A 72,089-nucleotide genomic window follows, 5' to 3' on the forward strand; every position below is an offset into this window, starting at 1 on the left:
GGGCAAGAAGATTTGTCACATTCTATCCAGAATTGCATTGCTGGAGGTTCCTCACATCTCATTTATTCCCTAATATTAAGGGAGATACGCCTGAATTCATCTTAATCTTGTGAGTTCTCTACCACCCCCACCCTCTACATGTGTTAACAATATTACACTATATACTTTTTTTAAATTCTTTATTTTTGTCGTGCAAATGAGATAACAACACACATGAGGTACCCCAAAGGCAATCCTCACGCTTTTTTATAAACATTTGAAAACAGAATGGGGTATGGTAATGCATGCATAGATTTTTTTTTTTTTTTTAAATTCAGTGTGTATAATGATGTAGCTTGTTATTGCCAGATGCCTGTCTCCAGTAGTCGTAGTAGTAGGGGTAAATGTCTAAGGCATGTATGGCCGTGTGTTAGCAAAAATAAGAGAGAGAGAGGTAATGTGTCTCTAAAGCGGATTAGACGCTATAAGAGCGCAGCTCCACATAGATAAGTGGGTGTTGGTGGATACTAGCATGGAGCTGGGGGGGTTGGTGTTCTTTGGGGAGCCTGTGTTCCCAGGTTAATTCCGGTCGTGGCACCTATAGGATTGTAAGGTGGGACAGAAGGTTACTGCCCTTCCCTGCTAGCGTTGTGTATAATGTGTGGCCTTTGGGTGTTGTCAGAGGAAAGGGAGAGTCAGTAATAACGTATAACATATAACTTGTTCTGGCCCCGTGAGGCCTTTTGGTCGTAATAGGTGAAAAGGTAGGATTTAAATGAAAATAAATACAGGCGATAGTCTCCAAAGTCAAGTATTTGCCCGGCCGGGTAGACTCCTATTCGCCGGGATGAACGGGACAGCGTAAGCCGGATCCCAGGTTGTCGGTGCAGACGGTGCCGCGTGGTTCATTCCCAGTGTGGCCAGTGTTGCCTCTATCTCCAATGCCTCCATCACCCTGATCTCTGCGTTCTGATGCTGGATGAGTAGTGCTCGTGTTGGGCCCCAGCGGTATTTGATTCCCCTTGACGCTAATATGGATGTGAGGGGACGTAGAGTTTTTCGCCACTGTAGGGTCTGGCGGGAGAGGTCCGAGTAGAAGGTGATGTCCATCTCCTCGAACCGAAATGGGGGTTTGCCTCGCACTGCACCCATAACGGCTGCCTTGTCCTGGCCATTTTGAAATTTGACCAGTACGTCGCTGGTGTTGGAGGCTGTGGCTGAGGGAGGCTTGGGGAGCCGAAACATCCCATCTAATGTAATGCCCCTGGCTTGTTTAGGGGAGAGAATGGCTGTGAAGAGCCTGCGCAGGCAGTGTGGTAGTTCTGCCTGGGTGATGTTGTCCAGGAGACCCCTGATTTTCAGGTGTTTCCACCTTCTTCTATCCTCCATAGTTGCTAGCTGGTGGCTTAGAGTGTTGTGGGCTGTGGTGAGGGTGCTGACCTGGATCTGTAGCTCCAGTATGTGGGCTGCATGTGTTACAGTGGTCTGTTCGACTGCATTTAGGCGCCCATTGAATCCCTTAAGGTCCTCTCTAACCTGTGATATTTCAGACGACAGGCTTTGACTGAGGTCCGCCAGGAGGCCGGTAAGTATTTCTGTAGTGAGTGGTGCTGACCCTTTGGCAGCTGCCTGGGCGGGTTTTGGAGGCTGTATTCCCTGCTCCCCCAGTGTGTGAAGGGAGTATTCGTCCGAGTCATCGGAGAAATCATCTAGGTCCGCCGCCATGTCAGCTCATCCTGCTCCCTGCGGCCCTCTCAGGAGATCGCCGTTTTTTAGTCTTCCTCCCCATCGTGTGTGGTACCGTCTGGTGCTTATTGGGGGGTATGCACCCCGTATTTCAGCCGGTTTCAGTCGCTTTTTGCTCCGTTTAGTCGGAGCTCCGGGAGATTGCGACCGTTGCTGTTAGGCGCTAGCTCCGCCCCCCCTTTTTTTTAATTCTTTATTTTCATTGTGCAAGTAACAATAGGCATGCAGGGCCACAACAGCAGCTGCAGGATTTTTCATAACATTTTAGCATTTTAAAGTGTGGCAGATTAAACAGCACATTTTTTTTTTTAAAGAACACATAAAAATATCTTGCTTTATAACATTGGTAAATTAGTTTAAACATGCTAAGCTTGACAAGCTTATAATTAGTTTGGTCTCGTTTAAGGTTACTTTAAATACATGGCATTGCTTTTCTGTGAAGGTCCAACATTTATGCTTATGCTATATTTAGATCTGCTTAGATTCTCGCTATAATAAAAAATCAAGGTGAGCCTGACAGGTGAGAAGAGTCAGAGGAGAGACACAGAATGAAGGGTATATAATAGCATTAGGTTACCAACTTTGTGGGTCAGACTTAGCTGCAGGCAAAACATTGCAGTGAGTTCATGGGTGAGTTGCTTGAGACATGTAAACTGCTGATTGTGTTTGTTTAGTAAGTGAGTCAGTTTGCAGGTGAAGTATATTCAGCAGGGTTCTCTGTTGCTGCCGTTCCGTAGCCCCCATTTACCCTATGCCTTGCTTCAGCAGAGCATAGTCCCTGTCGCTGCTGGTGTGTGCCAGGTTTTGAGTGACCAGTAAGGGGCCATGCGTTTCAGTGTCCCGAATCAAGGCTCTCTGTGTCTTGTTGGGCTCGATGCAGGGCTGCGGTTTCCTCCTGGTCGGTGCCCACCTCCGTGCTGCTGAAGGTTTCAGAGGCCTTTGCTGTTTGCGTGCCCTCCAAGCCGGGTCCTTCATTGCAGGTTCCTGCTGCTGCTTGTTCCCAAGCTTGGGAGGGGCACTGTGTGTGATCCGCAACCTAGGTAGAGTCTCTTCCCCTGATATCGTTGCTGGCTTACCCTGCATGGGTAAGGTGCCTGCCTGTTTCTCTGCCGCCTTCTCACGGTTTTGGTTCTCTTCGTGTGTGTCGATTTTCGCTGTAGGTCGGGCAGTGAATGGCATGGTGGGGAGCTTAAGTTTGATGTCTGCTGGATTCCCTGTTGCAGTCTGCCTTCTAGCTTCCGCCAGAAATTTATAAATATTTGTTCCAAGCTGGACACAGGGGCTTGTTGTTCCACCTGGCTGCTGACAGGTGCGTGGTCGCCGCCATCTTTGGCAAGTCTCTTGGTCCTCTGATGGGTTTCTTCGTGTCTGCCATGGCTGGGAGGACTCCCAGTAGTGGACCAGGATCACCCCCACCAGTCCATAGGGGGGGGTTGCGGAGTACTCGCGCGTGGCAATCAGCTCTCGGGCCGCTCCAGGCTGGGAACTCGGCCGCCGCTCCCCACCATTGCGCTCCTGGCCGCATGCCTCCGCGGGTAAAGCCTGCTGCCTGTTGTCCGTTCACTGGCCGCATCACCGGTTCACCGTGTGAACTAAGTACCAGGTCATCGCTTGGGATCAGTGTGTGCCGTTTCATGAGGTTTGGAGGTGCCTTTTTAGCTTTTTTACACAGATTAGTCAGGAGCTTCAGTTAGGCACGTCTTCCCTCCATTGCAGTCAGGCCCCGCCCCCACACTATATACTTTTATATTTCTTTCTATAGATATATTTTTAAGACTGAATACATCTACGATATCTAGTTTGTATTATTTTCATTATTATCACTTTGTGGTGAACAACACAGTTTTTTTCCTTTTGTTTTTTTTCTTTTCTTTTCTACTATTGTATTTTGAGTATCTATAAGGGCACACTTTAACCCCTTAAGGACACATGACGTGTGTGACACGTCATGATTCCCTTTTATTCCAGAAGTTTGGTCCTTAAGGGGTTAAAAACCTTAGGTACTCTGTGTAATATAGCACTACAGTTAAATCTCTGTTTTTCGTAACCCCAAGGAGTGACTGGCCCGGTCGCAGCTGCGACCCCTGCTATCGTGGTTGTTATGCCACTGCACATTACAATTTAGATGTACTTTCATGTGCTGCACATTATGTGTGGATTGTATGTACCTTTGCTATGCTATATTTGTTGATTTTACCTCTTAATACTAATTGTAGCTTGTCCTGTGATGCCTTTTCTCATTATGTTTATACACTGCAAATAATTTTTTTTAAATTGACATTATGGATGGGAAATGGAAAGACGGGTTTAAACATAAACGATGAGTTGGAGGCTGTGGTAGATGGGGTTTATTAAAACTATTACAAACTTAAAGGGACACTGTAGGGGCCCAGACTACTTCAGCTTATTGAATTGGTCTGGGTGCAAACTCCCACCACCTTTAACCCTAGAGTGGTAATTATTGCAGTTCTTATAAACTGCAATAATCACCTGCTAGGGTTAACTCCTCCTCTAGTGGCTGTCTAAAGCCACTAGAGGGACATCTGGGCTTGAAGGTGATTTTTGGTTGCCTAAACAATGCTGGATGTCCTCACACTATGCATGATTACTTCCAGCGTCATCGTCAATCTATTCAATGCTTTCCTATGGGGAAAGCCTAATGCAAGCGCAACTATTGCCTCAATGAGGCATTAGGTGGACGTCGGCGGGGAAGGAGTGTGGGCAGAGCTGAGCCAGCACTGAGGGACATTGACACTGGACCCAGATAAGTGAGAAAAGGGGTCATATAACCCTTCTGCACTACAGGGGTGGGCCTTGACAGAGGGGGAAGCTATAGTGCCAGGAAAATGAGTTTGTTTTCCTGGCACTATAGTTTCCTTTTAATATGAAGTTTGCCAAGACCACACCTACCCATGAGAAGAATTGCCTATGGAAAGGTATTCTTGGCTGTGTAAAAATACAGGTGGCATGCAAGAGGACTCACAATGATATTAAAGCCAGGAGAAGGGACTTAGACATATGATTTAGAACCAAGAAAACTGTGAAGAGTACCATGTGAACCAAGTGTGGAATTGTCTGTGGTTCTGGGCCAAAAGGTCTAATCAGCATACTTCACTTGTAGATCTGAGATAGATGTTCAGCTTAACCAGTCTTTAAAAAAAAAAAATTTGTTCCGCTAGTTCGAAATTTATCCATTGAGCAGTTCAGTTCAGCCAACTCCATGGAAATAATTTGGTGAAATGATTTAGGCTAAAATGGCCCAATCAGTGTAATACAAAATATAAATTTGTACATATTTTTCAGCACATTGTTAGGAGCATTTATGCACCATTTGACTCAAATATCAAGTGAGAAAAGTTATATTTGTATCTTTATACATTATATATTACTAAAAAAATATATATTTTAAATGTATAGACATGGTTTCTTTCTCTTTTTTTTTTCTACTGATGTTACTTGATCTGTAAATAAAATTCACATTTAGTGACTGTCCCATAACCATCAAGCAATCTATTTTCCCATCACTCTGAATCACAAAACAAATGAACATGCTTGTCCATCATCCTGGTTATTCGTGATACGTCCATATACTGCTTCAGGGTTATGGAATACCAGCCGATTGCACAAAGTCTGAACTAAACCCAATTTGTTTAAAACAGAATGCACTGAATGCACATGTCTAGCCTGAAGCACGTTTAACTATTAATGATGTAAATAATAATAAATCGGTGCACAAAATATGATGTTGGTGTCTTTCTACACTTGAATTTACCTATAACGAGGATCCTCCTCATGGGAAGTAGTTTAAGTGGAGCTGTGCCACTCTATATTTGTGAGTTTGTTATCCTAGTGATATTACCAGTGCTCCATTGAAAGGTTTCCATACTGAAACTGAGGCTTGTGGAGAAGGGAAGAGAGGTCAGAAGGACAGGTGCTGTTGGGAGCACTTTGGGGTTTAACGGTACATAAACAGTTTAATCCCTTAACATAAGATATTAACCAGTACCTCCAGATACCACAACAATGTCATTGAGATTAAGTTATTATGGTGTCTAGAGTAATCCTTTAAATAATTTATGCTGTTGTGGTGGACATATCTAAAAATCAATAGTATCTTGACCTTTATATGTAGTCATCTGTAGTCATTTTAGGCAATTGTTATAGTCTTACAATTTGTCAATCTCATGCAATCTCAATTTGTCAATCTCATTGATTTCCAGTTTTATTATTTAGTTTTTATTATGAATCATACAATAATCATGATTTATAGACTGTATATGATATATATATATATACCTGAAAGATACTCTTTGAGGTCTTCCGTGCTTAAATGGGAATCCAATGTACAGTCTTTGGAAAAGTTACATTCACTCATTGTTTACATTTTTGCAAGTACTCAAATGTGTTATTTGCAATAAGAAAGAAAATCAAGTTATGACATAGAATTCGGTCTGATTATGCAAAATCTTCCTGTGTCATTGTGTGGTTGTGATAAATAGTGTAACAAATTTACATTAAAACCTGTTGGCATTAATGCCAGAAATTTTAAGCATGGGAAATATTGTATTCCTATTTTGGGCTTTAGCCAATGGCTTGCTGTTACCTCAACCAAGACAGAATTGCTTTACTAAAGATTCCACAGTGGCCAGTAAAAGATGAATGGAATTTAGTTCTCCTTTGTGAGCAATGTGAAGAGAGAGAAAGGACACAGTAAAGCTTTCATTGACCCAAATCTAAATCCAGTGTGTCTAACTAGGAAATTGCTCATTCAGATGAAAGCCAAAAAAATCTAGGCCTCAATGAGGCTGACACAGCAAATTCAATTCAGAAAACAACAGCTCAGTTTTCGGAAGTATTTTTGAGAAAGACAGGATGAGTGCATCACTAAAATAATAGAGCAATTTGGTGAAGTTCATGTTCTGCTAACTTACTCTAACTTTCTAATATGACATATGATAAAAAGTGCAGATTAAATAGTCAGACAAACTCTGTCAACTGTTTGTTTCTGTGGTCCTATGGTGCCTCATGTATGTAAATGTGTTGAGGCTCTATATACAAATAATAATAATAATAATAATAATAATAAATCATCCTCCTCTTTCTAGTACCTTTCAATTTTAAAGCAAATACAATAACAACTGCCCACTATTTTAGGCAACTTCTGAAATGTGCTGTTATGTATCACCAACATATACAATTAATAACTCTAACCCTAACCACTCCTATCCTAACCCTAAGGACTAAATTAAAAGGAAACATTATCACATCCTAACTCCTAACATTAGACATGACCCTAGACAATATCTAAACACCTCCTAACACTAAATACAATCTAAAACTCCTTAACTTTAAAACAATTAACAATAATTATCCCTAACCTATACAATCTGAAACATTAGGATGTGTCAGTATGTCCTAACTCTAGTGGACTTTAATGACATTATGGCATACTGACATACCCTGCAGTTTTGATGCGAGCAGGGTTAAATCTTTGCTCACACCAAGGAGGAGTACCAGGTATCAATCAATACCTGGGGCTCTCCTCTGTCTGAATATAGCACTGAAAGTCAGCACTGCAAGCAGCTATTTAAATAGGCATTTAAATGCCTAGAGCATTAAATGCGGAAGGCCACTGACATGGAGCTGCACTGTAAATAATGATGGTGCTAGTAATTTGGCCTGCACTATGACCATTAAAATAAAAACATGTTTGAAAATGAGTTGTTGCTTTATGTTGTATTACTGGCTTGACCTTATTCAACTGGGAGACACAAGATGCTCTGGGTGACACTCGATCATGTTATTTAGACTTTATGAAAGTGGTTTTTATGCGTTTGTAATTATATGATTGCATGAAAGATACAGTGATTTGAGAATATTGAGTATTGTATTGATGCCAGGAAATGTATGCAAGGATTACTTTTCAGGGAGAGATGTGTAACCTGAAATAGATTGAGTTAAAGTAACACAGCAGGATGGATTTTTATTATTATTATTTTATTTTTATATAAAAAGAATAAGAAAAATACAATAAATAACACAGCAGGGTGGATTTTTATTATTTTATTTTTATATAAAAATAACAATAAGAAAAAGAATAAATAACGTTAGATATGTAACTATGTAACTAGCGTTGCACTTTTGCCCCCTCCCTTCCAACATGCAGTATATCTGGGGAACAAATGTTCTCATTGAGCATTTCAGAGGTTTTGCTAGGATGTATTTAAACTAGGAGGGGCTGGGGGGGGGGGGGGGGGGGGAGGAGGCAAAAGGGTGATAAAAAAAATCAATCCAATTGTCCCCCAAAACAAGGACAGAAGGTGCCTGTAGCAAGTGTGTTAAAAAATTACAAGCTTAGAGTCATGTCTACAAATGCTCGCAGTTTACGGAATAAGATCCATGAACTTGTGGCAATAATGGCAACTGATAGTGTAGATTTAGTCACTGTTACTGAGACATGGTATAATTAGAAAAATGACTGGGACACAGCAATACTGTGTATATGTTTACATTTATGAATTTCCCGCCTGGTTCCGCCCCCTGCATCGCCTCTGCTCGCAGGGAAGGGAACCCAGAATACGGATGCCGGCATCGGGCGGAGGACACTGCAGGAGGACACAAGGGGCTCGTAGGGAAAAGGTAAGTGATACTACAGTGTAATCCCGAGCATGGCTCAGGGTTACCGCTTTTGGTATTGAAAATTAACACTGAGAAACACTCAGGATTAAAACCAGGGAGGTTAAAAGGGCAGATAAATGTGCCACTAAAGCACATTTATTGCAATATAGTTTGTTTGGCATTAAATCTAGTCAAAGTTTCATAAAAATATCATCTGAAACCAGTTGATAAATTTCAGTTGCATTTTACCAATAGAATGTGGTTCAGGCCAGAGTGCCTGGTGTTTTTTATTCTTGTGATCTCTGTAGATAGGAAGGGTAGATGTCAAAAAACAGATACAACTTTCTTTATCAGAGAGTTAGAGAGTTTTATTGTGAGGGGGGCGTAGTCTGTCTGGCAACAAAGATGGCCACTTTTCATTAATGCTCTGCATGGATCTGTGCAAAAAGCTTTGTATGGAAAATTGCTTAATTCAATGTTAATTTGGCAATTACACACTTGTGAACCATGCTGAAGTAGAAAAAAAAACTGTTAAAATCCAGATCTAATCAAAATTCACAAAGAAAAAGTGATTTGCTGTGGGACTGTGTAACACCTGGGTCTCACTTGGCTTCAGCTTCAGGAGATTTGATGTTGTAAATGGATACTAAATGAAAAATACCTAAAATCCGTTGACTCTCTGATACGGAGTGCACGTGTGAGGAAAGAATTTTATATGGCCCAAAATCGAGGAAGGAAAAACCCTTTATTTATCAAGCGGCTACGTCTTCAGGCGATTCGGAGAGCCGAACGGAGCCAAGACTAACACCTTCTATGATAGAGCAAATGCTGAACTCACTGTTTGAATCTCTCATATAGAGGTTCTTAAAGAAATTGCAACCATTCGCAAAGATTTGACTGATTTGGATGTTCACATCAGTAAGCATTAAATGGCGATGTAATAGAGCTCCAGTATTTATGCTGAGTACCTCCATACAATCATACAATCAGTGTTTGCCTGGCAGTATGTACTGGTAGCTGTGTGTGCATGCCAGGCATTGTGTAGCATTTATGTTCCTGAGATTATGTTTACGCAAAGTAGATGGTGGGAACCGCACTCAATCCCAGCGGCCAAGGGTGCTCCGGATCAGGACCAGCAATCCCAGAATTATACACGAAAGGAGAAAGGACCACAGGCACTCCAAATTGAAACCGTATGCAGATTTATTAGGAAAAAATGCAACGCCAAGCTTGGCGTTGCATTTTTTCCTAATAAATCTGCATACGGTTTCAATTTGGAGTGCCTGTGGTCCTTTCTCCTTTCCTGAGAGTATGTTTCTGACATTTGGTCTGTGAGTGTATGTCTGTGTGTATGTGTATCCATGACTGTGCCACTAGTGCAAATATGTACCTGTGTGTGTCTGTGTCTCGGAGCACATGTATCTCGGTGTCTTGGAGTGTATGTGTGGAGGGATTGCTTGCAGTGTACTGTATGTATGGGGGGGCTGCTTGTGGGTTTGATGATTGTGTTTACAGTGGGGCTGTGTTGTGTGTGTGATGGTTGAATGTGTGAGCATGAGGGTTAAAGTCTGAAGAGCTGCCATCAGAAATCTTGAGCCCCCTTACACAGCTCAGGCCTGGGCCCCCAGGCCCAACCCCAGGTCTGCCTATAGGGCCGATTCAGAGTCTGCCCATAAAACGAAGCAGTGTGTGTGTGTGTGTGTGTGTGTAGAGTAAATGCATTGTGTGTAGAGTGGATGCAGAGTGTGTGCAGTGGATGCAGAGTGTTTGTATGGTGGATTCAGGCAGTGTATTTGTAATGAATGCAGAGGGTGTGTTTCTAGTGGATGCAGATGGTGTGTATAGTTGAAGCAGAGTGTGTATTGTAATGTATGTAAACTGGATGTGGAGGTGACATTATGATTGTGTGGGGAAAGGGAGTAATGTGACAGCATGTATGTGTGAGGGAGAGGGTTAATGTTACAGCATGAGTGTGTGGGTGAAAGGGGTGATGTGACAGCATGAGTGTGTAGAGGAGGGAGGTGATATGACCACATGAGTGTGTTGGGAAAGGTATGTAATGTGACAACATGAGTGTGTAAGGAAAGAGGGGGGATGTGAAAGCATAATTGTGTGGGGGAAGGGATAATGTGACAGCATTAGTGTAGGGGAAGGGGTGATGTGACATCATACGTGTGTGGGCAGGGGGTAATCTGAGCTGACTGAGTGTGTGGAAAGTTGGGTAATGTGACAGCATGAGTGTGTAGGGGAGGGGATTATATGACGGCATGAGTGTGTGGGGTAGGGGGGTGATGTGACAGGGTGAGAATGTGGCGAGGAGCGTGATGTGACCATATGAGTGTTAGGGGAGAGGGGTGATGCTGCTTCTGGCTTGTTTTGTTAGTATGAAATAAGCCCTTCCTGCTTACCTCCCTCAGCTCTCCCGCCTTCAGCCACCCTCCATTTGCTCTGTATTAGGGTGGCTGTCCCTCAGTGTGTGTATGTTGGCTGCTCCCCTGCTGTGTTCATATAGAGTTCGGAGGATGAGAAATCATATTACATCCCTGTCTGTGGTCCGTGTCAAGACAGTTAGCAGGCAGGGGAGATTAAACCTCTGACTTCCCCTGCTTTATCCACCAATTTAGTTTACAGACAGTCAGTCTGTATTCTTCTCTCTGAAGCATTGGGGTTTTAATTATGCAAATCATGTATACCAATTGAGGGGTTAAATTTAGGCAAAACCCTTTCAATATTGGCGTATCAACTGTCGATAATGGTTAAGATACTGAAATATATGTCTATACTAGTGTATACAAATTACTTTTAGATTTCTTTTTTTAGTTTTAAGAAGGAAACTGTTTTCTCTGTGCTCATACTTGTAAAAATATACTGCATGAAATGGATTGTACAATATTTTTACATCCTTTTACAGATGTTCAATAAGCCATTTGAGGTCACAAGTGTTGCCAATAGCTTAGAAACAATTCATAGTTACTTAATGTCTACATATCAAGGGGCTTTTATTCCAGATGGACTTATTATTAGAATTTAGAAAGTGTTGGGAATAAATGCATATTCCAACCATATTCTCATGATGTGTAATGAAAAGGGAAGGACACATGTGCACATTGCATGAGCAAAGTTCAACTAAAACGTTTAAATAAATGTACCGTCTCCAATTAAATTGGAACCATCTGCACATATTACACAAATTCACATTGGATTGCAAGGTAGACATCACATGACACGCTTGCTGTGTGTATTTTTACATGTATCCTTAAATGCTTTGCAACTGGCAAACATTCTGCAAGGACAAAATAATCTGCTAAACATTACAGATTTTGCTTTTATTACAGATGTGTTGAACAACTACAGTAGTGGGGGGGAACCTTCGGCCCTCTGGATATTTTGGACTACATCTCCCTTGCTGCTTATCCAGCATTATGGCTGAAAGAGCATAATGGGAGATGTAGACCAAAACATCTGGAGGGCCAAAGGTTCCCCACGCATGAACTACATTGATCCAAGGATATGAAAATATTTAAGTGCATTATATTAATGTCACCAAACATTAAGCAGTACCATATGACATTATCTTCTATAAATGACAGTAGCTCCACAAATATATATGGTACATACCGTGGTCACAGGGGTTGCAGTTGCGACCAGGCCCGTCACTCCACAGGGCCCGGCCGCCCAGCGGACCCCCGTGACCGGGTACCAGATGCCACGTTTTGCGACCCCGGTCCGCACGACAAACCGCCTGGGGCTGCACGTTAAGTGGTCCATCGGGTGTCCCATGCTGTCAGGGCAACCCGATGGATATGGATTGTAAGGGGTCCCGGTCAGCGCTGGGCGCTTTAACAGCGCAACCAGGCCCCCTGTGATTACATCACATGCTGGGAGGAAGTGACTCCCCGGTCACTCCTCCCAGCATACAGAGACCCGCATGGGATGAGGCAGGAAGGAGGAGGGAGTCAGAGTGGGACATCTGACTCCCATCAGGCTGAGCCACCACTGGACCCCAGGGAAGGTCACAAAAGTTAGGAAACATTTTGTGTATGTGTGTCTTTGTATGTATGCATGTATGTATGTGTGTGTGTCTCTGTATGCGTGTGTGTATCTGTATGTATGTGTGTGCCTGTGTCTCTGTATGTGTGTATGTATGTGTGTGTCTGTGTCTCTGTATGTGTGTATGTATGTGTGTGTGTGTGTATCTGTATGTATGTGTGTGTCTGTATCTCTGTATGTGTGTGTGTGTCTCTGTATGTGTGTGTGTGTGTCTCTGTATGTATGTGTATGTGCCTCTGTATGTATGTGTGTCTCTGTATGTATGTGTGTGTCTGTGTGTGTGTCTGTGTCTCTGTATGTATGTTTCTGTATGTGTGTGTCTCTGTATGTATGTGTCTGCATGTATGTATGTATGTGTCTGTCGGGGTGGGTGTGTGTGTCTGTCTGTGTGTATGTGTCGGGGGGCCCACGGTTAGGGGGAAGAGGGTCAGGGTAGAGAGGGGGGGGGAAGGGGAGCCCACGGATCAGTTTCGCACCGGGGCCCCATGGATTGTGTGTACGCCTCTGTATGGTGGTTATTTTGATTCAAACCAGTATATTAACCCCTTAATGCCATTACGGCCCCTTTCCGCCGTTCTTACCTTCACCGCGATCCTCTTCAGGAGGACTGCCAGGCAGCCCTCCCCCGCCAATCAGGCCCCCGGGGGACATGGGATCTCTGGCTGTGGATCTGCCTGCATGGGGACTGTCAGTGCTGTCAGACAGTCCCCCTGCTGGTGGAAAAGTAAAAAAAAAATATTATTACACATGTTAAAATAAATTAAATGTATTTATATATATATATATAAATACATTATATAATATATATATATATATATATATATACATCTTTTATATATGTAACGTCATATGTAGTGTATTTTAATATTAATGTAAAGTACATATATTAGTATTAAAATACACTTAGAATGAAGTTACATTTATATACGTTTTTTTGGTTTACGTTCATATCAAATTTCAAGGTCTCACTCTGCCTTTTTTATGACTACTGAATAAAATTCTAAACCCGTACATTAAAAAGGGGCTTGTCTCTTCACGCCTGATCCTCCCAAGGTCCTCCATACACATTTGATCATACATTACACGATTCGATATTAAATAGGTTTTACTATGTTTCTTTATGTTTCAAGATATCCAACGGGATATTCACTTTCTGTCATGCTATCTGTTTTTCTGTCTAGAAGTTTTACATCAATAGGTATATTAGGATACAGATACGTTGCGATCCCATGCCTATCAGGTATATGTTAATAATGTATTTATTAAACTTACAAATACCATCAAGTTTAAGCACAATCAGACTCTCCTCTTCATATTCTGCTCATAAAGGGCATATCTTTTTCTTTCTGTTGGTCACTGTATTTCCCTTCTATTTCACGGTTCAAGTCACAATTGGTGGTTTCATCAGGAGCAATTTCCAGTCCTTTTCTCTCTGATTCTATTCAGTCTGTTTATGTCCGTACATTTACGTTCTAGTTTATGAAAGAGACAAGCCCCATCTAGTCAAAGAGAATTGGCTTTTAGGGCTTAGAGCTGGTCCTAGTCTAGAACCGTAACATATCAGTCCTGTGAGGCCAACTCCCCACCTCATGAGTGTCGATTAGAGATAGACGATCACCTGGAACTAATTCTTGCAACATCCTATAAAGAAATTAATAATGCGTTAACCATGCAAAACTTTGATGCAAAATGATAATATCCCTTATATTGAACTGACTTGCTAACTAGTGCCGTTAGGCAAAATAAGTAACTACCCCGTGACAGGTGAGGCCCTGCTAGTTGCCAAGTGGCTGTGAGATGCTCTACCTATGATTTGGGCCATGTGGGCTCATAGCCACAATGTGTTGTAGTGGGATGTTGGCCTCTAGTTGATGGTAAAAGAGTCAAATACGTGTGGCCGTGACATGTGAGACCCAGACTATGACCCTGCAGAAGGGTATGCGAGGCACTAACCATGAGCTGGGCCGTTGGGTGAAACATTCAGGTTCAAGGGTCATTAACCAAACAGCCTTTACCCCAAACAAGCTGGTCATGCCCTAGAGTGGCCTATGCAAGTACTCCTGTTAACTCACTATAGTAATCAACAACCTCCCCCCTCGTACCTCATGGAAGCCAGTTATTTAACTAATGGTTATGCAAAACTGCAAGTTGGTTCATTCAGGGTGAATTTCACTGCCAGTACGAATTCAGCCTATCTCAGTCATACATAGAATCACAGCAATGCCTCTTTACACTTATGGTATTAGGTCCTCTCTAGGCCATATCGAGTTCTATCATACACAATTCAATTTAGTTCCCTACATGGCTAGGTGTCCCAACTGACTGTATAAATTTATGTCAGACTCAAACTTGGGCCTATACATGTGGCTAAGCAACATAAATATTAACTTGTATAAACATTCACTGTACACATTTAAAGGAAGCCCCTCATATGGCTCATCTGCTAAATCAGGTTTTACTTTGGTTTTAGCCATTTTACTTAGGGGTTGTTGGTTTACTTCCAATACACTTTTTAGCATGATTACAATACTGGTGAACTTCTGTCTACATGTTACGTTCCACGTAAATACTTTCATCATATGTTCTTGTTGATCATCTTTTAATTACTTACACAATTTCTGTTTTCTCCAGTATCACTACTCTTCCGGTTCTCAACCTATTCTACTCTCAGTTAATTTTTCCATATACAAGTTGGTTATCAACTTTACCCCCGCCATGTTCATCACTTGCTACGTACATCACCTATCTGTCTCCAGGCTATCCCAAAGTTATTTCAGGCCAGCATGGGCTTACGTGATGGTCAATTGCCTGCCAACAAGTGTGGTCATGTCACTTGTTCACAATTCACATACATTCAAGAGTTTCATCATTATTAGAATTTTTATATATGACATAATGCTGTAATGTTAAACGTCTGCATGATACTTGGTTTAGTTCTAGTCACTTATACTAATCTTCCTTTTTCAACAGTGTTACCCCAGTCGACTACTGTATTAACCCCTACATTGTTTGCAATTTATATTAAGTTCCAACCACAAATAGAAGGCCATAGGCCTGAGTTTGTAGGAGGTGTTCGTCCTTTAAAACGCAATCTCCCCTTCTTACCTGCGCCATTTTCCGTTCATGTGACCCCACCCACCGCTACCTTAAATTAACTTAACTATTACACCCCTTTTTCTTGGTGAGCCCTCTTTATATAGGCCTACCGGTTCGCTGGTATCGGCACAACACTACCAACTTACCACTCCATCTACAGTTACGTTTACCAATAAGTTCCGACCACAAATATATATACAGACGCCGGGCGATCGGTAACACAGGTGGTGAGTGTTTTTCAATGATTTCTATATCAGTTTGTTTAGCTATATAAATGCAAGTGTGCGTTAATGTATTTTTATGCTGAACTGATCCTGATGAAAGCCACGGACGATGGCTGAAACGTTGATGACAAATTACATGTTTTAACTACTTTGGAATAAAGAAGAAACCTTTTATTTTTAAAAGACCGTGAGTGCAAGCCTTATTTCATTATTTTCACAAATATATATATATATATATATATATATATAGCCAAAATACCAGAGTATTGCAGTATGCTATTATTATTTTTCTTATTGGACTAACATAATATTTAAAAGACAAGCTTTCAAGATGTTTCCTCTCTTCCAAATCAGGAAGATGTCATCAACAAATCGTAAATACACTGTGTACCTACAAAGGTCCTCCCATAGAATATCTTATATAATTTGTATCCATTGCTCTGACGTGTACATCACTTAAGTTTGAGGAGAGTTTTTTCTTCCAAGTCGCTGGAACTGCCATGAGGGTGCCCATGGCACTCTTGTATGCGAGCACATTCATGTACTGGTTTGAGCAGGAATATATTCTATCCTAAGAATAGGATCATAGAATATTAGAATATTTACGATTTGTTGATGACATCTTCCTTATCTGGGAGGGCACATCAGAGAAATTATGCAAGATGATGGAAAAAGTTAATTCTTCACCTATACCGATAATATTGACCCCAACATGGGGTGATTCATGCATCCAATTTTTTAATGTCGGAGTGTACAAAAATAACAACATTATAACAAAAATACACGTTACACAGGAAGCACATAGATCCCAATACTTTTATTAGCAACCAGTTTTTCTCCCCAACATCTCAAGGATGCCCTTCCGATTTCCCAATTCATGCGGTACTGAGGTACAACAGTGAGTCAAAATCCAGAAACGAACAAAGACAACAAATGTGGAACAGATTTCTCTCACATGGGTATAACCCACGAGTGCTAGAAAGGGCCAAAAATAGAGCCTTTGAACGATTAACTAAGAAGTCTAATCATACACCTGTGGCAAAGGTACCTCAAAAGAGGAAGTTTCTACCATTAACATTTCACACTGGCACTTTAAAAATCAGAGTCCATACAGAAACATTGGGACATTCTCCAGTCATATACCAACCTTCCACCTATATTCCATGAGCCACAAATTGTGAGTTACAAAAGAAACAAGAATCTACAAGACTTATTGGTACAGTACGAAACGACCCCATACAGTGCTATAAGAAATCACCAGTACTAAAGAAGAAGGGATGTTTTAAATGCTCCGGCTGCGTGACATGCAGCCATATGATTAGCAGCTCCACATTTGGACACCCCCATAGTGGGAAGTGGATCCCAATACAACACTACATTTAGGATTTGTTATTATTTTACTGAGTTTTATAACATGGTAAATATAAAATACAATAATCGAGAGAGATACAACAAAACAGACATCCCTTCTCGATTAAGACACATACAGGTATGGTATGTTACATTCGATAAGTTTAAAATAATATTTTTTCTGATGCGTCAGGACTAAGAATGCAGAATCATAATATATAGATCTCACGTTCCCGCATGGGTCCATACCACAGATATAAGACATACAATACAAAACAATACAATAACTGGTCCAGCGTGATATAAGGATATGGCAAATCAAGAGATACATTAATAAAAAATAAAAACATGCTGCTAGAATATATGATCAAGATATATGGTCAAGGAGCCCTCTCCTCAGTACAGCCCTCTAGTCTTGTCAATAAGGTTAGAATATAACGTCAAGATATTAGCATTAATATGATCATTCATGAGGGTCAGCCCTTTTTACATCTCAAGTTGGTGTAATAATTGGGCTTTAACTTGGTCTCTAGTAGGGATCTCGGTACTTTTCCAAAATCTAGCGATTAATATTTTAGTCGCCATTAAGCAATGTAAAATAACAATATCAAGATTATTTTTTATTTCTGTACCCAAAAGATGAAGGAGGGCAATTTCAGCTTTATGTTCTAAGCGTAAACCACCAATCATATATATAAAGTTAAAATAAATATTCCAAAGGGGCTTAATTCTAGGACAGGCCCACCAGATATGGAGCATAGAGCCATCTGGGTGAAAACATCGCCAACAATTTGGTGGGTTGGTGTTGGATATTTTAACAAGTCTAGATGGTACCAAATACCATCTGTACAAGATTCTAGTGAAAGTTTCTAGAATATTTAAACAGTGAATGGCTTTTTTAGTCCTCATAAAGGATTTACACCAGTTATTAAATGGGATCGATATTGCTAAATCGTTTTCCCATTTAGTTAAAGCTTTAGGAATATATGGGGACCCTTTAAGTTTTATTAATTCTATCGCAAGAGAGAACACCTTTTTTACCCTAGAACTTGAGAAAATTTTTTTAAACAGTTTAGCCATACGGCCATACGGCCATCAATTGATGGTTGTTATAACGATCTTTTATCTTATAGTTAAGGTTTTTATGCCAGTTTATCAAGTTAATCTCTAACATATAGTGTTCCAGAGAACTTAAACTAAGGTTCTCGTATAGTTTTTTATTGATATTCAGCTTTTTCTTTATAGTATTCCATTCTTTTAATGTCTGTGATAAAGAGAGGGGAGATTGGGGTGTAAACTCGACTATTTGCTTATTCTGGCCTCACTCCATAGAAGAAGCTCCAGATTATCTAGTCTGATTCTGGCTGACTCAATTTTGTACCAAGCTTGGTTTTTGGAATCACTTAATTGTAAATTACAGCATGTACCAACATATTAGCCTGATATATTTGAGTAACTAAGGGGTATCCCATTCCCCCCTGTTGGGCCTTCCTTGATAGAGTATATGTATTTATTCTTGGTCACTTCCCTCACCAAATATAAGATGTAATACTACTTTATAGCATGTTTAGCCAATGGCTAGAGATCGAGAGAGGGAGCATACCAAATAGATAAGCCCATTTAGGGATTATATAAGATTTAATGGTGTTAATCCTTCCCCACCAGGAAATTTCATGCATTCTCCATTCTTTTAATAAAACGTTGGTCTCTTTTAATAATTTCAAAAAGTTGATTTCCATTGTCCGCCTTATATCTACGGGGATAATCACCCCCAAATATGTAAACTCTTTTTCCGTCCATTTCAAATTAAAATCTTTCTTTAAGGAAATTAATTTGTCTTTTTGTATATTAGTTGACATAGCTGTTGTTTTATTCATATTTAAGCTGTAATTAGAAACACTACTATAATTATCGAATTCTTGCATTAAGTATGGAAGAGAGACAAGAGGGTCAGTAATAGAAATTAAGATATCATCTGCATATAAACATATCTTCCATTCATCATCCTGAGTTCCATTCCCTTGATCTTAACATTATGTCTGATATTATTGGCCAGAGGTTCTATTGATAGAACATATAATAGGGGGGAAAGAGGACACCCCTGTCTTGTCCCATTATTAATACTGAACCAATCAGAACATAAATTACGTGCTACTATACGTGCTGATGGGTTTGAATATATTGCTCCCACCGCACCCATAAACCGCCCTTCGAAGCCAAACTGCGATAGGGTTCTCCTCAAGAACCCCCACCCGACCCTGTCAAAGGCTTTTCTGCGTCCACCGACAGGGTCAGGAGGGGGGTTCCCTCAGTCCGAGCACACTCTAATAGATCCAAAACCCTACGCGTGTTATTGGAGGAATGCCTACCCAGCATAAAGCCTATCTGGTCCCGATTAATGAGTGATGGCAATTCAATTTTTAATTGTTCCGCTAAAATAGCGGCATAAAGTTTAACATCGACATTAACCAAAGAAATAGGGCGATAATTACTCACTTCATAAGGGATTTTGCCTTGCTTCAAGATAGGAGTAATATATGCCCTTAATAAATCAGAGGAAGCCGACCCTTTGATCGCCTTTTCGTTAAAGGTATCAGTTAACAACATGGTTAATTGCTTTTTGAAGACCCTATAAAACAAGTTCGAATACCCATCCAGGCCAGGAGCTTTTCTATTAACAAGCTTATCAATTGCTAAGTCGACTTCATTCTGATAAATACTTCTATTAAGCCTCTCCTTCTGATCATAAGATAATTTTGATAGGTTGGATTTTTTCAGGTAATTATCCAGCATACCCATATCAGGGGACTTATTCAAGTTATATAATTTTTCATAAAAAGATCTAAATTTACTAGCGATTTCATCTGGTTTATAGATATAATTTATTCCATCTCTTAGTTTGGAGATCTTTTGATCAGACATTTTTTTCTTTAACTTGTTTGTTAACAATGAGTCAACACGATTATTCTTATAATAATATTTAATATTAAGCTTATTTAGATTACATTCTATCCTGTTCTTAATCTGGACATTTATCTTTCTTGACAAATTTTAATGGCTGATGCTTTCTCCTCGGAATAAGATTGTTTATTTGCTTTGGAAAGGTTGTAAAATGCCATATATAGATCGGACAGCATATTATCTATATTCCTTTTTTTGATAGCTTGCTAATTTAATCCAGTATCCCCGAATAACTACTTTACAAGAGCACCATATACATTCCTTAGATAACTCCTCAGATGTATTCTCCTTTATAAAAAGATCAATTAATTTCTCTATGTACTCTATATTAGCTTTATTTTTTAGCAGATAGTCTGCTAGTCTCCAAATCGGAGGGGGTCTGATATTAGTTACTACCAACTCTGCAATTACCATATCATGGTCAGACCAGGTGTTTTCAACTATAGAAATTGAAGAAATCGCCTGTACTAGTTTTAAGTTACCCAAAATCATATCAATCCTGGCAGCCGAATTATGAGGGATTGATCTATGCGTAAAATTCCTTTCGTTGGGATGGGATAATCTCCAGCAGTCAAACAAATCCGCTTTCTTAATCAATCTACTTAATGACGCTGCCTGTCTTTTCAGGGATTTATCTATCGTCTGTTTTTTAGCCAATTGTTTGTCCAGTAAGGTGTCAAAAATACAATTAAAATCACCCGCAATCATAACTCTCCCTTTTTTAACCTGTTTCACCAGACCTAAAAATTTAGTCAATGTTTTGATTGGGTCTTTGTTAGGTAAATACACATTAACTAAAGTATAATCCGTCCCATTCAATTGGCCCACCAGGATGATAAACCTCCCTTCCGGGTCTATATGATCAAAACAACAATCAAATGTAACATCCCTAGAGAAAATTATTGAAACACCACATTTCTTTTTTTCCTTGTAGGGAGGCAGAATAAAGCAAAGGGTATTTTTTTATAAAACCATAATTTCCTACACTCCCCAGTCCAATGGGTTTCCTGAATAAACCCTACTTGTATTTTCTGCTTATCAAGAGTATTATACAAATAGCCTCGTTTAACAAAAGAATGAAGGCCTTGGGCATTAATAGATAGAACTCTAACCATATCTCAACACTACATTTAATGCACTACTGATCTTGTGATCTATATGATCACTTGTCCATGTGGACTCTCCTATGTAGGAAAGACTTACTTACCCTCAGAGACCGGATTCAAGGACACCACTCAGGAATTATGACAGCTTTCAGTGACCAACAAACTGATAAGACAGTGGCCAAACATTGTCTTACAGCTCAACACTGTTTATATATACATTGTACATATGTAAATATATACATTTTTTAATTTCATTTTTTTTAACATAGAAAATGTTTACATCAATAACAATATATTAAAAATGCTTTTTATTTTCACAGATACCAGTTTTACCCTAATACTGACTGATACTGTTTGGCATTTATTTAATTTATGCTGTGCTTCTCAAACCTGAATTGCCATGCATATTAAAATCCCTTTGATAAATATGTTGGATATGTATGTGTTGAATATTGTATCTCTTTTTTTTTATAGTATAAAAGTTATCCTAGAAGACAGACATTAACCTACAATTATTATTATTACTATTATTATTTTTTTTTTATACAAAGTAATTGGGCTAGTACTTGTCTCCATTCCAATATTTCAATAAATTGTCACAGCAATGTTCTCCTTGGTTTCTTTTTTCAAAGTAGTTTTATTGAATTATTTAAAATGTACACAAAATCAAAGCATCAAGAGTAATCTAAAAAAAAAAAGGGGGGGCACTGTAAAACATAATGGCGATAAGATGATCTCCAAATGAAATGTCAGGAGAAATAACAAAAGTAATAAGCAATTTAATTGTTATGTAAATTGTTTTTTTTTTTAGTAAAACCAAAGGGAAAAATCCCTATGTATATTTAAACAAATGGAGGTCATTTAGTTACTCCAATGGCCATTGGAGGGAATGCCTGCCTGCCAACGTCAAGGCAGACCCCTCTAAGCATTTCCTACACTGACCCTTCACCTTGCTTCCTTGAGCATCTGGCAAAGATATATCTAATGAGACAGATCTCTAATGATTTTTTTTTTAAACAATTAGCACTCAACAACAATAAGCAGAACTCCCCATTGATTTTTTTTTTCATTTTTAACCCAAATCTGTGTTTCCTACTTCTGTGAATATAGTAAATACTTTGATAAAATTGAACAATTTGGTCAATTAAAAAAGAGATACAACCATTTAGATAAACTGTTCCATAAGCTTCTTTAATATATGAGGCAATCCTAAAACGTCATAAGAGTGATTTAGAGCCCCTGATAAGTAATGATATATACCTTTGAAATAGTTCTGAGTTATACGAACTGTTTCTGTAAACACTTGTGTTTTTACAATTATTATGATTAGATCCTTATATTTATATATTTATTTTAGGATGTTTTTATTAGGATTTATACAGTGTGATATTGGAGACAATGAAAATGACACAGGTGTTGTATAATGCACCTATCACTTTAATGATGTGTGTGCGTAATGTTGACTATTTTATTTCTTCATATTAGTGTCATTGGGAAAATTAATCTTTGCTTAGTGTACACCATGCCTCACAAACAAATGTGATTGCTGAATAGCCATTTTCTTGTTTTTGTTTGCCCTCAAACATACTCAAAGTTTAGCTAAGGCCAGTAATGTCAATATTTATAGTGTTCCAAACTAAAAATTAATACAAATAAAGCTGAGTATTTTGTAGGATAAACATATACTAAACTGGAACAGCAGTGGATAAACTGCATATATTCTACAGGAAAACAGATGTTTGGCTAGAGGAAAACTAAGGGTTCCCTTGCGACAAATTAAAAAACATGAAGGAAATTGAATCCAAAGTAATAGGTTGGAAGAAGCCAGGACACTTTTCTCTTAAGTATTGTTAAAATTGAGAATCCAACAGAAGGGTAGTCCAGTGTCCCTTGAGGATAAGCTTGAAGACCACGAAATACAGAAAGGCATCTGAACAAAATATTGTTCTTTAATGAAGAACTCCCTTCTTGTCTAACAACAACAAAAAAATCCAATGTGTCTGGATTTTTGAAGGCATAACATTGATTTAGAGTGAATGAAAAATACATTGCTTTGTCCTGCAACTCCTACTGGACCATCAACAATATTCCAAACTGTTTATTGAGGAAGATACATAAAAAATTACCATCTGATCAGATTGAAGCACAACGTGCACTTTTCAATTACATACATCTTTTTCTGGGCTGCTGCCCATTATAACTTAGATAAAACAGATGTTAATAATGTTATTTATATATGAATGTTATTTATTTTAAATGATGATGTTCTGAATGGTTTACATATAAGTTTGAAAACATTCTTTATTAATGGAGCTGGTCTGAGCAATAGGTGATACCGCATAAATAATTGTATAAAAAAATTATAGTAATTGTTGATTCAAATTAAAGTAAAAATAAAATAAAATCTTAGTACCATTGCAGATTTTTTGACATTCCATTTAGATTAAATGGTAAAATTGAACAATACAGTTTTTTTTTTTTATTTAGGTAGACTTGTTATTTTATATTATATTATATTATTATATACCATGCACGGCTTGATGAAAAACCTATTTGTTATGTTGTGTCTGTCATGTGACACACAAGGCTGTTTTAAAAGAATAGTAGGTAATGGCATCTACATTATGTACCTCATTACTAGCAAATGTATAGATTTTACTAACATACTATTAAAACATTTTTTTTACATTTTTGATAAAACTTAAAAATGGCCAATTCCTCTCCTAATTCCTTGCTCAGTTTGAGAAAGCAATGGTAAATTCTGAGACTATAGGAAATGAGGAAACAACATAACGGTGTGGTACTTCTCGTCAGCAGTTATTTCTCTGCATACCAGTTTTGTTTACATCATCATAATCAACCGAACCCAGATATATATATAAATAGTTGCAAACTACAAATCGACCAGGGATTCAGCTTGTATCACTAGAACATAAGCATACAACACAACATAGTGTAATACAGTTAGATTAAAATATTCATTTTATCTTTCAAGGTTGCACTCACAAATTGATGGATTTTTTCAAGCCCTCAGGTTGCCTCCCCTGTAGTTTGGGGGGTTCCTTCTTTTGTCTGGTTGCCACGCCAACTCCAAATTTAGGAAGTCCACACACTCCCAATGTGGTTGGTAAAAAAAGGAAATTTATTGGCTTTAAAAGTATAAAAATCAAATCATAAAATGATACTACGGGTCCTACGCGTTTCGTCTCCCTTGGGAAACTTCCTCAGGGACCAAGTATCAAACTTCAGTTAAAACATACAATTTACATACACTGTCAAAACATCAAGTGTACAAATAAGCCTATTACCCCCTCCCCTCTCAAACCCTTAAATATGTTCAAGCTGGGAGTTCATTGGTGGTGTGGTGGGCGTTGGTGCAGAATCCTCTTCCTATTGGGCTTCCTATCTGTAGTATGAAGGGTGTCTCAGCTGTTTCCATGTACTTCAATCTTTTTTCGCGGTCAAAATCTCCTGTCCGTCTTCACTTCCGGTTCGGCGCACTTCCGTGCGTTCCATTATGACTTCGTTAAAATGGCTGTGCGTTCCATTGGATTCAGTGGCTCAAATTTGAATCGTTGCCCTCTGGTGGTCGCCAGAGGTAATATCATGGATATGCATGATGTTAACGTCAATTTAGAAGAAAAAATAAATGGAAGGGGACAACATGTTGATTTGCATTCTTTTTCCTTCAAATACTACATATTTTCAGCATATTTTTCAACCATTTTTCTTCATTTCATTCATCAGTTTGCACTTGTCCTTCTATAAACCTCTGTAAAGCTCTAATTATATTATTAATATTGGATCTTGATGTTAGTTGTTAGTCACCCATTTTGAAAGGGTTTTCACTAAATATATCCCTATTTCACCATATTTTCACTATATACATATATATATATATATATATATATATTTCGTTATATATAGTCAGGACATTGCATACTGATGAATATCTTTAATGAACACAGTTAACAACCATAATCTATCTTTCAATTACCCTCTTATCTCCTATTCATATAATAATTTTTCTCAATATTTTTATTTTTATTATTATTGATATACAATTATTATTATCAATTGATTAAAATAAGTATTTAAAGGAGAGAGGCATAATGCATACACAAAAGTAAATTAATATTTGGAAACATTTGTTCAGAAATGAAGACACTAACAATAATAATTGTATATCAATAATAATAAAAATAAAAATATTGAGAAATTATTATATGAATAGGAGATAAGAGGGTAATTGAAAGATAGATTATGGTTGTTAACTGTGTTCATTAAATATATTCATCAGTATGCAATGTCCTGACTATATATAACGAAATATATATATATATATATATATATATATATATATATATGTATATAGTGAAAATATGGTGAAATAGGGATATATTTAGTGAAAACCCTTTCAAAATGGGTGACTAACAACTAACATCAAGATCCAATATTAATAATATAATTAGAGCTTTACAGAGGTTTATAGAAGGACAAGTGCAAACTGATGAATGAAATGAAGAAAAATGGTTGAAAAATATGCTGAAAATATGTAGTATTTGAAGGAAAAAGAATGCAAATCAACATGTTGTCCCCTTCCATTTATTTTTTCTTCTAAATTGACGTTAACATCATGCATATCCATGATATTACCTCTGGCGACCACCAGAGGGCAACGATTCAAATTTGAGCCACTGAATCCAATGGAACGCACAGCCATTTTAACGAAGTCATAATGGAACGCACGGAAGTGCGCCGAACCGGAAGTGAAGACGGACAGGAGATTTTGACCGCGAAAAAAGATTGAAGTACATGGAAACAGCTGAGACACCCTTCATACTACAGATAGGAAGCCCAATAGGAAGAGGATTCTGCACCAATGCCCACCACACCACCAATGAACTCCCAGCTTGAACATATTTAAGGGTTTGAGAGGGGAGGGGGTAATAGGCTTATTTGTACACTTGATGTTTTGACAGTGTATGTAAATTGTATGTTTTAACTGAAGTTTGATACTTGGTCCCTGAGGAAGTTTCCCAAGGGAGACGAAACGCGTAGGACCCGTAGTATCATTTTATGATTTGATTTTTATACTTTTAAAGCCAATAAATTTCCTTTTTTTACCAACCATTGGGAGTGTGTGGACTTCCTAAATTTGGAGTTGGCGTGGCAACCAGACAAAAGAAGGAACCCCCCAAACTACAGGGGAGGCAACCTGAGGGCTTGAAAAAATCCATCAATTTGTGAGTGCAACCTTGAAAGATAAAATGAATATTTTAATCTAACTGTATTACACTATGTTGTGTTGTATGCTTATGTTCTAGTGATACAAGCTGAATCCCTGGTCGATTTGTAGTTTGCAATAGTTGTATATGGTCACCAAGTTGGGAGGTGACTAGAGGGAAGCAAGTATCCGAAAAAAGCTAAGTTTTTACTGATATTTTCCACGGGTGAATAGGTGGAAGCTATACACTATATATATAAATAGAGATATGCCAAGGCTTAATAAAATAATATATAATGTTATCATTTGAAGCATCGCTAAGTAGCATATTTGCAGTCTCAGATTATTGTAAAAAATTTAACCGTAAGGAAACGTAAGCCCTAAACTTCTGGAAGAGCTGAGGTGCTGCCAATATTATGAAGAATGACAACTTAAAGGAACACTATAGTCACCTAAACAACTTTAGCTTAATAAAGCAGTTTTAGTGTATAGATCATGCTTCTCAATTTTCACTGCTCAATTCACTGCTATTTAGGAGTTAAATCACTTTGTTTCTGTTTATACAGCCATTGCCACACCTCCTCTGGCTATGATTGACACAGCCTGCTTGAAAAAAAAAACTGGTTTCACTTTCAATCAGATGTAATTTACCGTAAACAATTTTATCTCTTGCTCTGGAAATGTAACCTAAATCACATACAGGTGGCTCTTGCAGGGTCTAGCAAGCTATTAACATAGCAGGGGATAAGAAAATCTAAATTAAACAGAATTTGCAAAAAAGAAAGTATAAACTTTAGATGACTCTTTACAGGAAGTGTTTAGGAAGGCTGTGCAAGTCACATGCAAAGAGGTGTGACGAGGGTTCATAAACAAAGTGATTTAACTCCTAATCGGCAGAGAATTGATGAGTGAGACTGCAGGGACATGATATATACACCAAAACTGCTTCATTAAAGCAGTTCCTTTGTGTTCCTTTAAATGAAGGCAAAGTATGTTTCTTTAATCATCTTTCATTAATGAGTTAAATAAATTCAGATTTTATCTTACTATTAAGTCATAGTAATATGTGGAATGTGTTACTCAAGTTAAAATTGTATCAACAAACACATATTTTCTCTCCCATGATTTGCTTCAAACCTTCAACTGAAAAGTATGACTTTAATAGAAACCTTGGGGTTTTGATTGACTACTACACATATTTTAGATCACTTAATATATTTTAACATTACTGTTTTATTTAAATTGCATTTAAATCAAAGCAATACCAGATGTTGTAAATGATAAGTGACAGCTATTTTCCCTTCATTATATTGTTTATTATTTTTTTTTATCAATTACAATGATGGTTAAACTGTGCTGATAAAGTGAGACAGCAGGAAGCTGTAAAATAAAATGCAATACATAAATTGTTTTAAAATTAAAGTTTTACAATATGTTTAACTGGAGCAATGTTTTATTATGAGGATATCTGTAGCTATTTTACAGGTAGAATATCCTTTCATTTGTTTCATATTTATAGTAGGTGTACAAAACTGTAATGTTCAGTATTCTGTACAATATTTGTGGCGAAACCGACCTGGCCACGTGTCCTTGGAGGGGGCTGATTGCCCGCCTCTTGCCTTTGGACTATGGACCAGACTTTATGGGAATGTGATACCCCAGATAGCCATACCATGGAGCCTATTCATATAATGAAAGACTATGGGAAAGACTTTAGCTCCATGGCAATTGTACTGTATGAGTAGGATCTGCGCGCTATTCGGTAGTTTTGTGCGCGCAGATCCCAGCTATCTGGGGATAGGTGAAATGTCTGTGTGTTATGTGTAAATGTGACTTTATGTATTTTAAAGTGTTTTATGTCGTTTTGCAACCATGTGGTTAATGGAGTCTGCCTCTAGTCCTGGATAATTGTATTACTTCTCCAATTAACTCCAGGGCAGAAGGGAGGAAACCAGGGTGCATTGTTGGGATGTTTTTCTGCCAGCCAGGAGGGACAAAAGATACTTTTAGTAACTTTTGAACCCCTGGTCGGATTCATGCCATTTTTTAATATGTTGTTCCCCTGAATGGATTGATTGTGGATATGTATTTTTATGTGAATGTGATGTATGGTTTTAAAGTTATGAAAGTTGTGTAAAAGTATATTTTACACTGTATGCATAATGGGATTATGTGTCACACTAAGGGGAGGGGATGTGTGGGAGGTAACATCTATGTCATTGGTTCTTTTATGCCTCCCCCTGGGTGTGGCCTGTATGTGTGAGTTGGAAATAAAAGCCAGGCTGGATGAGCCAGTCCAGAGTTCCTGCTTAACCCTCAAAGTGAAGTGTCGTCTCGTTCTTGGGGGGAATTGGATTGTAAGCTGACTGCCAGGAGTGTAAGCGGATTGTATGCTTTTCTTGTTCAGCTGTTCAAGTTCGGAGTGTTATCTTGTATCCAGTTCGGGAGTTTGGTGTTCTGCAGTGCCTGTGCCTGTCTCTCAAAAAGGGGATTATCGCCTAAACTGGGTTTTATCCTCTTGTAAGTGAAACGGTCCGTTACAGTATTCTTGTCATTTATTGCTAAATTACTTTTATTAATTTTAGTAAGAGTTTTATCTCTTTTAAAATATCTAACATGAGAATAAGTCCACGTTTCCTTGATGCCGAAAAAGTATTCACTAGTGATGTCCCGAACTTTTCGCTGGCGAATAGTTCCTGGCGAACATCACTTGTTCGCGTTCACCACGGACGGCGAACACATGCGCTGTTTGGTCCGCCCCCTATTCGCCATCATTGAGTAAACTTTGACCCTGTACCTCACAGTCAGCAGACACATTCCAGCCAATCAGCAGCAGACCCTCCCTCCCAGACCCTCCCACCTCCTGGACAGCATCCATTTTACATTCATTGTGAAGCTGCATTCTTAGTGAGAGTAGGGACAGTGTAGCTGCTGCTGATTTGCTAGGGAAATTGATCGCTAGGCAAGTGTATTCAGTGTCCACTACAGTCCTCAAAGACTCATCTGATCTCTGCTGTAAGGACAGCACCCCAAAAAGCTCTTTTTAGGGCTAGAACATCAGTCTGCTTTTTTTTTTCTGTTTAATGTAATTGCAGTTGCCTGCCTGCCAGCCTGTGTGTCAGGCTCACAGCATATACAGTGCCCACTTGCCCAGTGCCACCACTCACTCACTTGTGTCACAATAGCTTGCATTTTAAAAAAAAAACTTTTTTTGACTGTAATATAATAGCAGTCAGTTTCCTTCACTAGTGTGCGTTTTAGGGCCTGCCCAGTGCCACCACTCACTCACTGGTGTCACAATAGCTTGCATTTAACAAAAAAAAACTTTTTGGACTGTAATATAATAGCAGTCAGTTTCCTTCACGAGTGTGCGTTTCAAGGCCTGCCAGGGCACAGTGTCACACCAGTGCAACTCATATCTGGTGTAACAGTAGTGTACATTTAAAAAAAAATAAAAAAAAGTTGACTGTAATAGATTGCATAGCAGTTAGTTGTCTGCCAGCGTGTGTGTCAGGCTCACAGCATATACTGTGCCCACTTGCCCAGTGCCATCACTCATATCTGGTGTCACAATAGCTTGCATTTAACAAAAAAAAAAACTTTTTGGACTGTAATATAATAGCAGTAAGTTTCCTTCACGAGTGTGCGTTTCAGGGCCTGCCAGGGCACAGTGTCACACCAGTGCAACTCATATCTGGTGTAACAGTAGTGTACATTTTAAAAAAATAAATACAATTTTGACTGTAATAGATTGAATAGCAGTTAGTTGTCTGCTAGCGTGTGTGTCAGGCTCACAGCGTATACTGTGCCCACTTGCCCAGTGCCACCACTCATATCTGGTGTCACAATAGCTTGCATTTAACAATAAAAACACTTTTTGGACTGTAATATAATAGCAGTCAGTTTCCTTCATGAGTGTGCGTTTCAGGGCCTGCCCAGTGCCACCACTCACTCATATCTGGTGTCACAATAGCCTGCATTTAACAAAAAAAAAACTTTTTGGACTGTAATATAATAGCAGTCAGTTTCCTTCACGAATGTGCATTTCAGGGCCTGCCAGGGCACAGTGTCACACCAGTGCCACTCATATCTGTTGTCACAGTAGCTTGCACGCATAGTACCACTAATTGAAAAAAAAAAAGACAGGCAGAGGCAGGCCACCCCGCAGGGGCCGTCGTGGTCGTGCTGCTGTGATTCCCTTTGGCCCTAGAATAATGCCGAGTGTTCAGAGGCCACGTACCCTGAACTTGAAAATTTCTGAGGACATAGTTGACAGGCTAACACAGTACACCCAATCTTCTACAGCTTCTGCTCGGAACCTCGACGCACCATCCTCCTCCAGCTTAGCTTCGGGCACCTCTCAAGTTACCACTTGCCCGCCTGCCGCCACCACCAACACTAGCACCACAGCCGCTATTTACACATCCGTTTGAAGAAATGAGTGATGCGCAACCATTATTGCCAGAGGATGTAGATAACAGGGATAGGTCTCAGTCAGGCAGCATTACACATGTACGGTGTGATGATGATGATGTTGTACCCACTGCTGCTTCCTTTGCTGAGTTTTCAGATACAAGTGAAGCGGTTGATGATGACGATGCGTCCGTGGATGTCACGTGGGTGCCCGCTAGAAGAGAAGAAGAACAGGGGGAAAGTTCAGATGGGGAGACAGAGAGGAGGAGGAGGAGACGAGTTGGAAGCAGGGGGAGGTCGTCGCAAGGAGCTAGTGGCACAGTCAGACAGCATGCATCGGCACCCGGGGTCAGCCAGACAGCACGCCAATCAACGCATGCTGTTGCCACCACCAGAATGCCGTCATTGTAGAGCTCAGCAGTGTGGCATTTTTTTTTGTATGTCTGCCTCTGACAACAGCGATGCCATTTGCAACCTGTGCCAAAAGAAACTGAGTCGTGGGAAGTCCAACACCCACCTAGGTACAACTGCTTTGCGAAGGCACATGATCGCACATCACAAACGCCTATGGGATCAACACATGAGTACAAGCAGCACACAAACTCAAAGCCACCATCCTACTCCTGGTCCAGCATCTTCAGCCACGTTAACCACTGCTGTCCTCCATGCCCCCTCTCAACTATCCGCCCCTCCGTCTCTCGCCTTGAGCAGTTCCTGCTCATCTGCCCACAGTCAGGTGTCTGTCAAGGTCATGTTTGAGCGTAAGAAGCCAATGTCACAAAGTCACCCCCTTATACGGCGTCTGACAGCTGGCTTGCCTGAACTCTTAGCCCGCCAGCTTTTACCATACAAGCTGGTGGAGTCTGAGGCGTTCAAAAAAATTTTTAGCTATTGGGACACCGCAGTGGAAGGTACCCGGCCGAAATTTCTTTGCACAAAAGGCAATCCCCAACCTGTACTCGATTGTCCAAAAGGAAGTAATGGCATGTCTGGCACACAGTGTTGGGGCAAGGGTCCATCTGACTACTGATACCTAGTCTGCAAAGCATGGTCAGGGCAGGTATATCACCTACACTGCGCATTGGGTAAACCTGCTGACGGCTGCCACGCATGGAATGCGTGGCTCTGCAGAGGAGGTGTTTAAGGATATTCGGGCTAGTTTAGCGGATTCTTCTTAGACCTCTCTGAGTCTTTATAGCCGTTCTACCTATCCAGCATTTCTGGAAACTAGCTAAGAGAAAGGGTGGCTGTGTGTCTGTGATACATTTAACTTTATATCACCTTATTGACACTTTATCACTCCGGTCCCCATACTCTCTGCCTATAGCCATCTATTTAGAGGGAATTTCCTTGCCCCTGCCCATATTATATAATAGGTAATAGTATTACCATTATTACACAATTAGGTCTCTGAGGACAGGTGTCAATCCATATCCGCCAAGTGACCCTATGTAGGGGGAACAGTCCCTATTCTGCTCTGTGTCAGTGTGTATCATGATCTCTGAGGACAGGTGTCAATCCATATCTGCCAAGTGACCCTATGTAGGGGGAACAGTCTCTATTCTGCTCTGTTTCAGTGTCTATCAGGGGCTCTGAGGACAGTTGTCAATCCATATCTGCCAAGTGAACCTATGTAGGAGGAACAGTCTCTATTCTGCTCTGTGTCAGTGTGTATCATGGTCTCTGAGGACAGGTGTCAATCCATACCTGCCAAGTGACCCTATGTAGGGGGAACAGTCTCTATTCTGCTCTGTGTCAGTGTGTATCATGATCTCTGAGGACAGGTGTCAATCCATATCTGCCAAGTGACCCTATGTAGGGGGAACAGTCCCTATTCTGCTCTGTGTCAGTGTGTATCATTGATCCTTAGGACAGGTGTCAATCCATATCTGCTAAGTGACCCTATGTAGGGGGAACAGTCTCTATTCTGCTCTGTCTCAGTGTGTATCATGGTCTCTGAGGACAGGTGTCAATCCATATCTGCCTAAGTGACCCTATGTAGGGGGAACAGTCTCTATTCTGCTCTGTGTCAGTGTGTATCATTGTCTCTGAGGACAGGTGTCAATCCATATCTGCCTAAGTGACCCTATGTAGGGGGAACAGTCTCTATTCTGCTCTGTGTCAGTGTGTATCATGGTCTCTGAGGACAGGTGTCAATCCATATCTGCCTAAGTGACCCTATGTAGGGGGAACAGTCTCTTTTCTGCTCTGTGTCAGTGTGTATCATGGTCTCTGAGGACAGGTGTCAATCCATATCTGCCAAGTGACCCTATGTAGGGGGAACAGTCCCTATTCTGCTCTTTGTCAGTGTGTATCAGGGATCCTTAGGGCAGGTATCAATCCATATCTGCCAAGTGACCCTATGTATGGGGAACAGTCTCTATTCTGCTCAGTGTCAGTGTGTATCATGGTCTCTGAGGACAGGTGTCAATCCATATCTGCCTAAGTGACCCTATGTAGGGGGAACAGTCTCTATTCTGCTCTGTGTCAGTGTATATCATGGTCTCTGAGGACAGGTGTCAATCCATATCTGCCAAGTGACCCTATGTATGGGGAACAGTCTCTATTCTGCTCTGTGTCAGTGTGTATCATGGTCTCTGAGGACAGGTGTCAATCCATATCTGCCTAAGTGACCCTATGTAGGGGGAACAGTCTCTATTCTGCTCTGTGTCAGTGTGTATCATGGTCTCTGAGGACAGGTGTCAATCAATATCTGCCAAGTGACCCTATGTAGGGTGAACAGTCTCTATTCTGCTCTGTGCCAGTGTGTATCATGGTCTCTGAGGACAGGTGTCAATCCATATGTCAAGGTGTTAATATGTCATATGTCAGGTGTCAATCCATATCCATTGTGATTTAGGAATGTTAGGTGATTTATGCCCTTTATGGATTAAAACCAGACTCTGCATCAACTGAGTAATTTTCCATGGGAGTTTTGCCATGGATCCCCCTCCGGCATGCCCCAGTCCAGGTGTTAGTCCCCTTGAAACAACTTTTCCATCACTTTTGTGGCCAGAAAGAGTCCCTGTGGGTTTTAAAATTCGCCTGCCCATTGAAGTCAATGGCGGTTCGCCCGGTTCGCAAACGTTTGTGGAAATTCCCGTTCGCCATTCGCGAACCGAAAATACCGTGTTCGCAACATCACTAGCTATTTACAGTCCCACTACAAAGAAATGTGATATATGCAGGATGAAAAAAGGCAATGAAACAAAGTGAAAGGTGTGGCGGAACATTTTCGAACATGGGCAGTGGCACTTGGTCGTCGAGTGCCTGGAACTCTTTTCAACTAGGCACTTGCACGAACCCCGGTAAAGGTTATACCGCTGCCCGTTCAATTTCCTAGCCAACTATGCGAACAACAGTCAGCAGATGGGAACGAACGACTGGGGGAGCATCTGTTTTCCTGGAACTGTTATGGGCTATCTCCTCGTGTCCGGCCGGTCAAAACTTTACACTGGTGGCAATCCAATTCTACCAAACCAATATGAGTGATACTTAGCCAGGTTATACACTCAGACCAGGGCTACCCGGGGATATTATTTTTTTTAGGGTTCCTATTTATGATGGGGGTACTTTTGAGGTACTGTATATTTTGTATAGGGTTTTTGTACCAGAGAGATAATTGAATTATAGTTTTTCTCACGCAATTATCTCTCAGGCACAAAGGACACCAGGAAGGACAACCCTGTAAACTTATTTTGAAGACCCAATGTTAAGGGTTTGTGCATAAAAGTATTGTGTGGCCTGAATAAAATCAGTTGACTCCTAGAACTATTTTCCGTCTGGTTATTTTGGGAATGGATGTCTGCATGTTTAACGGTTTTGGTCTGACTGAGATAAGGAATTAGCAGAGGTAACCAGTCGGGTTACCCGGGGTCTGCTACAAAAGGTAAGTTTGGCATTATGGGCTGTTACATTACGGTTACGTTGTTACTGTTTCATCACTGCTACTACTGACATATTGCTGGAAAATAAAAAACACACGAAGGGATTTATACCAAAGTTCGGCAAACGAATGACAGACCCCCAGTTCTCGGCATGTGCCGCCATTTAACCCCGGTCACCTCTGGAAGTACCGAATGGCTGACCACCCAGCTAGGGACGTGTGCCGCCACTTGATCACCCAAGGAGTTGCGGTTTGCGGTTAACCACAAACTAATTGACGAGGCCCGTTCGTGTCGGATCTCCCGATATGGAAACTAACGAACCGGACACGAACGGGGACCACCTACGACCAGGCGTGTGGCCCCAATCATTTGGTGGAATGTTGTGGTTAACTGCAGGCTAAGTACCCCTTCATGGCGGTCCCCATTCGTACCCCGAACGGTAATAACATCCAGACAGAGAGCGGGAGTTCATATATTATTCTAGCCGTGGAGAGTTCCATAAGATCACGCCGAGGTACCGCTGCCTATTGTCACCACTTAAAACATGGCCGCCACCTCGTGTTTGGGACTAATAACATACAAAAGACTTTGTATGCAAGAGACTGGACATGCCATTCGTGCGGTCTGAGCGCTATTCGCATGGATGATGCGCTCAGAACCGAGCTACCTAATGATGGGTAGAATGTGAAGGATTCCCAGTAAAATTTTATAATTGTATATTTTATACTCTTTTCTCTTATAGTTATTCCACGTGGGATTTTGGGCCCTTGGGGATAATCGAGGCATTCCAGCCGTTGGATTTATTATCCCCAAGAAGGGCGGAGACTTATTTCAAAGGACCTATAGTGTCCCTTTAACCATGGGTAAATTATATTTGTATACGTTGTGTAAGTTTGTCTAATGGTGTAAAACTTATAGCACACATTATCTTTAAGGATAGCACCCCATAATACTATGCCCATAATTCTAAACCTGGTCTTATTCTAAACTCCATTTACCCTAACTACCAATAAACCTACATTAAGGGCTACTTTGCAAACAGTACCAGAATGGCACTGTGGTCTTTTTAATGCAGTAGCATTAGTGTCACTTAAATAACAGCAGTCTTACAAAATTTTCTTTTTTGAAAATGAATTCACTCAATTTATGCAGATTTGATATATCTTGGGATAAAGTTTAGGACGTATTTAGTTGGACACAAATCTTTTACACCCATTAAGCAGTGGGATCTTTTTAATTTATGAGAATAACTGGAAATAGTCTGCTGGATTAAATAGGCACGCAATTAGATTCAGCGGACACCAATATTTCCTTTCATAAATTTTCTCAGATACTTCTGAACAAAAAATGTATAATAGGATTTTAATACTAGTGTGTGTGAATAGTAGATGCTTTTAGTGTGCAGGTTGATGTCATTATAAGTTCACTGCATAGATAATGATCAGCTTTTAACCCCTTAAGGACACATGACATGTCTGACACGTCATGATTCCCTTTTATTCCAGAAGTTTGGTCCTTAAGGGGTTAAACTTCCGTATATACGCCGAGTTTTTCAGCACATTTTTTGTGCTGAAAAACCCCAACTCGGCTTATACTCGAGTCACTGTCTGTATTATGGCAATTTACATTGCCATAATACAGACAGGGGGCTGTGGGGGCTGCAGAGAGCATTTACTTACCTCTCCTGCAGCTCCTGTCAGCTCCCTCTTCCTCCGCGCCAGTCCGTTCAGCACCTCTGTCAGCTCCCAGTGTAAGTCTCGCGAGAGCCGCGGGGTCATAGTGCAGCTCTCGCGAGACTTACAGTGTAAGCTGACAGAGGTGCTGAACGGACCGGCGCGGAGGAGGAGGGAGCTGACAGGAGATGCAGGAGAGGTAAGTAAGAGCTCTGCCAGCCCCCTCCTACACAGTGCCCATCCACTGGACCACCAGGGAGTGAGAGCCCCCCTCCCTGCCATGTATCAAGCAGGGAGGGGGGACAGAAACAAATAAAAATTATAATAAAATAATAATATAAAAAAATAAAAAACAATAATAATAATTAAAAAAATTATATAACAAAAAAACTATTAACATTAAAATAATCATAAAAAAATAATAAAAATGCCCACCCCCCACCAAGGCTCTGCATCACACTCTGCATCACACACACACACACACACTGCACTCATACAGACACACTGCACTAATACACACACACTGCATTCATACATACACACTGCATTCATACATACACACTGCACTCATACACACACACACTGCACTCATACACACACACACTGCATTCATACACACACACTGCACTCATACACACACACACTGCACTCATACACACACACTGCATTCATACACACACTGCATTCATACACACACACTGCACTCATACACACACACACACACACTGCATTCATACACACACACTGCACTCATACACACACACACACTGCATTCATACACACACACTGCACTCATACACTCACACTGCACTCATACACACACACTGCATTCATACACACACTGCACTCATACACACACACTGCACTCATACACACACACACACACACACACACACACTGCACTCATACACACACACTGCATTCATACACACACACTTCATTCATGCACACACTGCACTCATACACACACTGCATTCATACACACACTGCACTCATACACACACTGCACTCATACACACACTGCATTCATTATATACACACACTGTAAATAAATATTCAATTAATATAATTTTTTTAGGATCTAATTTTATTTAGAAATTTACTAGTAGCTGCTGCATTTCCCACCCTAGTCTTATACTCAAGTCAATAAGTTTTCCCAGTTTTTTGGGGCAAAATTAGGGGCCTCGGCTTATTCGGGTCGGCTTATACTCGAGTATATACGGTATGCAGATACATGAATGGCGATGTTTGCTGGTTTCATAGCTTTTAATACACATACTCGGCTAACAACTTCATTTGAATAATATGTGAAGATTAAATTGCAGTTTTTCATAGAAAACTGCGTTTGTGGGATGAGTCACTTCAAATTTGAAGTTCCACCTGAGATTAGTAGAGCTCCTAGATAGTTACCATATAATTATATATTTATAAAAAAAAGTACATGGTTTAAACTATAAAGGATGCCTGCTTAAAAGCACCAATCTGAATTTTGTATTTCCTAGTAAAAAAATAAAAATAAAAATAAATTGAGAACCTCTGTCTCCATTTTTAACCCTACATATCAATGTCCTTTCCTAACACGTCAGTCTATCCAGCATTATCTACGTTTTGCAATAATCATCGGTATTAGTGATCGTAACCATCAAAGCAATTTTATAATGCTTAAAGTAAACCAAATACAATTATTACACACACCTTACAACAACAAAAAAGTCATGAAAAATAAATAAATCTAAGCTATATCTAAATTAATAAATGTACTAATTAATCTGCAGAAATTAATGGACCATATCGGCTACTTGTTTATTAATAGATATTGTCTCCAGACTTAAAATATAAATTTTAAGAATTTTATGTCTCTCTAAAATACCTATATACAAAATGAGGTAGAGGCAAAATACCTGCATGCACTGATTTACATGCAAACTACAACAAGACTTTCCACAGTGCTGCAATGTCTCCACACTGTAGTTCCACCAGTGTGCAAATAGCAAAAAAGAAAAATTGGAAACTTGCGCAACTTGATTTTTAAGGGCACCCGCTGGTGCTACCACCTTTAATTAGAAGAACAAAGTAGAAACGATTCGGGCAGTAGCCCTTTATCAATGCTGATGTCCTAAAGAGAAAAGAAAATACAAACAAATATATATATATATATCTATATAGAAACATAGAAACATAGAATGTGACGGCAGATAAGAACCATTCAGCCCATCTAGTCTGCCCAATTTTCTAAATACATTCATTAGTCCCTGGCCTTATCTTATAGTTAGGATAGCTTTATGCCTATCCCACGCATGCTTAAACTCCTTTACTGTGTTAACCTCTACCACTTCAGCTGGAAGGCTATTCCATGCATCCACTACCCTCTCAGTAAAGTAATACTTCCTGATATTATTTTTAAACCTTTGTCCCTCTAATTTAAGACTATGTCCTCTTGTTGTGGTAGTTTTTCTTCTTTTAAATATAGTCTCCTCCTTTACTGTGTTGATTCCCTTTATGTATTTAAATGTTTCTATCATATCCCCCCTGTCTCATCTTTCCTCCAAGCTATACATGTTAAGATCCTTTAACCTTTCCTGGTAAGTTTTTCCTGCAATCCATGAACCAGTTTAGTAGCCCTTCTCTGAACTCTCTCTAAGGTATCAACATCCTTCTGAAGATACGGTCTCCAGTACTGCGTACAATACTCCAAGTGAGGTCTCACCAGTGGTCTGTACAATGGCATGAGCACTTCCCTCTTTCTACTGCTAATACCTCTCCCTATACAACCAAGCATTCTGCTAGCATTTCCTGCTGCTCTATTACATTGTCTGCCTACCTTTAAGTCATCAGAAATAATCACCCCTAAATCCCTTTCCTCAGATGTTGAGGTTAGGACTCTATCAAATATTCTGTACTCTGCCCTTGGGTTTTTACGTCCAAGATGCATTATCTTGCACTTATCCACATTAAATGTCAGTTGCCACAACTCTGACCATTTTTCTAGTTTACCTAAATCATTAGCCATTTGGCTTATCCCTCCTGGAACATCAACCCTGTTACATATCCTAGTATCATCAGCAAAAAGACATACCTTACCATCAAGACCTTCTGCAATATCACTAATAAAAATATTAAAGAGAATGGGTCCAAGTACAGATCCCTGAGGTACCCCACTGGTGACAAGCCCAAGCTTCGAATATACTCCATTGACTACAACCCTCTGTTGCCTGTCAGTCAGTCACTGCCTTACCCATTCAACACTACTGGAATCCAAATTTAAATATTGCAGTTTATTGATAAGCCTTCTATGTGCAACAGTGTCAAAAGCCTTACTGAAATCTAGGTAAGCAATGTCTACTGCACCACCCTGATCTATAATTTTAGTTATCCAATCAAAAAAAAGATTAGTTTGGCATGATCTCCCTGAAGTAAACCCATGTTGTCTCTGATCTTGAAATCCATGTGTTTTTAGATGTTCAACAATCCTATCCTTTAACATGGTTTCCATCACTTTCCCCACTACTGAAGTAAGGCTTACTGGCCTATAGTTGCCCGACTCCTCCCTATTACATTTCTTATGAATGGGCACAACAATCGCCAACTTCCAATCTTCTGGGACTACTTCTGTTATCAATGATTGGTTAAATAAATCTGTTAATGGTTTTGCTAGTGCACCACTAAGACCTTTCTTTTACACGATGCTCAAAATAAAAGCTTTTGCTTCCATTACATTAACCATAATGAATGTGGGGGCGAGGCTCTGTCCACCCTCACCTCCCATGCCTCACCCTTCTGTCAGTCTCTACATTTGCTTCCTATAAGATATAGAGCTCAATTAATTCTGGTTCAAAATCACCTCCCATGCCTCACCCTTCTGTCAGTCTCTACATTTGCTTCCTATAAGATATAGAGCTCAAAATTCTGGTTCTTGTTTTAAAATCTCTACATAATGCTGCTCCCACCTATTTATCCTCCCTTATACACAAGTATGTCCCATCTAGACCCTTACGATCTGCTGATGACTTACGTCTATCTTCTGTCCGTACTCCCACCTCTGATGCTCTCCTTCAAGATTTCTCAAGGGCTGCACCGTTCCTGTGAAACATACTTCCCTCCTCCGTTAGATGCTCATGCAGTCTCCATTCCTTCAAAAATCATTAAAAACCCACTTCTTCATAAAAGCGTATCAATTAAACTGCTAATAGCTCACGACTGATTCCTCTTCTGCAACTGTCACTAGTCTAGTACTATCCTTACCTCTTTGTGTAATTTTACCCCACTCCCTCTAGCATGTAAGCTCATTGAAAAGGGCACCCCTCTGTTCCTGTGTGTCCAACTTGTCTGGTTACAACTACATGTCTGTTCGTCCACCCATTGTAAAGCGCTGCGGAATTTGATGGCGCTATATAAATAACATAATAATAATAATAATAATAATAATAATAGTTGATTTGTAGACTTGTTGCAAGTTATCATTATCCTCTTTTTATTTAGATTGATGCTTTGTTTAAAGGGATTCAGTGTTATTACACTAAGATTATATATTTGGCTATATTATATGGGAAGACTATTCAATCCCCTATGTGTCACATTTCTCCCCTTCAGTGGCGGATCCAGGGGGTCTCCCTCCCTCTCCCCTGCCAGCACATGCAGGTGCTAGCTCTGCAATGTGCCTGTGGACCGGAGGGGAGATCAGAGATCTCCCTTCCCGGTCCGCAGGCACTGTGCTGACAGCCGGCAGGGGAGGGAGAGGGAGGAGAGAGGACCCAGGAGCTCAGCCTGCAGCTCCTCTGGGTCCTCACCTCGCGAGCTTGGAGCGTTGCCGTGGTAACCACGGCAACGCTCCAAATCTCGCGAGAGTGAACTCTAGCCCTGGAGCGCGGGCTACAGTTCACTCTCCCAACCTGACCACCAGGGAATCCCCACCTGACCACCAGGGATCAAGAAATGTCCCACCTCCTCCCAGTAAAGGACATAAATATTTATTTTAATTAAATATATATATATATATATATATATATATAAATTATAATAAAAAAGCCCCCCCTACCCTTATCACACACACTCTACACACATACACTGCCCCCCATACACACACATGGCCCCCCATACACATACTACCCCCCATACACATACTGCCCCCCATACTGCCCCCATACACACACACTGGCCCCCATACTCCCTCCATACACATACTGCCCCCCATACACACACATTGCCCCCCATACTGTCCCCCATACACACACACTGCCCCCCATACTGCCCCATACACACACACTGCCCCCATACACACACTGCCCCCCATACACACACTGCCCCTATACACATACTGCCCCTATACACATACTGCCCCCCATACACACACACTGCCCCCATAGAGCCCCCATACACACACACTGCCCCCATACACACACACTTCCCCCATACACACACACTGCCCCCATACACACACACTGCCCCCATACACACACATTGCCCCCATACACACACACTGCCCCATACACATACTGCCCCCTACACACATACTACCCCCATACACACACACTGCCCCCTACACACATACTGCCCCCATACACACACACTGCCCCCCATACTGCCCCCATACACACACTGCCCCAATACACATACTGCCCCCATACACACACACTGCCCCCCATGCACACACACTGCCCCCATACACACACACTTCCCCCATACACACACACTGCCCCATACACACATACTGCCCCATACACACATACTGCCCCCATACACACACACTGCCCCCACACACACACACACTGCCCCCATACTGCCCCCCATACACACACTGCCCCCATACTGCCCCCCATACACACATACTGCTCCCCATACACACACACTGCCCCCCATACACACACACTACCCCATACACACACACACTGCCCCCCATACTACCCCCCATACACACACTGCCCACATACTGCCCCCCATACACACATACTGCTCCCCCATACACACACACCATACACACATACACTACCCCCATACAGACACACATTGCCCCCATACACTGCCGCCCCATACACATACTGCCCCCCATACTGCCCCCATACACACACACTCGCCCCCATACTCCCCCCATACACATACTGCCCCCCATACACACACTGCCCCCCATACACACACTGCCCCTATACACATACTGCCCCCTACACACATACTGCCCCCATACACACACACTGCCCCCCATACTGCCCCCATACACACACTGTCACTGTCACTATATAGTGACTATATATTTATCTTATCTCCTGATACTCATTGGAACTTACCTAATATTATTTTCTTTTCTTTTCTTTTTTATTAATTTTTTTTTCTTTTATTTTTTTTTTATTTTTTTATTTGTATTATTATTATTTTTATTCTTATTCATTTTATTTTTTTATCTATTTATTCCTCGGCGCAACCTTTCCTCTTTTGTACTGTTTGCCCCATACACACACACTGCCCCCCATGCACACACACACTGCCCCCCATACTGCCCCCCATACACACACTGCCCCCATACTGCCCCCCATACACACATACTGCTTCCCATACATACACACTGCCCCCCATACACACACACTGCCCCCCATACACACATACTACCCCCCATACACACATACTGCTCCCCCATACACACACACAATACACACATACACTACCCCCATACACACACACACTGTCCCATACACTGCCGCCCCATACAAATACATTGCCCATACTGCAATACTCACACACACACACTGCAACTGTTACACACACATACTGTCCCACACATACACTGCATCCCTGACATACACTGCCGCCCTCACTCACACACTACAACCTTCACACACACACACACACTGCTCACACACTGTCCCCCTCACACACACACACACTGCACCCCTTACACATTGCACCACTCACACACACCACTGCTCCTATACCCTACTACAGCCCCATTTCCCAGCAGACCTCAGGTAAGTTGTCAAACTGTTCTTAAATGGTTTGACTACTTACTCTGGGAGGGGGTCCTGGCACTATTGACATCATAACCACTACACTGAGCTGTAGTGGTTATTGTGTCTGGATTATTTCTTTAAATAATCTACAAGTGCCCCTCCCAAGATCAGGCTCTGGATCCGCCACTGCTCCCCTTACAATAAGGGTTTAGCTCTTTTTGGGAGCATTGGCCTGTTTGAATAAAGTCTTACCTCATGTTTGTGCTCCCTCTTTTACATTACCTAAAGATTTACATTATCTAGATAGGATTTACAGGATAAGGATTAAGTTTGATAGGGCTAAGGCTTTTTTTGAATTTTCATTACTAGATCATTTGGCTATGTGCTCGTATGATTCACATATTACCCACTACTGTATAGATATATTTTTTGATTGAGGTCCTTTTTAGTTCTATGTAGCACTTCCTCACAGTTTGTAATATTGTGCTTTCTTTTTTCTTGGGACTTAATTCCCCAAACAAGTGGAGATTAGAACTAGCAGAGGCTAAAAGTATAACGCTCACATTGCCATTTATCAGAAAAGGCATTTCAAATGGGGTCAACGCCCCCATTTCAATTCACTGAAATTTCAAATTAACTTTCACTCTTCCTTTAAAGACAAATGTTGGGGTATCACTATTTTGATTAGCAAAAAGTTAGCATTTTCATTGGTCTACAAAATTTGGAAACATAATAAGCCAATATGTTGGGAAAAAAAAACAAATAGCCCTATTTTCTATACTTTTTTTGCAGTTCAGTTCTCCCGCATATTCTTTCTTGTATTGTCACAATTAGTGAAATAGCAAGAAGAAAGTCATTAATTGTGCGTTACAAAACAATCATACCTTGGTGATAGAAATTGACTATGTGTAGATAAGCATTGTAGAGAATACAAACCACCAAATAGTATTATTGCTAACATAACATCTATTCTACCAGTCTGATTTGATTAGAAAATACGTATACGAACGATCCTAGATGGAGATCATATTTTCCTCAAACCCATTTTACTTGATAGTTAGATGAATTAGGTCATGCATAGAAATGAGGGCTTACATTGTCTTGCACATATATATCATCTACAGAGAGGACAAACAAAAATTATGCACGGTGAGAAACAAGTAGTTTGATGGAAATAATTTTATAAATATTGGGGGGTGGAAAGGCATTTATATATTTACAAAAGGATAAGTCCTGCGCTCACTACCATCACTCCTGGGCGGCAGCAATGACCACAGCACACATCAGCCCCGATATATAGTAAAAACCAAGGGAAAAAAGTTACCTGCGCTCTCTCCCTAATCCCTATGTATTTATCTATATTTAACTTATAAGAACAGTCATCTATTTTAGACATTTTGTTGGTTTGATTTACTGCAGATAAAATAATGAATCATGGTAAATGTTTTATTTTTTTTGTCAAAATATAATTTTGCCATGAAGGTTCCATCTACATGACTATGACTATGACAGAGATTAAGTTGCACCAAGATATCTAAATTGTTTTATTTCTTAATGAAATCAGCAATAACCAGTACTGTGAAAACATGGTTTTGTTGATAGTATGCTTGGTTGCCGTAATAATCATTTGGGCTAAAGAAATAGGTCAACTAGAATACTTTATTAGTAAAGATTTAATTTCCAATTTAATCAGGAAACCCACCAGGAGATTATTATTTTGTTTCTTGAATGTATGTAGCTGACAAAAATATAAGCTTTTTATTCAATGAATTGCAATAAGATTATAAACATAACATGGTTGTTACTCTCTGGGTGGTGAGATAATGATCTTAGAAGAAAAAGGTAAAAAGATCATTATAATGACAAACATAAATCTAATGAATAGTCAAACACAATAAAATAAATATTTATTCTAGGTAAAAAATCCTTGATAAAATAGGAGAATTCGGAGATATGGCTGAGCGCAGAGCTGAGCAGACGTATGCAGGCACAGCTTCCGCTCTGCATGGTGCTCAAAGCAACTAAACTGCACAATACAGCCCAGAAACGTTATAAAACGGGCCACGAGCAGACGGGCAAAGCTACGCTGAACGTTCTGATACCAGACATGAAGCTAACACAGCCGGATTACCGTGATTCGCTTTCAAGGCCTAGCATGGCAAGGAACCTGAATGCCGGGGGAGGCGGCCGATCCCCTGACACAGGGACGACTATGCATGACAGCTCTCCTGTTCCCCTGATACCCCCCTATGGACTGGTGGGGGATATCCCGGTCCCCGCTGGAGACTCATACTCACCCACCACGAGGAAAGACACCGTCTGACGGCAAGCTACACGAGGCGCCCAAGATGGCCACCACGCACCATCTCGAGCAGCAAACAAAGGATCTGAGGCACCAGCAATGGAGATCGCACTTCGAAATCCGGTTCGATCAGATCTGTGAAGCATTTTGGAGCAGCCTACATCATAGGCCTCCATCCCAGACCACTCAGGCGAAACGAGAGAACACACCAGCGGCAGTCCGCCTGTCCCACACCGGGCAGAGGACCCAAGCGGGTGAACACCCACTCCGCCACGCTTACAACCGGAAGGCTCCCTGCAAGACGCAGAACTCCGGGAGTCAGGTACACACGGGACGAAGACCGGACACAGCCAGCATAGGAGCCGACCCAACTCTGACCCTACATGCCAAGCGGAGACTAACCGGAGAGACCCGAGCGACCACTCTCGTGAGTGGGCCACCCACCAAGCGAAGAGACCCCCCATGAAGGGGACCAGAAAGGTTAACCTGCCACCTGACGGAATCGGCTGAGCTAGTTTATGGGACTGACAACGGGCTGGACTTTCCCCTTGACGACCTGAGTAGCTAATTTTGCCTTTAAATGCCATACACCGAGTAATATGTTCTTTTATACTTCGATTTTTCATTTCTGCTGTCTCTCCGTATGCTGTCTAATGACACTACGGGGCAACCTGCTACTAATACTACGCCCAGGGGGGCACTAACCCGATAGCGTGTCTACTCACAGTTACACTGGTTTTGACCTTAAGAAAATCTGTGTCTAAGCTACACTGTCTGTCAACTACCTATATACTGTACATTGCTTAGGCACGCTAGACTTAATTGCTTAACTAATCAAAATTTAGGGCTGACTGACTCTGATTTAACCTTAAGCATGATACTGAATCGTATGCATATCTAGCCTAACATGTACATAATTTGCTGCAATCCACTGATGTCTCATAGCTTGTTAATAACATGTTAATTGTTATTGCACGTATACTACTTACTATAATCTATCAATGTCACATAGTCTGTGAGCCCCATGTCCTAGCATGTTAACTACCTATGGTTGATGCCTTATAGCTTGTTAACTTCTTATAGCCTGTTAACCTCATGTTTTAGCATGTACACTCCTAACTGTGGAAATCTCATAGCCTGTTAATTCCACATTATATTTACAAAAATGTGCTGTCTAATCCGCTGCAACCTGAAATGCACTGCATGTTTGATGTTACACTGAGCACAATTAAATAAAGAATTAAAAAAAAAAAAAATAGGAGAATTCATTGATGACAAAATATGCTGGAATTATTAGTTTTAAATCAAAACTTTTATAGTAGCATCGGTTTAAAATGAGAAATATAGGTCAACATAGGGGTATCACATGTTTTGTCTACTAAATGGGAATGCTAGAAATGCTAGCCTCATAGTTTATAAGAGTACATTGATAATAGAGCACAATAAGCCTCCTCCCCAATTTTCTTCTCAACATACCAGAAACAAAAATAGAGAAGTAAATCAAAGACAAAATTAAAATAATACGATCACAGACTGCACTGCAGGTCTAAGAAATAAAAACATTAGTTGTTCAATTCCAGTTGCATTGGTCATAAATGTACTAATACAAAAGTTAAACCACAATGGAGTTTTAATAGGAAGAGAAAAGGCCTGCCTAGTTTACAGTAAATTATTTTGGAATTCCACCACTCAGAACTGTTAAATAAGTTTTGCTATAGAAATTACACACACATACATATATTCATATACACATACACTTTTATGTACATGCACATTCATATACACAAGTACTTACATTAATGTACACATATATTCATATACACATGTGTTGCGGGACCGCTGCCTGTTTGTGAATTGCTATGTGTTATTCCCCATATTGCCCCTGTGTTGTGTTATATTCCTGTGTTTTACCTGCTCCCCATTCGGGAGAGCCAATACGAACTAGTTACGTTCGCCTCCCAAAGGGGACCACCACGAAAGCTCATTTAAAATGTTGTCTTAGAACGTTTACACCTCATAACGAGGTCTCAAAACCACAAACCGCAAGTGAAGCCATGGCGCGTGCCGACCCTGGGTGGCGGCCCGTTCATTAGACGAACGCCATCTATGGGGAGCATTCGTGGCTTGCTCCCAACCTCGTTCGGTTCCCAAACAAGGATCTCCCCAGTGCCCCTTAGAATATTAACACCAATCAATTAGAACAGTGGCAACTTGCAACATAAATGACACTGCAAGAGAAGTAATTAATGAGTGCTTCCCTGGGCAGCCGCCATTCGTATAGATGAATGGTGGCAAGGGGGAGCATTAGTGTCCTGAAAGGGGACACTTCCCTTACCTGGTTTCACCCAGGGACCCTGCGAATGGAGGCTAGTTGTGCCAATTACCGTTCTGGGGATCCCTGAAATTGGTGGGGACATTCCTTAGGGACAATGGGGGTTTGGCAGGCTTTCTGTGGCTGGGAGTCACACAGCTTTCACTCGCTGAGACTCCCAGGTACAAAGGCAGATGGGATGAAGACCCCTGGTCACCGGAGGTGGGTAAACCTGAGGAGGGGTGGAGGGAACTGGGGACAAAGGGACTAGAGTTCCTGTCACATGCACAGACCCCTGGGATGGGACATTGTCAATGTGGACACAGGGAGGGGACATTGTCAATTTGTGTGTTCCACCACTTGCATGCGGGAAGTATAAAGCCGAGTGTGCCAATAAAGTTGTTGCAGTACCCCTGGAACTGTGTGTCGTCCAGTTACTGGGGGAAATGGGTCTCTTCTTTCATTAATAGCGGGGTAACCAGTAGGGTTACCCAGGGCCCAGTACAATTCATATACACATGCACATGTTGACATACATACACAAACGTACACAGATACACAGATACAAACACATTCATGCAAGTACTCATACATACAAACATTCAGACATATACACAGACTCTTGCATACACACATTCATATGCCCACAGACTCATATACACATACTTTGAGATACATACACTCACTATACATTTATGCACACAGACAGACTCATACACATATGCACACATTCATATACACACACATACCTCCATACACACACACACACACACACACACATACTTAATGGAACACTATAGGGTCAGGGACACAAACATGTATTCCTGACTTTACAGTGATAAAAACATTTCTTGCCCATCTAAGTATAGTAACATCTTACTTTTATTCCAGTTTGTGGCTGCTGGCTCTGCCTTATCTGCCTGCTTGGCTGACATCATCAGAAGTGGTGTTCTGAGCCAATCACAATGCTTTCACGTAGGAAAGCATTGGATTGGCTGAGACTGTCAAGGAGGCAGATCAGGGGCAGAGCCAGCACAAGCCAAACTTGGCCCTATCCAATCAGCATCTCCACACAGAAATGCATTGAATTAATGCATCTTTATGAGGAAAGTTCAGTGTCTCAATGCAGATGGTGATAGCACTACCCTAGGATGCACCTCTAGTAGCCATCTGAGGAGTCGGCAATGCAGTTATCACTAGGCTGTAATGTAAACACTGCATTTATCTTAAAATACTGTATTTACTGCACTAAGCCTGAAGAGAATGATTACACTCACCAGAATAAATACAAACAGCTGTAGTTGTTCTGGTGACCATAATGCCCCTTTAATATGCATTTATTTAATTATTATAATTTTTTGATAAACCCACCCAGCATCCTTTTACTTACCTTTAAATGGGTGGAGTGGATTGTGAGCTGATCCCAAGGTGATTTCTACTTTTCATATAAATTAAGAAATTGTGCTTCTGACTTTGCAGCCTATTAAGCAAGATGACAATGAAGAAATTGAGCTTTCAGTACTTAACTTGGTTGGATGTCTAAGGATCTATATTGATCGATTCTCTAACTGGCATTCTTATCAAAGACTATTGAGCATCATTGTTGGGGCCAGGAGTCTTCAAGACTCTAAAGAAGCCATCAGTAGATGGATTGTTTCAGCCATTGTACAGGATACCAAGCATTAGGAGTCTCTGTTCCTAATGGACTTAATTCTCATTCTACCACATACCTTTCATCCTCCTGGGTTGCAGCAGCTAAAGTATCCCTAGAACTGATATGCAGAGCAGCTACATGGTCCATGGTTGACACCTGCATTAGACAGTTGGACGTTAGAGCAGGGCTGTTTGATAATTTTGGCAAAAGTGTTCTTTATCTGTCGAATTTATAATTATGTTGCTTTTTTTTCTACTATCTACACTAAATTATATATTTGGTGTAAAGAAATGAATAAAAGCAATCTAAAGCATGATGACCTGCCCATACTCCATTTGTATTTAATAGTTTATGTCAGATATTTCTTTTTTTATTTTTAATATAACAATAATTTTGTAGGATTTCATTAAAAAAGGAAAACAATTAAACTTGATAATGTATCTAAATGTCCAAACAATCAATATTATTAATTTCACTAACATCATAGTTATCGGTACCATCTTTATGTAATTATTTATTTGTAGAATACTCCTGTTAATGTTGTGAGCCAAGTAGGTGTGTTCACTAACATAAATCACTATTCAATGACTCCAGAAACAGAAGAATACAGCAATAATACAGCCAAAACACACTATAAAAATATATACGCACATCCAATGGTTTAGGATTATCACAAAATATAAGCTCTCAAGTAAGATATGTAAAAATTGATGAGCCCCTGAATATTAGTGATCACTGGGCCTTCTCTAAAACCCGTGTAATGATAGTAAACAATGAGTAGGAAAATTATTCACAGATGTCATTGATCGGACATGGAAGCACCATATTGGAAGGTAGACCAAGGGCTATGGTGGCAGCAACCAAAGGTGTGCAATGTCTGTACACATAGAATAAATCAGCAAGTTACCAAAAAAACATGTGAGTATTTTGAGCAATCAGAGCAAACTCTTTGGAAGGTCAAAGTCTATATGACAATAAACAGTTCATAAGCTCTTTAAGTAGGGAAGTACCAACATATTATTTACAGTGTCATGCATGTATCCTATCTTTAATGTACACATATCACATGTCTAGTGCTACCAATTTTGGAAGCAGCCAGTCCTGAGGATTCCAGATGTCGAGAACTATTGATTGTGATGAAACCACTCAAGAAATATCTAAACAAAAATAATTATCACTATGTCACTACAAATAGATAATAAGAAAGCAGACAAAATGTGCATAATTTCAGACAATGTATTCAAAGACAGTAAGTGAAGATTAACTTGAAAGTATTTTAGTAGAATTTATGCAAAAATGCCTATTCCTAAAAATGAGATCATTACAAAAAATGTTTTAATACTTGTATTATTGATAGCATGATCAAAAAGCAAAAATATATAATGTAAGTAACACAAAATAGACAGGTAGTTCTCGACTTTATGAACTAATTGGTTCCAAAGCCTAGTTCATAAAGTGAGAACTAATTTCCTGTAGACACAATGTATTAAACAGGGGTTCTGTTCCTGAACAAGACATTTTAACATTGCAAACCTGAATGATTAAGTGCAAATACAAAATGAAAGCATATCAAATAAATATGTGTTGAAAGAACATTAAAGGCATACTTACCATATTGAAATAATTATCAAATCTTCATCGATCATTAGAAGAGACATGTTGTACTTGTTCAATTGGACACTGCACAGTACACCCTCAATGGTCTCACACCTTAGTTGTTTCTGGTTCATTTGACAGAGAACTAGTCATAGCACATTTCCATAGACAAGCTTCAATAGTGGTTTGCATCCAACACATTATTTTCTTTTTGTTGTAAATGTCCTTATACATAAGCATTTTTTTAAATCTCTAGCAACTTTGATACTTCTCCCAAGGTTTGAATCTTGCAACTCAAAACTATCAATTGCCTGTTCTATGTGTTGAAATTCTTCCTAAATGCATCTTAAAGTGAAAGAACAAACAGGAGGTTCTGATGCAGCAACATGTTCTTCTTTAACTTTATCTTGCTCCTCCAAATAGAAAAGGTCTTCATTCATAAGTTCTTCCTTGTGTGCTTCAAGAAGGTCATTTACATCAGTTGCAGAGACATCTAGATCCAATCTATTGGCAAGAGTAACGATCGCTTCTGTGTTCTGCTGTACAATTCCTGCTGGTTCTTCAAACCCTTCAACATTAACAAAAAAACTGAGGGCACAGTTTTTTTTCCAAACATCTTTCATGGCAGTCTCTGCAATTTTGTTCCATCTAATTTGTATTGCATCTAACATATTAAATGATTTTAGTTGGACTTGTTTCAGTTGCTTTAATTAACATTTCATTTATTTAATTCTTTATTTAGCATTTTAATTTCCATTTTAAATGTCTGCTGAAAAAAGCCTTGGCACAAACGTTAACTTAGGTAACAGGCATATGGAGACGTCCAGTTTAATAACTTATCCAAGCTGTTAAAGGTTTTCCAAAAAATGAGGTATAATGCTTATATTTCCCTTTGTTCACATCTAAGTAGATTTCAGAGATTGCACATATTTTATTTCCTTTAAAGTTTTTTCTTTGTCTTTTAAAATTGGACTCACAGTTGATTTACATTACTGGTATTTTCAGCATCATGTTCTGTTATGATGTTCAATTTTGTTTCCAATGTAATTGGAATTTATAATTTCATTACACACACCATCTGTAATATAATTTTTTTTTGTAACATTATAAGTAGTGTTGTCGCGAACCCAAAATTTTCGGTTCGCGAACAGCGAACGCGAACTTCCGCAAATGTTCGCGAACCGGCGAACCGCGCGAACCGCCATCGACTTCAATGGGCAGGCACATTTTAAAACCAACAGGGACTCTTTCTGGCCACAAAAGTGATGGAAAAGTTGTTTCAAGGGGACTAACACCTGGACTGTGGCATGCCGGAGGGGGATCCATGGCAAAACTCCCATGGAAAATTACACAGTTGATGCAGAGTCTGCTTTTAATCCATAAAGGGCATAAATCACCTAACATTCCTAAATCACAATGGATATGGATTGACACCTGACATATGACATATTGACACCTTGACATATGGATTGACACCTGTCCTCAGATACCCTAATACACACTGACACAGAGCAGAATAGGGGCCGTTCCCCCTACATAGGGTCACTTGGCAGATATGGATTGACACCTATCCTAATGATCCCTGATACACACTGACACAGAGCAGAATAGGGACTGTTCCCCCTACATAGGGTCACTTGGCAGATATGGATTGACACCTGTCCTCAGGGACCCTGATACACACTGACACAGAGCAGAATAGGGACTGTTCCTCCTACAAAGGGTCACTTGGCAAATATGGATTGACACCCGTCCTCAGGGACCCTGATACACACTAACACAGTGCAGAATAGGGACTGTTCCCCCTACATAGGGTCACTTGGCAGATATGGATTGACACCTATCCTAATGATCCCTGATACACACTGACACAGAGCAGAATAGAGACTGTTCCCCCTACATAGGGTCACTTGGCAGATATGGATTGACACCTGTCCTCAAAACCCCTGATACACACTGACACAGAGCAGAATAGGGACTGTTCCCCCTACATAGGGTCACTTGGCAGATATGGATTGACACCTGTCCTCAAAACCCCTGATACACACTGACACAGAGCAGAATAGGGACTGTTCCTCCTACATAGGGTCACTTGGCAGATATGGATTGACACCTGTCCTCAAAACCCCTGATACACACTGACACAGAGCAGAATAGGGACTGTTCCCCCTACATAGGGTCACTTGGCAGATATGGATTGACACCTGTCCTCAAAACCCCTGATACACACTGACACAGAGCAGAATAGGGACTGTTCCCCCTACATAGGGTCACTTGGCAGATATGGATTGACACCTGTCCTCAAAACCCCTGATACACACTGACACAGAGCAGAATAGAGACTGTTCACCGTCCACAGAGACCATGATACACACTGACACAGAGCAGAATAGGGACTGTTACCCCTACATAGGGTCACTTGGCAGATATGGATTGACACCTGTCCTCAAAACCCCTGATACACACTGACACAGAGCAAAATAGAGACTGTTCACCGTCCACAGAGACCATGATACACACTGACACAGAGCAGAATAGGGACTGTTACCCCTACATAGGGTCACTTGGCAGATATGGATTGACACCTGTCCTCAAAACCCCTGATACACAGTGACACAGAGCAGAATAGGGACTGTTCCCCCTACATAGGGTCACTTGGCAGATATGGATTGACACCTGTCCTCAAAACCCCTGATACACACTGACACAGAGCAGAATAGAGACTGTTCCCTGTCCACAGAGACCATGATACACACTGACACAGAGCAGAATAGAGACTGTTCACCGTCTACAGAGACCATGATACACACTGACACAGAGCAGAATAGAGACTGTTCACCGTCCACAGAGACCATGATACACACTGACACAGAGCAGAATAGGGACTGTTACCCCTACATAGGGTCACTTGGCAGATATGGATTGACACCTGTCCTCAAAACCCCTGATACACAGTGACACAGAGCAGAATAGGGACTCTTCCCCCTACATAGGGTCTCTTGGCAGATATGGATTGACACCTGTCCTCAAAACCCCTGATACACACTGACACAGAGCAGAATAGAGACTGTTCCCTGTCCACAGAGACCATGATACACACTGACACAGAGCAGAATAGAGACTGTTCACCGTCCACAGAGACCATGATACACACTGACACAGAGCAGAATAGAGACTGTTCCCCGTCCACAGAGACCATGATACACACTTACACAGAGCAGAATAGGGACTGTTACCCCTACATAGGGTCACTTGGCAGGTATGGATTGACACCTGTCCTCAAAGCCCATGATACACACTGGGGGGAGCTACTGTCCTCCCCAACCCCTGCGCGGTGGGTGGGGGCCATAAATCACAATGGGGGGACCTACTGTCCCCCCCCCCTTGGCCCTCACCCCTGCGCGGTGGGTGAGGGCCATAAATCACAATGGGGGGGGCCTACTTTCCTCCCCCCCGGCCCCCATCCCTGCGCGGTGGGTGGGGGGCATAAATCACAATGGGACGGACCTACTGATAGGAGTGGAGTATTGTTCATATCAGTTTAATACCTTCCGTGTCTCCTATCAGTGGACGTGTATATGGCAGCCATTTTAGGAACCGCACACCTGGGACCCGAGCAAGGTCACCTCGTTCAAGCTGCTCTGGTTCCTTGATGAGCCAGCTGCCCGTGAGTTAACATGTCCCGTGGAGAAGCACTCTGTCCTGTAAAGCCTCACCACAAAAAAATTAAATAAATAACAGCACTCGGAGTGGTGAGTTTAGTAAATGTTCATATCAGTCTAATACCTTCCGCGTCTCCTATCAGTGGACGTGTATATGGCAGCCATTTTAGGAACCGCACACCTGGGACCCGAGCAAGGTCACCTCTTTCAACAGGCGACATGATTTGGCCCTGTAAAACTATCCTGGATATTCTCTACAATTTCTATGGATATGGCATTGATTTATGTAACAGGGAGATGGAAGAAGATGCTTGGTCGGTCCTCTTACTTGAAATTTGGGGCACTGCGCGGGCAAGCTAATGTGCCACCAGATAGGAGTGGTGAGTTTAGTATTGTTCATATCAGTTTAATACCTTCCGCGTCTCCTATCAGTGGACGTGTAAATGGCAGAGATTTTTAATTGTTGAATCACCTCCCCTTTTTAGGCCAAGGTGGGAAGATGCTTAGACCACTGGTATATTGGTACCATCTTGGAGGATTTTTTTTTGGTTTGGTTTTTGAAGCCACAGTGCTGCACCAGTGGGCCTAAAAATTAGGCATGTACACATGCCTGAAAAATTTGGTATTGTTGCTGCTGTAGCAGCGGCCAGAAAAATTGATGTTTGTTTCACAGGCAGAAAGTGCCCTAAAACATGGCCGCTTGAACCCAAGTTGGTGGCGGATAAGTCACGCAAGTCAAACGTCATTCAGAGCTAAAATACAGCAGCGTGTGGACCATTTTTAGCCCAAGGAAGCTCATCTCATCAGGCCTTTTTTAATCGAATGTATCGCCCAGTGTCAGTCCCTTCGGGATCCATCCCTCATTCATCTTAATAAAGGTGAGGTAATCTAGACTTTTTTGGCCTAGGCGACTTCTCTTCTCAGTGACAATACCGCCTGCTGCACTGAAGGTCCTTTCTGACAGGACACTTGAAGCGGGGATGGCCAGAAGTTCTATCGCAAATTGGGATAGCTCAGGCCACAGGTCAAGCCTGCACACCCAGTAGTCAAGGGGTTCATCGCTCCTCAGAGTGTCGATATCTGCAGTTAAGGCGAGGTAGTCTGCTACCTGTCGGTCGAGTCGCTCTCTGAGGGTGGATCCCGAAGGGCTGTGGCGAAGCATAGAACTTAAAAAGGTCTGCATGTCCTCCATCAACAACACGTCTTTAAAGCGTCCTGTCCTTGCCGGCGTGGTCGTGGGAGGAGGAGGAGGAGGATGACTTCCACCTCTCCCCCTGTTAGATTCCCGTTGTGCTGTGACATCACCCTTATATGCTGTGTAAAGCATACTTTTTAATTTATTTTGCAAATGCTGCATCCTTTCCGACTTGTTGTAATTCGGTAACATTTCCGCCACTTTCTGCTTATACCGGGGGTCTAGTAGCGTGGACACCCAGTACAGGTCGTTCTCCTTCAGCCTTTTTATACGAGGGTCCCTCAACAGGCAGGACAGCATGAAAGACCCCATTTGCACAAGGTTGGATGCCGAGCTACTCATTTCCCGTTCCTCCTCCTCACTGATGTCATTGAAGGTATGTTCTTCCCCCCAGCCACGTACAACACCACGGGTACCAGATAGGTGACAACGAGCACCCTGGGATGCCTGTTGTGTTTGGTCTTGCTCCTCCTCCTCCTCCTCCTCAAAGCTACAATCCTCCTCTGACTCCTCTTCCTCACAATCCTCTTCCAGCGTTGCCGCAGGTCCAGCAAGCGATGCTGATAAGGCTGTTTCTGGTGGTGATGGTGACCACAACTCTTCCTCTTCCTCTTCACGCTCATCTACAGCCTGATCCAGCACTCTTCGCAGGGCACGCTCCAGGAAGAAAACAAATGGTATGATGTCGCTGATGGTGCCTTCGTTGCGACTGACTAGGTTTGTCACCTCCTCAAAAGGACGCATGAGCCTACAGGCATTGCGCATGAGCGTCCAGTAACGTGGCAAAAAAATTCCCAGCTCCCCAGAGGCTGTCCTAGCACCCCGGTCATACAAATATTCATTAACAGCTTTTTCTTGTTGGAGCAGGCGGTCGAACATTAGGAGTGTTGAATTCCAACGTGTAGGGCTGTCGCAAATCAAGCGCCTCACTGGCATGTTGTTTCGCCGCTGGATATCGGCAAAGTGAGCCATGGCCGTGTAGGAACGCCTGAAATGGCCACACACCTACCTGGCCTGCTTCAGGACGTCCTGTAAGCCTGTGTACTTATGCACAAAGCGTTGTACGATCAGATTACACACATGTGCCATGCACGGCACATGTGTCAACTTGCCCAACTTCAATGCCGCTATCAAATTTTTGTCACACACCACTTTGCCGATATCCAGTTGCTGCGGAGTCAGCCACTTTTCCACCTGTGCATTCAGGGCAGACAGGAGTGCTTGTCCGGTGTGACTCTCTGCTTTCAAGCAAGTCAAACCCAAGACGGCGTGACACTGCCGTATCCGGGATGTGGAATAGTACCTGGGGAGCTGGGGGGGTGGAGCAAGAAGCAGCGGCACAAGAGGACTCAGCCGAGGAGGTTATGGAAGAGGATGGAGTAGGAGGAGTAGAGGAGGTGGCAGCAGGACTGCCTGCAATTCGTGGCGGTGTCACCAACTCCTCTGCAATGCCACGCATTCCTTGCTTGTCAGCCGTCAGCAGGTTTACCCAATGCGCAGTGTAGGTGATATACCTGCCCTGACCATGCTTTGCAGACCAGGTATCAGTGGTCAGATGGACCCTTGCCCCAACACTGTGTGCCAGACATGCCATGACTTCCTTTTGCACAATCGAGTACAAGTTGGGGATTGCCTTTTGTGAAAAGAAATTCCGGCCGGGTACCTTCCACTGCGGTGTCCCAATAGCTACAAATTTTTTGAACGCCTCAGACTCAACCAGATTGTATGGTAAAAGCTGGCGGGCTAATAGTTCGGACAAGCCAGCTGTCAGACGCTGGGCAAGGGGGTGACTTGGTGACATTGGCTTCTTACGCTCAAACATGTCCTTGACAGACACATGACTGTGGGCAGATGAGCGGGAACTGCTCAAGGCGGGAGACGGAGTGGCGGATGGTTGAGAGGGGGCAAGAAGGACAGCAGTGGTTGATGTGGCTGAAGATGCTGGACCAGGAGGAGGATGGCGGCTTTGAGTAGGCGTGCTGCTTGTACTCATGTGTTGATCCCATAGGCGTTTGTGATGTGAGATCATGTGCCTACGCAAAGCAGTTGTACCTAGGTGGGTGTTGGACCTCCCACGACTCAGTTTCCTTTGGCACAGGTTGCAAATGGCATCGCTGTTGTCAGAGGCAGACACACAAAAAAAATGCCACACTACTGAGCTCTGCAATGACGGCATTCTGGTGGTGGACACAGCATGCGTTGATTGGCGTGCTGTCGGGCTGACCCCGGGTGCCGATGCATGCTGTCTGACTGTGCCACTAGCTCCTTGTGACGACCCCCCCCTGCTTCCAACTCGTCTCCTCCTCCTCTCTGTCTCCCCATCTGAACTTTCGCCCTGTTCTTCTTCTTGCCGAGCGGGCACCCACGTGACATCCATGGACGCATCGTCATCATCAACTGCTTCGCTTGTATCTGACAACTCAGAAAAGGAAGCAGCAGCGGGTACAACATCATCATCATCATCATCACACCGTACCTCCATGTGTTTAATGCTGCCTGCCTGAGACATATCCCTGTTATCTACATCCTCTAGCAATAATGGTTGCGCATCACTCATTTCTTCAAACTGGTGTGTGAATAACTCCTCTGACATACCAAGTAAAGCGGCTGTGGTGCTAGTTTTGGTGGTGGCGGCAGGCGGGTGAGTGGTATCTTGAGAGGTGCCTGAAGCTAAGCTGGAGGAGGATGGTGTGTCAAGGTTCCGAGCGGAGGCTGTACAAGGTTGGGTGTCCTGTGTTAGCCAGTCAACTATGTCCTCAGAACTTTTCAAGTTCAGGGTACGTGGCTTCTGAAAACTGGGCATTATTCTAGGGCAAAAGGGAATCACAGCACCACGACCACGACGGCCCCTGCGGGATGGCCTGCCTCTGCCTGTCATTTTTTTGGGGATTAGTGGTACTATGCGTGCAAGCTACTGTGAGACCAGATATGATTGGCAATGTGAACTGTAACAGTTCTGCAGAGCAAACACTGTAGGCCTGACACACCCGCTTGAAGACAAGTAACTGCTATTCAATCTATAACAGTGAAAAATAAATTTTGGTTTTAAACTCACGCTATAGAGACACCAGATATGATTGGCAATGTGCACTGGAACAGTTCTGCAGAGCACACGCTGAAGGAAGGCCTGACAGAGCCGCTTGAAGACAAGTAACTGCTATTCAATCTATAACAGTGAAAAATAAATTTTGGTTTTAAAATCATGCTATAGAGACACCAGATATGATTGGCAATGTGCACTGGAACAGTTCTGAAGAGCACACGCTGAAGGAAGGCCTGACAGAGCCGCTTGAAGACAAGTAACTGCTATTCAATCTATAACAGTGAAAAATAAATTTTGGTTTTAAAAGCACGCTATAGAGACACCAGATATGATTGTGTCAGGATCGGGACAGGGATCCAACACGCAGAGTACAAACAGTAGCCAGATACGTATACCGGACCTTAGAATGGCCGGACTAACGTAAGTAGTACAGTAGAGAATGGTCAAAGACAAGCCGAGGTCGAGGGTAACAGAAGACAGGTAAGCGAGAGACAAGCCGAATCAAGGGTAACAGAGATAAGAAGAGTAGAGCAAACAAGCCGGGTCAAAACCAAAAGGGATAACTAGAATACACGAGCACTGAGTGACTAGAACAAGCTAGAACCACGACAGGGCAATGAGCTAATGAAAGAAGCACTGTTAAATGCCCTGTTCAGATAAGTAAACACGCCTCCGAGGCGTCCTGATTGGTCCTGAAGCAATTGAGTGACAGGTCGTTCCGGGTTGGCGTCCTGACGTCGACTTCCGGACGTCATGCTATAAAAGGGAGTCACTCCCTCGCGGCCGGCTTTGCATGACCGGATAGACCGCGAGGAAGGGGGAAATCAGACCGTCCGGATGGATGAACGGCTAAGTCTCTACCTCTTTCGGAGGTAGAGACCTCAGGTACCCTGACAGTACCCCCCCTCTCAGATACGCCACCGGGCGGAAGGCACCAGGACGAGAAGGGAAGCGAGAGTGAAATGCCCTGCGGAGACGGGGAGCATGAACCTCCTCCTGAGGTACCCAACTTCTCTCCTCAGGACCATTTCTTTTCCAATCGACCAGATATTGTACTCTCCCCAGGGAGATTCGAGAATCGACGATGGAATTGACTTCATACTCCTCCTGACCCTCCACCTGAACAGAGCGAGGAGGGGCGATCGTGGAGGAGAATCTGTTACATACTAGTGGTTTTAGCAAGGAAACATGAAATGAGTTAGGAATGCGTAAGGCATTAGGCAAAGCTAGACGATACGCAACTGGGTTAATTTGAGTCAGTACCCTGTAAGGTCCAATATACCGAGGAGCGAACTTCATGGAAGGCACTTTTAACCGAATGTTTCTAGTACTTAACCATACTCTATCGCCTGGAACAAACACCGGTGCTGCCCTTCTACGTTTGTCAGCGTGTTTTTTAACCAGCATAGAATTGTGCAGAAGAATTCGAGTCTGGTCCCATAACTTCCTTAAATTGGCAACATGGACATCCACCGACGGTACCCCTTGGGAAGAGGGCTCCGCAGGAAGAATGGAAGGATGAAAGCCATAATTCATGAAGAAGGGGCTAGAATGCGTAGAATCACAGACGAGATTGTTGTGTGCAAACTCCGCCCAAGGAATCAAACCGACCCAATCGTCCTGGTGTTCAGAAACGAAACAACGTAAATATTGTTCAACCTTTTGGTTGGTGCGTTCAGCAGCTCCATTGGACTGAGGATGGTAGGCAGAAGAGAAATTCAATTTGATGCCTAGTTGAGAGCAGAAGGATTTCCAAAAACGGGAAACAAATTGGGAACCTCTGTCAGATACAATTTGAGAAGGTATCCCATGTAAACGGAAAATCTCCCTAGCGAATATCTCCGCTAATTCGGGCGAAGATGGGAGTTTAGGTAAGGGAACGAAGTGAGCCATCTTAGTAAATCTGTCCACCACAGTGAGGATAACAGTCTGCTTTTTAGAGATAGGCAAATCAACAATGAAGTCCATAGCCAAACAGGACCATGGCTTTTCAGGAACCTCTAAAGGGTGCAGAAATCCGCATGGAAGCGAATGGGGTTGCTTGGTCTTGGTACAAACCTCACATGCCCCGATGAATTCTTTAATATCTTTACGTAACTCAGGCCACCAGAAATCTTTAGAGATCAGAGCATACGTCTTGCGAATGCCAGGATGTCCAGCCACCTTGCTGTTGTGGAAACAGCGTAACACTTCTAGTTGGAGAGTGGCAGGAACGAAGTGTCGATCCCCAGGAGTCTGTTTGGGCGCAAGATGCTGAAATTTCATGATCTCGGCAAGCAACGGAGAGTGAATCCTGAGATTCGTGTTAGCGATGATATTACCCTTAGGAACTATGGAGGAAAGGACTGGCTCAGTTATAGTGAACGGTTCATATTGACGAGACAAAGCATCGGCTTTAGAGTTCTTAGAACCAGGTCTATAAGTAAGTACATAATTAAAGTGAGTCAGGAACAAGGACCAACGAGCCTGCCTGGCGGATAAGCGCTTAGCCTCCCCAATATAAGACAAGTTCTTATGATCCGTTAAAATAGTAATAGGGTGTAATGTCCCTTCTAGTAAATGTCTCCACTCCTTTAAAGCCTTAATGACCGCTAACAGTTCCCTGTCGCCGATGTCATATCTGCTTTTCAGGCCCAGATAATTTCTTAGAGAAGAACCCACAAGGGTGTAACTCCCGTCTCAGAAGCATCGACCTCGAGTAATAACGGCAGAGTCGTATCAGGGTGGACTAGAATGGGGGCAGAAGCAAAAAGTTCTTTGAGAGTCTTGAAAGCAACAAGAGCCTCCGTAGACCAGGTCCTAGTATCAGCCCCTTGTTTGGTCATATTGGTAATAGGCGCAATGATAGAAGAGTATCCCTTAATGAAGCGCCTATAGTAGTTGGAAAAACCAATAAACCTCTGAATAGCCTTGAGTCCTTTGGGCAAAGGCCAATCTAAAATAGATTGGAGTTTGTCAGGATCCATTTTAAAACCTTCCCCAGAAATCACGTAACCAAGAAAGTCTATCTGAGACTGGTCAAAGCTGCATTTCTCCAATTTACAGTATAGGCCATGTTGCAGAAGTTTGTGTAATACCTTTCTGACTTGTCTATGGTGAGTCTCAATCTCCCTAGAGTGTATCAGTATGTCGTCCAGGTAGACAATAACACAATCATGTTGAAACTCCCTAAGTACCTCATTAATCAAATCTTGAAATACTGCAGGAGCATTGCAAAGTCCAAACGGCATAACTGTGTATTCATAGTGGCCATACCGGGTATTGAACGCCGTCATCCACTCGTGTCCATGCTGGATTCTCACCAAATTATATGCCCCTCTGAGATCTAACTTGGTGAAGATTTTGGAGCCCTTAAGACGATCAAACAACTCGGTAATCAATGGGATAGGATAAGCATTTCTTTTTTTTTTTAAATTCTTTATTTTTAGACGTGCAATGTTGGATACAAGTTTTGTCAAGATGTATTGCACTTTTTTCTTTTATAAACATAGAACTAGCTTTTCGCAGAAAGCTTAAACACATCAAGGTAATAAAAACATGCAGTTTGTCAGTGCAGTAGTCTGAATGCGTTGAGCATTTAACAATGTAGTTGGTACATAGGAGCATTAATATGACATAATTGGCCTAACATCCATTTGCTAGCCGTTCCTCCAGCGTGGTTATAACAAAGTGAATGCTACTAGCAAGTGTGTGTGACAAGGAAGGGAAAAATCTCCGAGTCATATTCGCTTTCTTTTCCTGTATAAATGAATGTGAGTAACACATATATAAAACCAGTAATGCTTATCTACGCTATTTTCCGGACTCAATAGTCATGTGGTGTCATAAGCTGAGCACGCTGCTGACTTCCAGGGCGTGTATGGTTTATTCTGGGTACGGGTACGTTAGTGTCTGCTTTTGTAATGGCGTTAGTGACAATAAGTGCGGATGGAGAAATTAAGAGTCAGGTTGTGTGATACCATGCTAGAGTGGCTGCACTCGTGTTGGTAAGTCTATTTGCTGGGTTACGTGCCAAATGAGTTACCTGGTGGTCGCGTGTTTATATGCTGTGTGGTGGCTCATTTAACTTTACCTAGCTGTACCTTTTGGTGTGTAAGGATTGGGTGTCAGGTTACCCGTTGTTCGGGCAGGCCTGTCTACGGATCATTAACATTTACATAACATTTACAGAGACCGTGCGCTTATCACAATTTCAAGCAACATTTCTGAGGAGGAATTGCACATAACGTTGGCAATAAACGACTGTATATAACTGCTGCATATACCAGATACGGAAAACAATTGCATAAAATGTATGCTGAGTATAATTGTCTATAACTGGTGCATAGTGTGGTTGCATAAGGTATATACCTATAGAGGTTGCCCAGGCCATATGTACCCAGTATTTGCCTATAACGGTTGGATAGTGTTTGTATTGAAACCCTTGCTTTTACCTGTCACTTAAGGTCGTTGCATGTGTGATTCGTATTGATCGTGTGCACATAGTGGTTACTTATAGTGAGTGTGCCGGGAGTCTGCATAAAATAATGACATGTTTCGATTGCGCTGAATTGATTAATCTGGAGTTTGCATATAATGTGTGTAGAGACCGTTGTCTCTTGATGTATGCCTGCGGTAGTCATGTGAACCGTTTGCGTGCATTGTTTGCATATCACGGAGTACCGTGGTGGTCTAGTGTCGCTAGGGTAAGCCGGGATAGAACTACTTACATGCAATGACAAATAGTTTACCAGTGGTTAGCCAAATATAAATGAAATCTATAACGTTAAAAACAACAGTATTGAACCTCTGAATAAGTCCTAAAGAACGTATAGGCTGCGAGTGCGAGGAGCGGGCAGCCGCACACCCAATTACGTTAGCCAGGGCTGTGCTGGGGTGGAAGTTCAGTGCGCCTTTGGCCGGAGGAAGAAGTCGGAGGCCAGGTATGTCTTTTTAGACAGAGTTCGTTCCGGACCTGGTCTGGAGTATCTTATAAAACGGGCAGCGTGGCGGGCAGTTCCGCCCAAGTCCGGCGTTGGCGAGTCCAATGCGGTAAAGAATTCAAGATGTGGCCGCTGCATAGGCCCCAGTGGCTCTCTGTCTGGGTTGGAATTCCGCTGCATGTACGGGGTCCAGGCCTCGAGAGGAAGGAGGTGCCTCTTGTTCCAAGGAGTCCGAGGGGAGGTCCAGGCCTCTTAATGCTGCTGCAGCTTCTTGTAGGTCGTGTATGACATGTGTTATGTCCCCTTTGGCAATAAGCAGTGTGTTGGCTGGGCCCCATCGGTACTGCAGTTGATGTGTGCGCAGTAAGGTGGTGAACGGTTTCAGCGACCGCCTCCATGCTAGCGTTCCACCAGAGAGGTCTGCATAAAAGGAGAGTTCCATCCCCTCGAAATGATAGGTTGGCTGGCCTCTGGAGGCTGCTAGTACCGCGGCTTTATCCCTGCGGTTCAGGAACTGAATCACCAAGTCTCCGGTGGCTGAAGCTGGTGCCTTTGCTGGTTTCTGCAAGCGAAATATGCCCGTTAGTTGGGTCGCTTTGGCCATTTTGGGGGTCAAAAGTGTCGTTAGGAGCCGCCTGGTGAAATGTGGAAGTTCAGCTTCCGTAATGTCTACCGCTACTCCCCTGACTTTCAAGTTGTTCTGGCGCCGTTTATCTTCCTGGGCGTTGAGCTTGCGTTCCGCGAGGAGACTCTGTTGCTTAAGCTCCTGGACCGCTCGTTGCAGCTCTTTGATTTGGGCCGCCTGGGTGTTGGAAGTACTTTCCACTACTCCCAGTCTGCTGGACAATCCGCGTAGGTCGCCACGAATTGCGGCCACCTCTGTTGAGATTTTCTGGTGGTGGTCCGCCATTAGCTTGCTAATTGCCTCCATCGTGACCGGCGTGGAAGTTGCTGTAGGCGGTGGGGGTACCTGTCGTGCCGGCGATTGCCTCTGTGGTACCGGTAGGTACTCCCCCTCCGTTTCATCCGACATTTCGTCGTCGAAGTCCGAACAGCCGCCGTGCAGAGATGCCATGTTGGGGCCTGGTGCGTTCAGGGCCTGCTTCCAGAGGTCTCCGATGCTCATGCCCGGCCGGGGTTTGTCGGGCTTTTGTTTTTTAGTCTTACGGCCCATGTGGTTCAGATGAGGTAAGTGGTCCCTCCGGTGAATGTCTGAGGTGGCGTAACCCCTTTTCTCGGTTGTTTTTCGATTGTTTTTTCGTTTTTGTCCCAGAGCTCTGCGGCCATGCGTCCGATCGCTTCAGTGGTTAGACTCCGCCCCCCAGGATAAGCATTTCTGATAGTTATTTTATTCAAGCCTCGGTAATCAATACAAGGTCTCAGCGTGCCATCCTTTTTCTTAACGAAAAAGAACCCAGCCCCGGCAGGAGAAGAAGACCTCCTAATGAATCCTTTCTCTAAATTCTCACGAATATATTCCTCTAGAACAGAGTTCTCCTGAACAGATAAAGGATATACATTACCCCTCGGGGGCATAGTCCCAGGTAGAAGCTTAATTTTACAATCAAATGACCTGTGTGGAGGTAAAGAATCGGCATTCTTCTTGTCGAATACTGCCTTTAAGTCTTGGTACAGGGACGGTATCTGTTTTTCTGTGGACTGAGTAGGACTACCAGGTGTGTGTTAATATTAGCCAATGGAGAAACCTTGCGTAAACACCTCTCCTGGCAGCTCTGACCCCACGAGAGTATCTCCCCTAATTCCCAATCGATAATAGGGTTATGTCTCTTCAACCATGGATACCCCAGAACTATGGGAACAGAAGGGGACGAAATGAGCATAAGAGATAAATTCTCCACATGTAGGATACCAACATTTAAGTTAATGGGTATGGTCTCACGAAAGATAACAGGGTCCAGTAGTGGTCTACCATCTATGGCCTCAACGGCCAAGGGTGTCTCCCTTAACTGGGATGGGAAATTGTGTTTAGTGGCAAAGGCTTGATCGATAAAATTCTCAGCAGCTCCGGAAACGCCATAGCCTTTACTACTTCCTTCTCCCAAGTTAAGGAAACTGGTAGCAGAAGCCTGTGATCTTTATAATTAGGAGTAGAGGACAAAATAGAAACACCCAAGGCCTGTCCTCTAGAGAAACTTAGGTGCGAGCGTTTCCCGGGCGGTTAGAACAGTTCGAGAGTAAATGACCTCTGGCTCCACAATACATACATAACCCCTCCCTTCTCCTGTGCTGTCTCTCCTCCTCAGAGAGGCGGGTATAGCCTATCTGCATAGGTTCAGGAAGCAGAGGGACCGTGGAGTCAGGGCTTGGAAATGCGGGGGCTAACCTAAAGGAAGATCTCCGGTTCCTCTCTCGAGTGTTCTGTCTCTCTCTTAAACGTTCATCTATACGAGAAATGAATGTAATTAAATCCTCTAAATTTTCAGGAAGTTCTCTAGTAGCAACCTCGTCAAGGATTACATCTGATAACCCATTCAAAAATACATCCATATACGCCTGCTCATTCCACTTGACTTCTGACGCCAGAGACCTGAACTCTAGTGCATAATCCACAAGTGTTCGGTTCTCCTGTCTCAGGTGCAACAGTGATCTGGCTGCATTAACCTTTCTACCTGGAGGGTCAAACGTTCTTCTAAAAGCAGCTACAAATGCGTTATAGTTATATACTAACGGGTTATCGTTCTCCCATAGTGGGTTGGCCCATCTCAGAGCCTTCTCAATGAGTAAGGTGATAATAAATCCTACCTTTGCCCTATCTGTAGGATAGGAGCGAGGTTGCAATTCAAAGTGGATACTAATTTGGTTTAAAAAACCACGACATTTCTCAGGAGCCCCACCATAACGTACTGGTGGGGTAATGCGAGAAGAAGCACCTACTGTGGCTACCTCTAGGCCTGAACTTACAGGAGAGATAGGAGTAGTACGTATCTCCTCTGGTGGGTTATTGGCACGAGATAATAACGCCTGTAGCGCTAGCGCCATCTGATCCATTCTGTGATCCATGGCTTCAAACCTAGGATCAGGAGAAGCAAGCTGACTGTTTGTACTTGCAGGATCCATTGGCCCTGTCGTAATGTCAGGATCGGGACAGGGATCCAACACGCAGAGTACAAACAGTAGCCAGATACGTATACCGGACCTTAGAATGGCCGGACTAACGTAAGTAGTACAGTAGAGAATGGTCAAAGACAAGCCGAGGTCGAGGGTAACAGAAGACAGGTAAGCGAGAGACAAGCCGAATCAAGGGTAACAGAGATAAGCAGAGTAGAGCAAACAAGCCGGGTCAAAACCAAAAGGGATAACTAGAATACACGAGCACTGAGTGACTAGAACAAGCTAGAACCACGACAGGGCAATGAGCTAATGAAAGAAGCACTGTTAAATGCCCTGTTCAGATAAGTAAACACGCCTCCGAGGCGTCCTGATTGGTCCTGAAGCAATTGAGTGACAGGTCGTTCCGGGTTGGCGTCCTGACATCGACTTCCGGACGTCATGCTATAAAAGGGAGTCACTCCCTCGCGGCCGGCTTTGCATGACCGGATAGACCGCGAGGAAGGGGGAAATCAGACCGTCTGGATGGATGAACGGCTAAGTCTCTACCTCTTTCGGAGGTAGAGACCTCAGGTACCCTGACAGATTGGCAATGTGCACTGGAACAGTTCTGCAGAGCACACGCTGAAGGAAGGCCTGATAGAGCCGCTTGAAGACAAGTAACTGCTATTCAATCTATAACAGTGAAAAATAAATTTTGGTTTTAAAAGCCTCACACAGAAGCTGGCAGGCAGGCAACTGCTCTTCTATTACAGTGGAAACAAAATTTTGGTTGTAAAAGTACGCTATAGAGACACCAGATATGAGTGGCAATTGTCAAAGTACGCTGGCAGGGTTGTGCAGGGCACACGCTGAAGTAGGCCTGACACCCAGACGCTTGCAGACAACTAACTGATCTTCTATTACAGTGAAAAAAAATTATTTCTTTAAAATCTAAAGCTTAAGCTATTGTTAAAACAGATATGAGTGGTGGCACTGAGTGTGCAAATGGGCAAGGCATCCAACCTGACACAGAAGCTGGCAGGCAGGCAACTGCTCTTCTATTACAGTGAAAAAAATGATTTCTTTAAAATCTAAAGCTTAAGCTATTGTTAAAACAGATATGAGTGGTGGCACTGACTGTGCAAATGGGCAAGGCATCCAACCTGACACAGAAGCTGGCAGGCAGGCAACTGCTCTTCTATTACAGTGAAAACAAATTATTTATTTAAAATCTAAAGCTTAACCAATTGTTAAAACAGATATGAGTGGTGGCACTGACTGTGCAAATGGGCAAGGCATCCAACCTGACACAGAAGCTGTCAGGCAGGCAACTGCTCTTCTATTACAGTGAAAACAAATTATTTATTTTAAATCTAAAGCTTAACCAATTGTTAAAACAGATATGAGTGGTGGCACTGGGCAAGTAGGCACAGTATCCAATGTGAACCTCACACAGAAGCTGGCAGGCAGGCACCTGCTATTACATTACACAGGGAAAAAAAAAAAAAAAAGCAGCCTGATGTTATAGCCCTAAAAAGGGCTTTTTGGGGTGCTGTCCTTACAGCAGAGATCAGATGAGTCCTTCAGGATTGTAGTGGACACTGAATACCCTAGCCTAGCTATCAATTTCCCTATCTAATCAGCAGCAGCTAAACTTTCCCTCCTCTCACTAAGCATGCAGCTTCAGAATGAATCGAAAATGGATGCTGGGAGGGAGGTTGGAGGGTGTGGAAGGGAGGGAGTGCTGCTGATTGGCTGGAATGTGTCTGCTGACCGAGAGGCACAGGGTCAAAGTTTGCCCAATGATGACGAATAGGGGGCGGATTGAACTGCGCATGTGTCCGCCCGCCGCGGCGAACGCGAACATGCTAAGTTCGCCGGGAACTGTTCGCCGGCGGACAGTTCGGTACATCACTAATTATAAGTCCTTCTTCTTCACTTTCTTCTTTATCAACACCCCCTCTCCTTTTTCACTTTCCTTATCCTTCTTTTATTTTTAGATCTCTCTTAAGCCCTCCTACTTCTCTACTTTCTGCTTTATCAACTTCCCCTCTATGTATCACTTTTCTTTTCCTACTTTTATTTTTGCACATCTCCTAAGCCCTCCTCCTTCTTTACTTTCTTCTTTATCAACTACCCCCTCCCTCCTTTAATTTTTACATATATCAAGCTCTCCTCGTTCTCCTCTCTTACTTTCAGGGTTGAACATTTCCTTTATCCGTTTTTTTTCCAACTTTTTTTTTCCCAGCTCTCAAGTTCTCCTCTTTTTCCCTGTCTTTCTTTAAAGCTTACATCTCTTTCTAAGCTCTTTTCTTTTCCTTCTATTATTTTTACATCTCTCAAGCGCTCATCCTTCTCCTCTCTTTCAGAAAATGTGGATGTTCAACAATCTGTAGCATCTCATGAATACTTCCTGCCTGTTTCTTTAACTCCCCATAAGAAAGAAGCACTGGAATTATAACTTATGCTAATTTGCACATGTATTGTGTAATTAAAACTTCCTCTGAAAAGCAAGGGGACAATTTAAACAGTGATTTCCTTTTAACTATAATTTGTATGCACAGTTTAGAAACAACGAAGCACTACTTGACTGTATTTCATTATAGTGTTTATAAATGGATGGTTCAAAACACGCTTTGTTCAGACAAGAGAAAATAATACACTGCTACTTACCTATTTATAAAAGGCTGGATCTGTCTAGACATGTGAGAGGAACATATTTTAGTGAGGTATGATCAGATAAAACTTTATAGCATCTGAATTAAATGTTGGAGACTTCCATGCCTCTGATCAAGTCATGCTAATCATGCAATGTGTATCTTATAAAAATTAATAATCTCCAACATTCTACAATGTATTTTAAACATAATCTAAATACACATACAAATATATAACCAAGACAAAAGTAGATTAGCAAAACCAAAATAATTCACATTTGTGATATTAATCTTAATCTCACTGCAGGCGAAAATGTAACATGAGGCTTTATATTGATTCTAAACTGTTTACCTGTAAGCTTTGAATAATCCAAAAGGAAAATACTATGTGTTTGAGAAGACCAGAACTTTTTTCCAATCTAAATAATATGGATATTCAGTGTGCGTCGTCTCTTTCATGATAGTCTGATAATAGTCTGAGCAATGACCTGAAGCTCCATTATGTTGTAAATGTGAATATGCTCTTTTCTAAAGAATAAAGTGGAAAGGAAATAGCTACAGGTCAAATCAGTGGTGGCATTTCGTTTTGCTGTTCATATGTGAACTAAATCCTGGGCAAGTATAAGAAAGCAAGTAGTTGAATGCAGGGTTAGGGATACAAATACCGTATTTACTCGAATCTAATGCGCACCTTTTTTTGGAAAAAAGTTTCCAAAATCCAAATGCGCTTTAGAATCTATGGCACATTACATTCGGGGCAAAATTCAAAATGTTCTGCTGAATTATAACTAGTGAATTCCAACAGATGAATTCAAACAGACAAATTCAAACAGGCGAATTCAAATTGGCGAATTAAAATTAGTGAATTAAAACTGGTGAATTAAAACAGGTGAATTCACACAGGCGAAATCACACAGGTGAATTTCATTCTGGCAAATTCACACAGGCAAATTTCAATCATGAAAGAGTGCTTAAGAAAGAATAGACTTAACATCTAACACTAAAATTGAAATACCACCAATGTCACCATGGTATATGGCAATAAACATTTTCATTGTAGTGCAATGTTGTATAGTAGTATATTCTTGTATTAATGTGCATTACATTCGCCAGCAAAAACATTTTTCAGCTTCCAGGTTAGATTTAAGTAAATACGGTATATCGTACACTAATTTGACGCATACTGCCAGTTATATGCATGATATCCCTTCTAATCTAGACCTCAGGATGTACTTGGAAACCAGTCTTTGTTATAGATACTTTGTTATTTTTATTTTCACTGAGGAATTAAAAAAGAATAGATTTGATTTACTAAACTAATTACAGAAAGTGTTGATGTCAGCATACTTTATAGTGCTGTGTTTGAAATAGGGAATAGAAAATCTAAACTCTCAAAGAATAATAACAAAGAGATTTGTAGTTCCAGTATGTAGTAGAATTCAATACTTTAATTTTGCTTCTCCAATAATACCTTATATATTTGTTGCATTCTCACGGTAATGACGGAATGAAGGAAAACCACATGTGGACTTCAAAGTCTCAGCCAACCCCAAAGGAGCATTCACTTATACCAGGCATTCTGCGGCCCTCCAGATGTTTTGGACTATATCTCCCTTGATGCTTTGCTAGCATAATGGCCCTAAGAGCATTATGGGAGATGTAGTCCAAAACATCTGGAGAGCCGCAGATTGCCCACCCCTGACTTATACTATTGTCATCTAGGCTATAAAAGAATCTGTGTCTTGGTCAAGATGTCTGTGGTGCAATCAGTAAGATTTAAGGAAAATATAAGATGGTATTAGCATTACTGATGCATTAAATGAAACACAAACACGGAAGTGTCCACGTCCTTGTGTGTACACTTCAATCATCAGATGTCTGAACATAAGGCTAAAAATGGGAAAATGGACACTTCACATCCTCCCTAACATGTCTGCAAAACATGACCAAACAAATATATTATCCATGTAAACAATACTTTTATTAGTTTTCCCCTAAGCATTATCTGTACATGAAACTGCCAATTCATCCAATTTTGCAACCTGCATTTTAAATAAAGGTTAGGCCTTTCCACATTTTTTAATATATATATATATATATATTTATATTTGTGTTTTGGTGGGTCACTATACCAACCGCTACTTTTATTTTTAGTTACAGTGGCTCACTGTTTTGTTCCACTGTCTCCTGCTGTTGCCACATTTTTTATATATATATTTATATTTGTGTTTTGGTGGGTCACTATACCAACCGCTACTTTTATTTTTAGTTACAATTAAAAGCTAAGTTTTATTGTTGGGAATTAACTATCCACTTTTTCCCACTTTAGTTTCCCTCCAGATTGAGGGAAACCCACTCTATCAGGATTATTTCTACCTATTTTTCCTGTCCTTTCTCTCTACGTTCCTTCTATTATTTTGGAAAGGTTAGG

The sequence above is a fragment of the Pelobates fuscus genome, chromosome 1 (genome assembly GCF_036172605.1).
Source record: "Pelobates fuscus isolate aPelFus1 chromosome 1, aPelFus1.pri, whole genome shotgun sequence".
Classification (NCBI taxonomy): Eukaryota; Metazoa; Chordata; class Amphibia; order Anura; family Pelobatidae; genus Pelobates; species Pelobates fuscus.